We start from the raw sequence: 72,089 nt of genomic DNA, 5'->3' as shown, positions 1-72,089 counted from the left end.
TTACGTTTATTTAACAATGTGGCCGAATCTGAATGATGAAGGAACCGAACGTGAAAGATCGAAGTGAGTGTGGAATTAAATAAAGAAAATGAATTATATAAATGAAAGAATAAAGGCCTGCGTACATAAGCTGCCTTGCCTGCTTACCTTGCTTACTTCTGATAAAAGAATAAAAAAGAAAAGGGCAACCCAGTTCGAAATTTCGTCGGCCTTCTTTATTCTTTTATTTTTATTATGTCAGAAATGAAGCAGGAAAGCAAGGCAATCAGGCAGAGCAGCTTATGTACGCAGGCCTTTACATATGTATATGCACGGCTGGAACTATATGAACTAAAGGAACTATATAAATGAAAGAGCCGGATATAGTTTCAATAGTTCCTTGTCCGGAATAGTTCCTTGGAACTAGTTCTTTCCGGAACTACACAACTCTAGTGTAGATGCTAACACGTTGTGAACAACAACAAATTTACGCTCATTGAGAGCTCAAGAGAGACCCAAAAATGTTCTCTGCCTCACTCTGCAGTAGAGAATGCATATTTTGTTGGTAGGAATGAGAAGAAGGATGAAAAATTGTGAAATTTGCATCGAAGAGTCAGAAAGAGAAGTTAATGAATTCAAAAGCGAAACTTAGAGAAAACGAAGATACAAAAAAAGTATTCGTTAATGACTATCTAAGAACGTTTTCACACGATAGGGTTTGACTGCCCAAAAACGTGGTTTCCGTTTTGACTCTCATTCGTAATTTTCACATCTAGTGTTGCGTTTTTGAAGTCATTGTATAGAAGCGTACTTTTTGAACAAAAAGAAGTACGGTTTTACATAAATGTACCAAAAAGGTTTATGTGTGTATTGTATTTGAAAATAAAAAAAGTAATTCTTGTGAATCCCATAAAATTGGGTAAAATGTATGCGTTGTTAAAATTGTTGCCTCATGCGCGCATGCCATGTAAAAAATAATGTAATAATTCTTACCACCTGAAGGTAAGATGATACCTGCGTTACCAGCGTAAATTTTTCAAGAAAGATTTTTATGAAATAGGGATATACCTTTGTTATTAACAGGTACATAGAAGTCATGTTTTGAAGAACACCTTTATTTGTAAAAAATATGATGAAACAGGTAGATAAGATCTTACATGCTAGTGTTGTATGTATGGTACTTTATGTACGTTTTCGTTCACTTTCTTCCACATTTTGTTTCAACACTGACACAATTTACGAATGACAATCAAAACGGACAACGCATTTTTGAGCAGGCAAACCTTATCGTGTGAAAACGTTCTAAGCAAAGAAATATTAAAACTTTTGTACCATGCAAAGTCTCTGAAGTCAATTGGATATCAACATGTTTATGCCAGAGATGGGAGAGTTTACTGCAAGAAAAGTGACATTTCGCTACAAATTCTAATCCGTAGTGAAGATGATGTTGACGATATACTGCTTCAAGCTACTTCAAGCAAGCATTTTCAAAGACGATCGATGGTGCGCAATAGAGTTTATGAAGGCGTAAATTCAAGTGATGATGGTGTTGGAAATTATGTTGATGATGATGACGGTGATGATGATGCTACTTATGAATCTCCTTCTTAAATTGTATTTTAAAGAAACCGAATTTAAACTTTTTTAATACATATTTTTCTTCTTTTTATGATTAAAAATCAATGCTTTGAACATTTTTCTAATTTTTTGAAATATGCTGATGGCTTAAACTTGAATTATCTACATGTTACGAGTGTTAGCATTAATATCAGAAGTGTTTCTTCTATTGACAAATTTAAGGATATTTTATCCAGTTTTTCAAAGTTTCCTGATATAATTGCAATACAGGAAACATGGTTTCAGCAAATGTTACACTAATATATTGTATTCCTGGTTTTAGAGCCGTACACACTTGTAGAGGAGATGGTTACGGTGGTACTACTATATACCTTAATGAAATGTTTCAATACTCCGTTGATATTTGTAAAAGTGAGAGATTGTAGATATAATTACTGTTACTTTAACCAATTTTAAAGTAGACAATAAACCTATGAAGCTTACATCTTTTTATCGTTCTCAAAAATGTTCTGTATCAGATTTTGTTGATATTCTTGAAAATGTATTAAGTGATAATGCCCGTAATCCCATTATAATCCTTGGTGATTCTTATATTGACTTATTTCGCAGCTGTCATTACGTACAGTTGTAGCCTACGTTTCAAAACTATGGGTGTTCCAATGCACATAACTTGGTAACTCGATCGAAAAGCGGTTCATGCATTGACCACATTTTTAGTAATATTTCTGAGAAGTTGTGTATTGATTCAGTAGAGTGTGACCTTACAGAACATAACTTACTGTCTTGCAAGTATGTAACCAATAACATCCAGGAAAGGGATTTGGTTACTACCAAAAAGTTTTGTTTTGGGAAAGCTAGAGATATTCTTCGGAATATGCTACCAACAGATACTAGGGATTTGGATGCTTCACTTTTGACAGAAGAACTCATGTCCTGTATGGAGGCTGCAATAAAACAGTCCTCAGTAACTGAAACGAGAAAAACTGAATTGCAATTTGATATATCCCCGTGGATTAATGGGAACCTACAAAAACTTATGATGTTCAAACAAAAGTTGTTGAAGAAGCGACGGAAAGTAAAGAAGAGAGCGAGCAAGGTTCATGAAGTCTTGAAACAAATAAGCAGACACGATGTGCCTTAACCAAATTTAAATGGAAGGTGCTTACACCTGGGAAGTTTTTGCAGATTCTGAAACGACAATGCTCACAGATGAGAATTATCAAGAAACAAAAAAAATCGCCGGAGGGATTTTCAAATAAATCGCGATTTAAGTTCACATTTTTAGGGGTTCTTTAGGTGTTCACGACTTTGCGTGGAAACCGCGAGTCCTATGTAAGTAGGCCTAAAGAAAATGTTGTAGCTGTGAAAATTCTCCACATGATTGTCCTTTATGATATTTTCGTAGGTTTTACCGTTTTTGAGATATAGAAGTTCAGATTAAGACAATACACTGACTGTATCTGTATTATTTGAAAATCCCTCCGGCGATTTTTTTTGTTTCTTGATAATTCTCATCTGTGAGCACTGTAGTTTCAGAATCTGCAAAAACTTCCCAGGTGTAAGCACCTTCCATTTAAATTTGGTTAAGGCACACCGTGCAGAGTAATAAAAATAGCAATTCGAGAAGAAAGCGAAAGTTATTATGAGAAAAATTTGAGGATGATTGGTAGCGACACAAAGAAATGTTGGGCTTTTCTTAATAAGTCATTTTTGAAATCAAAGAGGTGTGATATATATGTTAAAGATTCACACGGAGAAATTTTAGATAATGATAATGACAAAGCTTAATTAATCTTAATATTGCTTCCGACCTTAGAAGACAAATTTGTATCAATCTCGAAGATCATGTAGATACATAGCGAACTCTTTAAGAGCTAGCACAAATTTTCAATTTAGTAATATTAATCATGGCGATATTTTAACAATTATATCGAAAATGGAAAATAATAAGAGTCCGGGTTACGACAACGTATCAGTAAAATTTGTACAGGAATGTGTTCAGGAATTATCTCCACTAATTGTCAACGTCTTTAACCCAGATAAAGCCACTGGTCGTTTAAACGCCACAAAAAATGGTTGCAAAAATTGACGTAAAACTCTGACTTTTTTGAATATTTTTGTGGGGTTTTTTGCATTTTGTTATAGTATTGTCCGTTATCTATCATTTCACGCTTATAACGCTTCATTTGACCTACCTATTTTCACGCAATTGGCGTAAAACCCAAGCTATTCAAAAAAATCGACTTTTTTGTAATTTTCGACTTTTCATGAAAAATTTAAATATTTGATAAAAATTTAATCATAAATGTTAGAATCATATAAAGTCAGGGATTTGTTAGGAATATAGTAAGAGTATTTTCTCAACCAAAAACCAAGGGATTGGCATGTAAGGTTACACCAATATTACCCTCCAAAGTTTTTGGCACTTTTAAAAGAAGTCCCTATTGCAGGAAAACTATACGTTTTAGAGAAAAAAGTTATTTTTTAGAAAATGCTTAAAAAGTCTCAAAAATATAATTTTCATAAACAATTTTAAGCTTTCTCGCAAAAAAAATTCTCGGCGCTAAGTGGGTTAATAAGATGATATCTACTGCGATATATCCAGACGCCTTTAAAGTCCATAAAGTAATTCCTATACCCAAAAAGAATGATGCCAACTCATTAGATGATTATCGCACAGTTGCTATTTTGTCAGTAGTAGACAAGATTATTGAAAAAGTTATATCTGATAGTATGACAGATTTTCTCGAAAGCAATAATTTTATTTACGGAAAACAGTTTGGTTTTAGGAAGTGTTGTGGCAACGTGGATGCAATTTGAAATGTTATTCAGTATGTCTGTTGGGGACTTGATAGTGGTTTTGGCCTTTGATCTAGTAGATCATGGTTTGTTGATTCAAAAAATGAAATATTATGGTATAACTGGGAAGGAACAGCAGTTATTTAAAAGCTATTTGTTACGCAGGAAGCAGTACGTTAACTCAGCAAAAAGTAGCATGGGATCGGTTAAATTCGGTGTACCACAGGGAAGTGGATTAGGCCCCTTGCTATTCTCAATTTTTTTGAATGATATAGCAAAATTTAAACCTGGATGGCGAATTAATAATGTTTGCCGACGACATATGTTTGCTTTATCGCTACAAATATGATGTGGAATTAAGGGCCCGCATGGAACGCGATGCAGCTCTAATTGTGGAATTTGCCCGCTTAAATAGACTAATAATCAATCCAAATAAAACCAAATTCGTTCGTTTTCGTCCTCAAATATCGAGATCCGATCCGTTTAGCATTTACGTGGATGGTGATTTAGGTTATGAACAATAGTCAACTAAATATTGTTACGGAATTAGATTTAACTAATCTCCGTATAGACGTTGTTTTATTCCCCGATACGATTTGTACCAAATAAAACAGGGTTCGTTTTAGATTACGTTTCTACAATGCTTTATTTACTTTATTACACTTATTCAGAACTGACTGTTATAGCTAAGTACACCGCTTTACTTTACTTCTTTACTAGTCGATGTTTACACTTCGGTATAAAATTCACAACTAAAACGTCATTGCCATTTCCCCTGTATTTATACCCCAAAGTATCCCTGTTCTAGAAGTATCCACAAAGTCTGGCAACATCTCGAATCTGTGCAACGAACACACAGACGCACATTCGCACTAAGCGAACAACTATACTCACATACATACATGGGGGGGAATACAATTGGACGACAAGCACTACAACAACAAACAGATGCAAGAAATAACGAAGTAACAAACTAAACAATAATTACATGATTGTGGCAAAACAAAACAAAAGAACATTAACAAAAGGTAATGTAACGACTAGAATGATGAAGAGAGTTCTACATGGTAGTTGTTGTTGCTTAAATAAAATAACTGCGTAATAAAACTTTACGTTACAATTCGAATTTTTAAATTAACGGAAATTAAACTAAATTAACTTAAACCTATCAGTTACATTCGTAACAATATTTAGGTGTTACACTTCAGAGTAATCTTTGTTGGGATATTCATATAGACAACGTTAAACATAAAATATCTCACGCTCAGTTTATCTTATTTTGAAATTTAAGATTCCAATATTATATAAATTTCAAAATAAGTTAAACTTGAAAACCAAGTTTTTAATTTTTGAAGCACTTATTCAATCCCGTTAATACTCGAAAGTAATCTGCGAATTGCTAGGTGTAGATTGGAGAAAACTAAGCAAAGAATTGATTGCAATGGTAGTAGATATTATAACAACCTACCTAGAGAACTAAAAGCTATTGAAACTATTTCAGATTTTAAATATGCCTGCAAGCAATATTTATGTTCAATTAAAGAAACATTTTCAATATAAATGCTATAAAAAATATTAAAATTTTTTAGATTTTTTATTATTATTAGACTTATTCTAATGAAATTTATGAGTTATTATAATTGTTATTAGTTTTATTCTAATGTTGTTTTTATTTTGAGTATATAAAATGTTGCCAATAGCCTCAAATATGCCACTTTGGCGCTGAGGTCCAATTATGAAATGTAAAATAAATAAAAATAACAAATAAAAAGATCAGCTGATTTCTTACAAGCTTTGGCGAAATTCCATGAGAAAAATTACTGAAAACTTTTTGAGTAATTGCTGCTGCGAATGTTATCTAAAGCGATCTGACATATCTGAATAATTTACATTATAATAAACCGCTTTTCACATCAGTCGACACACTGTGCCGATATACACAACATAAGTTGATTATATTCTCTTGCTCTCTCTATTTGTCTCCGATTTTCCCTCTCTCCCCAAATATATATATTTATGTAGTTCATATCTATTGTTGTTGTTTTTCTTTTTGATGTTCCACAAAAAGAAAAACAACAACAAAATTTCAAACTAATCTAGAGCAATGGGTAAATAATTATTATCTCATCTTTTTGTTGTTGTTTTTGTTGATTTATGTTTGTTTTTTTTTTGCACAGCTAAATTGTACGATCATCAAACATTTGATATTTAACAGATACTAAGCAAGAAGAATAGACTTTTTGGGGCCCAACTTCTGTCCTCTCTGATGACTACACAGTTTATTGATTTCCTACACATTTCAAAATTACAGCATCAAATACAAACTGTATATGCGACAATAAAAAATGTTGTTATAGTCAAAATTTAGTAAATGTTTATATTTCTAATGATAAATTATTTTCTTTTTTTGTTTTTACAGTTGTTTTGTTATTATTTTGCCTTTATTATTTTTGGGGTCTGGCAGCTGCAATTGCATTTTGTTGTGATTTCTGTTTGAACAGATGTACATTTCAATTATAAGAACTATTTACCCCATTCGCCCATAATGTTGCAATAATTTCAAGCATCACTATATAAATTACAACGGCAGCTGTTCAGTGGGGCAAGTAAGCACTCAGTCCTGTCCATCCATCCATCCGCCCACCACCCACAAACATTTGAAATTGCAATTCTCTATTGTCATGAAAATTAATAAATGAAATTGCACTTTGTCGCAATTTTGATGGGCGCAAAATTTATCTTCCGGAAGGATGGTCAAATTGTCGAACAGAATTACAGTTACAGTAAATTACAATATAACTGTTGCAATTAAAATGTACAAGCGTTATAGGCACACATAGATAACGCATGTGTACATATTTGATTATCTAGTCAAAGGGGAGATTCAATAATGAAATCTGCCGGCAGTTTGGTGTATTGTTCCTTTTGTTTTGTGTTAAGACCCTGATAACGAAGCCGGTGGTAGCATAGCTACTGGCAGGACCTACCTTGCCGGTAAAGTTGAAAGTAAACACCGATGCTAAAGGCCAGAACAGAATCAATCGTCGCTTGCTTTGCTTGCTTCCCCAAATGTCAAATTATAAAGGAATGCCAGAGCCTCTTTGCAAATCCGCCTGCGTTCCCCTTTAGGTGGATCTGGCATTCCTTTATAATTTGACATTTGGGAAGCAAGCAAAGCAAGCGATGTGGGAAGTCAACGGCGAAGAAATAATATTGATATACTACAACTTATAAACTAAGTAGAAGGTCAACATGCTCCCGAGTTAGAAGTCAACAGCAACATATAACACAATACACCCGAATACCTGTGCCTATACGCAAAGTGGAGAAATTGACAGACATGCACTAAAATTAGTCCATCTTCGTGAAAGGAACAACGGTGGTTCTTATTAGGAAAGGTAAAGGAGATCCAATTGCTTCCTCATCACACTGACCATTGTGAATGCTTAGTAATTTCCACAATTACATATGTCATCTTTCCATCGCTCGGAAAGGTCTCATGCTCCCAGACTTCTGATTTCAAAGGATGGAGCAGGAGATTTATATCGAGTTTGAATAATTCGGCGAATATACCATCAAAATCGGCAGCTTTTCAATTAAGTAGTTGCTTGGTGGCTGCGGAGACTTCACTTAAGCTTGGGGCAAAAGGTTTAAAAGTGTTGCCTTCAGCGAGAAAGCTGTTCTTCGTCGGTGTTAAGAAGATTTCCTGCCCAATCTTTTACGGGGTGTTGAAGAGGTATATCACGCTTTACCAATTCTTTCTTCTTCTTCTTTATTTGCCAAACCGTATTCGGGTGTTAGCGATCATACAATTATGTTTTACATTGTTAACAATTTAATTATATTTTTTATTCCATTATAGATAGGTTTCAATTCTTGGCAGCATTCAGGAGGCTTCTTTCGTCTTGCAGTCCCGTCCATTCTTGAATATTTCTTATCCATGATGTTTCTTTTCTGCCTCTTGGTTTTCTTCCAGCTATTGTGGTTTGCATAATGGCTTGGAGGAACTTATATTTTTCATTGCGCATTATATGACCCAGATAAGATGTTTTCGGCTTTTTACATCGCGTGTTATTTGTCGTTCCACATTCATCCGTCGTAGTACCATTTCGATCCTGCACTTAAATTCATTTGACATATCCCATTTCATTTATCTGGAATCCTAGATATTTATATGTTCTTACACGTTCTATTTCTAAGTTATTAATTATCATAGGTACATTATTTTCCACCTGTTTTCTGCTGACAATCATATATTTAGTTTTTCTTATGTTATCCATATTTTTCACTGGTCTTCATGAGTGCATCTATTAGTCTTTGTAGCCCTGCTAAGCTGTTTGCCAGTAATGTGGTGTCATCAGCGTAACGAATGTTATTGATGAGGGTGTTATTTATGCTAATGCCAATGTTTTTGGAAGCTATTGATTCTTGAAAAATTTTTTCAGAATATATATTAAAGAGAAGAGGTGACAAAATACATCCTTGCCGTACAAAAACAAACAAACATTGTTCCACAACATCCCATACGGGACAAGGGAGATTTCTCTCATATCAATGAGTGCACCCCGATTCATATCCTTGCCGTACACCTTTCGAAATTGGGATATTGTCAGATAATTCACGGTCCACTTTAATATTTGATACTTGTTTCCAGTATAGATTTTGAATACATCTTTTATCGCATTCTTCTAGTCCAATATCGGTTAAAATATCCATCAACTTATCGTGTTTTACGGTATCAAACGCCTTCTCGTAGTCCACAAAGCAAAGAAAGACGTCCTTTTGAACTTCACGGCATTTTTGTACTAGAACGTTAACTCCAAGAAATGCTTCTCGGGTACCCATGCCTTCTCTGAATCCAAATTGTGTGTTACCCATATGCATCTCGCATAATGGGTATATTTGTCTGTGTATTATTTTCAAAAACATTTTTAGAGCATGGCTCATAAGGCTACCTAGTCTAAAATCACCGCACAAATTCGCATTGTTTTTTTTAGGAATGGTTACAAATGTCGATTCCAGCCAGTCTTGAGGGTAATGCCCTGTGGCGTAAATTTGATTGAATAATCTCAATATTAGTTGTATATTTCTTCCTTCTATTAGTGTCAGTACTTCGGTGGGTATTTCATCAGGACCCGATGCTTTTTTATCTTTCATGGTTTTTATTGTTGCTTTTAATTCTTCCTCTGTAATGGGTCTTTTCGTTAAACCGCTTTGATTTTCTGTATTTGGTAATTGTGTTCGACTTTCGTCCGTAAATAGAGCTTTTATATATTTTTCCCAAAGTTTTTTCTTATCAGAAACTTCGTAATGGGCTATATTGTTTTCATCAAAGAGTAATGTGGAAGATCTTCTGGAATATATCCCGGATGCCTCTTTCAATTTTTTATGGAGATTGAAATCGTCGTGGAGAATTTGTAATCTTTCAATTTCCTGGCATTGTTTTCTTATTTGTGCATTTTTTGCAGCCCGAGTTACGATTTTAATTTCCTGATTGATTTCCTAGTATTTTTCGTAGTTTATGTTTTTGTATTTGCTTCTTTCTTTGCGTAGAGTTCGTATTTCATCTGTCACCCATGATTTTTCTCTATTAGACGTTGTGATGCCTAACATATTATTAGTTATGTTGTTGATGGATTCTTTAACATCATCCCATATATTTTCGCTATCTTCAGCGATGTTATTCAGTTCGGCATTTAGTCGGGTTTTTACCGAGTGTCTCGTCAATTCATCATCTAGTCTATCAAAATTTAACTTCTTCTGCGTTTTTTTTTTCTTGCGTGTTACTGCCAGTTTTATGCGTATTTTGCAAACTAGAAGAATGTGATCCGAGGGAACGTCAGGGCCGGGATATGTGGAACATTTGTTCGCACAGGAAGCATATCTTTTATTTATTAAGATATAATCTATTTGGTATTCTCACTGTTATCATGTTATTGGTGATCGTAAATACTGTAAGGGAGTCACCAATGTTTGCTGCCTTTTGAGCTTCATTTGCCATTTTATCAATATGGTTGCGTTTGTCTCTTTTGAGTGAGCGCTGCACTATTATATTCCAACTCGAACTGGGCTAATGTTGCTGGGCTCATATTTTCCCCCGAATTGTTTTTCGACATTAATTCCAATCGATTTTGAATTATGTTCCATGTTACGTCTGTCATCCATATTTATCTGCCTTTAGTCAAAGTCAAAATCTTTTGCGCATTTGATATTGATATAATATAACTTATGAACTAAGTGGAAGGACAACAAGCTCCCGAGTTAGAAGTCAACAGCAACATACAAAACAAAATTGACAGACAAGTTTTGAGAATGATCGCTAAATGACACCATGTACTAAAATTAGTCGAAGAACAGGAGTTTATGATATCAATACACCCAGTTTCCAATTGTCCCGAATATACATACTTACCAATAAGACAGACTTTTTTAAAAATTTTGTTACCAAATGTGTACAACGAACTTTTGGAATACTCGTACATTAAGAAGGAATTACGATCGCCATCGGTAATATGTCTAATGAATTTCAGTCGAAGCTTGTTGAAATAGAAGATGAAACCAGGAGCATTGATGGCAATATTATCATGGCCAGAAACTCCAAGTCTCGAGCAGTAGAATGAGGTTCACAAGAGACGAACACAAGAGCAAGAAAAATTACGGGAATGATAACCAGAATAGGACTGCAAATCGCAAATATAGGATGTGCACCAAGATTTAGGCGATCGGTCTGTAATGACACCATACCAGAAATTACCATGGTATCGGAGAACTTCACGAGCAGAGTTATCAACTGGAAAGCCCTTAAGATATACACGGCTAGCGACCACCAATATATCTCTTACTCTCTACAATCAGACTGAGGAACCACTACGCAAAGGACTAGAGAAGAAACGTTAGGCGACTAGATAGAACAGCTCTAATAGACAAAGTCAACCATTGCCATCAATGGAAATTGCTTCAGAACGGGTGAAAAAAAAACATGGCAAACATCATCAAAAGAAAGATGGTAAGATACACGGAAGATGTTCAACGTAGACTGAGACAAGCAATAATCCGAACCAGAGCTTGGTTAGAAACACATGAGATAGAATTAGCTACGCACAAAACCGAACTGGTGCTATTATCCAGAAAGCATATGTCAGCAGATATCGTTATTCGGGTAAACGACGTCGTCATTCGCACGCGGAAAGCTGTCACATGTTTTGGAATATGGAGAGCTTGGTTAGAAACACATGAGATAGAATTAGCTACGCACAAAACCGAACTGGTGCTATTATCCAGAAAGCATATGTCAGCAGATATCGTTATTCGGGTAAACGACGTCGTCATTCGCACGCGGAAAGCTGTCACATGTTTTGGAATATGACTCGACAACAAACTGAAATTCTAATTGCAGGTCAGTCACGCAACTGAGGATACAGCTGGTATTACAGCAAAACTTAGTAAACTGATGGCAAAGAGAACACAGCAGATGACGCAAAGCACGACTTTTTTGCATGTGGACGATGGTCTGAGCTATGTCGACACATGCCGGTAAGAAACTTCTAAGGTATTTTACAGGTACAGCCACCATGATTAAATGCAGGAAAGTTCCAAAATCGTATCCATGGAATGTGGTTATTTTAACCATGGTTGGGAATGGTCCCTTCCTGCATTGTGTATATGGCGGCTAGTGTTTCATGTGGGTAACGGATAAATAGCATGATAATCTAGTTGCTCACAACATTTCTAGCAATGCACTATAGGTAATTTGCCCTGTTTTTGAGGCAAAAAGTCGATTTTGCAACTTTTAATAATAATTGGCCTGTTCCCGTACTTTATAAAGTGGTAAAAGTCGTAAAAGTTGTAAAAGTCGTAAACGATTTTCATATAAATTTTGTGTACGGGAACATAAAACGTGTAAAAGTGGTAAAAATTGTAAAAACTTTTTAGTTCTGGAACAGAGCTAATAATTTTTTAGTTGGCATTGAAAAAAGAACATGTCAAAATTTATTAATATGAATGACATTTTTCAAAATAGCGTCATTATCGCGGTTTAAATTGCAGTCAAAGTGAGAATTTCGAAGAAGAACTAAAAAAATATATATTGTAAGGCATATTTCAATGTACTTAAAACCGCGGAAAAATAAACGAAATATAAATATATGTAAAATGGGATAGATTGGCAATTGCGAGAGGAATTTATTTAATATATAATATAGCTTAAACATTTTGGGTAGCGACCAAAAACACAAAAAGTCAGAAATAAATATTTTATTTTTCTTTAACTCACTTCATGTAGACTTTTACTAAATTGGCCGTGTTTGGCCGTGATTTTGCCACCTAGAACACAATACTGAAAGTCTTCTGCATTGGTATTATTAGGTTTCAAAACCCGATTTTGCGCGTTTTTTGATATTTATGAGATTTTATTAGGTTACTTCTCAATAAAAATTCTTAAAATTGTGGGAGTTTGGTTTGAGGAAATAAACAAAAAATTTAAAAAATATTGTTGTTTAAAATTTTATTGCAAGTAAAATAAGTAATGGCGACAAATTGTTCGGTATATCCGTGGTTTTCTATAAACAGTGCGACAGTAGCAACCTTTATTTTATCTCTCTATTACATATTAATCATTGGTACGGTTTAAAGGAGTACTAAACTCGTCTTTATTAACGTATATTCAAAAAATATACAAAACTGTAGTAACAATTCGTTGGAAAACCTACTCGCGGGGACAAAATTTGTGTTACTTACTACCGTGATCGTTTTCATCAGTTTGTTGTGTATAAGAAAACGAATGAAAATGGCATTGGAAAAAATAGCTTTGTTCGTTATATACGTAGTTGCTTATAACCGTTGTTCCTTATATCCGAATTTATCTGTAAAAATCTTTGTTTTATCTCACTTTTACACATAAATAATTTAAAAAGTTAAAAAATTGTTTAATTCCGCTGTTATTAATTTTTGTCTCAAAAACAGGGCAAATTACCTATAGTGCAATGGTGTAAAACAATGTCGTGCTTTGGTATTGTTAAAGTTACGAAGTTTTTCGGCAATTCACACACACACGACCCGAACGCAACGAAAGAGCACACAAATGTTTTGATTTGTTTTTGTTTTGCAGCATGCGTGCATACAACGTTACTAACACACTGTCAAAAGTTGCAAATATTGAGAATTTTGTGTGCCCTCTTCTTGGTCGGCTATGGTGTAAAAGCATAGATGACACTCCAACGACCTAATACCACACCAAACAAAAATATTGGCAGCAAATTTACTATCCCTCACTGACAAGCATTACAAACCCCCTCCCACCCACAAAAACAACCAGGTATGTGATGGAAAACGATTCGACTCGTTTTGTCATAAATCGAAATCGTATATTTCTAATTTTGGTGAATATTTTAATGAAATTGAAAATGGATTTTAAAAATAATATTCAAATAAGGGACGTTTGAGAAGCGAAACTATATATATCAACAAAGGCAAACCGCTAATATACCATTTCGATTCTGCAAATCGACTCGATTTGGTTTTCATCACATACCTGAACATTATGGTGAACACGGCAGGTCATGAGAGGCACAACCCGAAAGACAAGGGTAAAGCGGAGGAAAAATGGGGCCCAGGAACCACCAACAGACTATAAAGAAGTTAATGTGGTTGGGCCAAACGAAAAAAACGCCCTCTTCTGAATAGATGGACAAAGTTCCATAGCAAAAAAACTGTTCTTTTTCCGAAGGCCCGTCTGAATCATCCTATCGACCTCCAATACATTTTGTAGCATTGCAGGAAATATACCGTTTGGAGCAGGTGATTTAAAAGGCTTGAAGGTATTTATTACCCAAACTATCTTTGGACTACTTATGATCTCCTCGATGACTCACCTCCTCAATGAGTTGATTGCATACGGTTGAAGCGCTCTAGTGCATACATGCAGTTGGGAAAGTGGCTATTGGCTAGGACATCCAGAGTTTCGAGACGTGGTTAGTTTATGGACCATCTTCCCGTTTGATACTGCCGATGGATTTGGGAGCATTGGCATCACATACTAAGATTATGAGGCATGAGCTCCCCATCTCCCGTACCAGCCTCTCCACTGAAAATGGTATCCTTGCGTTGACTGCCATCTCTTTTGAGCTAGACGGAAGCTTATTCATCCTGGGATGAATAGCAATTTACCCTCACGAATTCTTAAATATTCTTGTCCTTGTTGGCACCCTGATCGCAAGACCCCCATTCTCCGGACGGTGACTAATGAGCTTCCAGGAGTTAGTCAGGAGATTAGAATTTTGTCTATTGAGTATGGTCAGTATGCGCTGGGTCAACAGGGAGCTGTGGCACGCATGCTGACAATACCCTTTATAGGGGATGACCTTTAAAGTAACAGTCGCTTGTCGGCACCTTACACAGAGTTCGGCAAGGTCATCTATTGTGGTGACAAGGAAGTCTAAAGATTCCTTGTTTTCACAGCAGATGACCTTGATTCCTCTGAAGGGGCAGCGCTACCGAACTGCGTGTGTTTGGTATGTTTCCCGTCGTCCGCGAACTCAACGTCACGCAAACGATCTTCAATTAGCAGTCATCCATTGTCGCTGATCCTACCATCAGGATCAGATCTGTCGATGACTGCTACTCGAAGTTTATCGGGTACCATTGGTCTGCATGTCTTCTGTCCAGCGCCGCTACCCGTGTGAAGATCCGGAAGACACCTTTTGTCTCATGTTAACTTAAGAGGCTGACTTAACTCTCCTTCTTTTGATAGTCGACAGAGAAGGTAGAAGGCTTAGGGGTCGATATGGGTAGCAACCCAACTACGGTTGCGTTGCCTACAACAAATTTAGTAATAGAATTTTCTATTTCCACATTAAAATTTATACTTTTTACAATTAAGGGGTCGATTATGGATAGCAAGCCAACTACGGTTGCGTTGCCCACAGCAAATTTAGTTATAGAATTTTCTATTTCCGCATTAAAATGTATACTTTTTACAATTAAGGGGTCGGTTATGGATTGCAACTCAACTGTAGTTGCGTTGCCAGATGAAAAAATCATACAATTAAAATGAGTGAAATGACAGAAATTTTTATCAAATACATTCAACATCATTGTTTGGAACCTTCAGATATAATTTTAATGGTAAAGAAGTATGAATTTCAATGCAGAAACGGAATTTTCTATTTCGAAATTAGCTGTCGGCAACGCAACTAGAGTTGAGTTGCTATCCATAATCGACCCCTAAATTAATAGCTGAAGGTTCAAAACACTGATTTTGATTGAATTTGACAGAAATTTCCGTCTTTTTGCTCATTTTAATTGCATGGTTTTCTCTTCTGGCAACGCAATTACAGTTGAGTTGCTATCCATAATCGACCCCTAAATTAATAGCTGAAGGTTCAAAACACTGATTTTGATTGAATTTGACAAAAATATCCGTCTTTTTGCTCATTTTAATTGCATGGTTTTCTCTTCTGGCAACGCAATTACAGTTGAGTTGCTATCCATAATCGACCCCTAAGAATGTGGATAATGCACCAATTAATTTGAATTAAGGAAGTTAATGCAAATTAACGCTGCCATCTGCCTAGGGTATAAGGATATCTTTCGAGTTCTCCCTAGAGCCCTCAGTTGCCTGTTTATATTGAGATGGGATGACCGTAGTTTCCATCACATCGTCAGACGGAGGGATATCTTCCCAGTTGCTCACGGGAGAACTTTTCCAACTTAGACCCAGGGACGCAGTTTTCCTAAGGAGAACGAGAAATTCCCTGATCCGCGTCCGAATTGAGTCACTCGCAACGTCCATAGTCGGTGTGGAGCAGTTGTTGTTGTAACTCCTACAGGTAAAGTTGTATTGGGGGAAAGAAAAAGAAAGAGAAGAAAATTTTAAATTAGTAGATTGGCATCTAAGCATCCATATCCAGCCCTAGGAAGCGAGCCGCTAAGACTGGATGTGTCCACAGTGACTCCGGCGTCAGGTCCGTCGGGTTTGCAAGACATGCCAAGAGGTGTCGAGTGATGTGAGGTGATTGGCCGCATTTTGGGCATATATCTGTTATCTCAGGATTCAGGACGAAGAGATAGCTGTTGAGGTACCTAGAGATTCCAGACCGAAGTTGGGATAGCATCGCTCTGATCTCCCTAGGTAGTGTCCTCTCATCTTCATGTATGGGTGGGGGTCTCCCATCTAGCACTAGACTGCTTGTGTAGGATAAAATATGGTCATCTACTACCTCACAGCAGTTGGATCTATGTTCCGGGACCGACACAAGGAACACCTCGCCCAAGGACTGTTACATCCCCAATACAGGAATCAAAGTATGTGTGGATCAGCCGTCCAGATTGGTGTCTTTTGCACCTTAGGAAGGCCTGCTGTTCTATCCCAGACCAGAACATCAACATTTCTGGCGGTGGCAAATCCCTTCAGTGTGATGCTGGATTACTTTTCCTGAGTACTTCAGCTATGAAAAACTTCTCTACGATAGGTGTCGTTACTCGGCAATTAAAAACGGGTCCCACTTCATTGAACAAATATGAATCGGCGTGCGTACTCATTGATATGAGAGAAGTCTCCCTTGTCCCTTCGGGGATGTTGTGGGAACATATGTATGTGTTTATGATCATCCTTAGAGTGAAGGAAAATAATCTTTATAACAAGCGTCTACTGTAACAACAGAAATGTTACACTGACTGATGAGCCATATGGCGGAAAAATAATCGTTTCTCTTTATACTTACTAACAGCCAACATTGTCATAAAAATTAGATACTATAGTGTAAATTCTTTAAAATAACTCAATTTGTAAACACTAAACGATGTAAACATTACGACATGTGGCAGATGCGTTGATTTTAAAAATAAATTTAGTCGCAATGATCTGTGATTTGTTTATTTGTTTTTTTACCTGAGAAATAGTGAAACAACATTCAAAGTCCGATAATAATTTAAATAAAACACAGTTTGAAAATTTAATGTAAACACATTCATTTATTAAATATATATATTTTTTAATTCTTAATTAGAAATTGAAGAAAATATATGTATGTTATCAAGCTTAACAAATAAACACTAACGGTTTAGGATGGTGGGTGATGGGCAGGAAAGGCATGCATGCAATAAAAAAAAACTTGATAATACAAAAATGTCTACATGACAAACATAATGAATTCAATGGATTCAAAATGATCGACTGATATTATAAAACAACAATGCATAAAAATGTAATGATAAAAATTGATATTATAAATAATGATGATTAATTATTGTGAAGAGCGCGAGAAAAGGAGAATGCTGGTATACACAAAAGCAATTTCCATGAAAAACTACAAATGCTTTGTTACAGTAACACATTCAAAGTCTAAACAAAAGAAGCTCAACTTCCTTTGTTCTATTTTTGGAAATTATTTCAAAGGCTTTTTCTCCCGCCCCCACACACTCTTCTTTTCTTTTTCGCATTAAAAATAATAAAGTTTTTACTTAGAATGTAAAACCACCCTCGGGAGCCTTTGACTGAGCTGCATTGAATTCTAACGCACCATTTACTTCCTGTGGCGCCAATTCCGATTCAGCACCCTCACCATTGCTAAAATAGGCATCAATAATGGCATAGGCCTTCTTGTAGACTTCTTCGTTTTCATGCTGTTGCAAATTTTCCAATTTATCAAGGCCACCCATCTCCTCAACCATAAGGCAGAGATTTTCTGTGCCACCCAATTTCTCAGCCAAGGCAAAGAGATTCGACAAACCTGTTAGAACCACCTTAATGGTACGGGGATCCTTGGCGTCAAGTAAATCACAGAATGGTTTTAAAATTTGATATTTCTCAATCAAGTCGATAATCTGTTCGGGTGTGCCACTGGTTGTTGTGTTTGTAACGGCCCATGCAGCTTCTTTTTGTGATTTGAAATCACCCTTTTCCAGGACTTTGCGTATTTGAGCAAAAATATCTACAAAGAAACACAATAGAAAAATCACATTAAAAATCGTAATTGAAATGTGTATAGTTGTGGTACAAAGTCAAGGTTTACAGGGAAATGAGCAAATATTAACCCCATACCGCAAATCCAATTTGTATTAAAAATCAGTTAGGTGCTTGAAAAAAGAATTATCAGGGTGGTTATGAATGTAAACTCCCCGTGAGTTTTGTCTTTGTCGTTTAAACTTAAAGGAAAAAGTGAGAAAATTCACGGGGAGCTGATATTCATAATTGTGCTGTATTTTTTTTTTTTTGGTATTTTACAATTACGTTTAGGTTGATGTGTAGGTAAAAGGTTGATGTGTAGGTAAAATATGCTGATTAAAAAACCATTTAGCAAAGATACTCTTACGTGGTTACAAACATCCGGAAGACGATGTGATATTTTCGACAATGTGAGTTCTGCTCTATCAGTCTATCTGCCTTCTCCGGTATCTTTAGTTCCGTGCCGGAGCCCAGGAGAACGCTGGATCAACATGGATGTGCTCGGTCACATGTGTGCTTTGTCACATCCACATTCACCACACTCAAACTTGTAAGATGTAGTTTATGTTGGGGGGTGGGTACATTTAAGGGATTACTCTAGACTCGTGATTGTGAAGGACTACGTGTCTGCATGCTGCGTTAAAACACACCATCAGAGTACCAGACTCCCCGCTGCGCCCCAAAAGGAACCGTACACGCAGCTCTTTACGTTTTTAGTCTCTGAAAATGGATCCTTCTTGGAATTTAATGGACTTCGAGTTAATATAGAGGAAATAGAGGACTTCACGAGTCGAAGAGTATCCAGGTTGCGGGCGTGTAGCAAACCAAACTCAACAATAAATACAGCTTTGTGAGGGTTATAGTGAACTGATGAAGTATTGTAACATTTGTGGCCAGACCAGACTTATTGACTAGACTTATTTCGTGAACCTGGCTCAAATAGCCGCACGCCGAATTTATGTGGGTAACATTCAAACCTTTAAAAACATCCGATCTGAGAACTGCAACAGGGTGCCTTCTCATGTGAACCGTCATCATTAGGAGACTAAAATTGTTCCAATACAGCAACACAATGGTACTTTATTTGAAAATGTTGCCTTTTTTAGGGCGAAGATCATTTTTAATATTAATTTTTAATTAATTAATTTCTCGTTGGAATCGAGCTTAATGACCAATAATGAAAGTGAAAAAGGAAAGCCGAAGATTCGAACCCACACAACCACCACTATGTGACATGCATTTTTTGCCTTTGGCAGAGGCTCTTTAGACATATCAGCTGTGGAGCGGCTTCTCTGTCATCCAACTTTTCTTCTTTCAAATGAATTTTTTGTTTTTTTACAACAACAATGGGTATTTGCCCATTTAGTTGTGCTTTCATGACAAACGCTTTGCGCTGCCTTTGAAAGTAATAAGTTTGGCTCTGAACGCTAACACGCCGTGACAACACTTTTTTCTTGTGTTTTTAAAGGACATGGGTTCAAACCCAGCCTGGCTTAGCTAAATTTATTTTTTTGAAAATGTTGCCTTTTCTATGGCGATATCATTTTTGATATTAATTTTTTAATTAATTAATTTCTCGCTGGAATCGAGCTTAATGACCAATGATGCAAGTGGAAAAGGAAAGCAGAAGATTCGAACCCACACAACCACCACTGTGCATATGACATACATGTTTCGCCTTTGGCAGAGACTCTTCAGACATATCGGCTGTGGAGCGGTTTCTCTGTCATCGAACTTTTCTTCTTTCAAATGCATTTTTGGCACGCTATCGTTGCAGTACTTACTCGGGTGGTCAGGTCAAAAGGGATGATCTTCATGGCACAGGGATAGAAGGTTGTCTAACGTTACTTGCTCACCACATGGTGATAGGATATCCCCACCCAAACATGCCGGAGGGATCTTCATGATCTAAATAGAGAGCCCAATATTACAAGAAAGAACCCCAAGATCAACAAGTAGGTTTAAACAGCATTCACACAGATGTAGTCGCAGATGTCATAAACAACCAACAACCCTGCAGCGGATTCTTTCATACCGGATTGACCCAAAACCAAAAGCGTTTCGGCCAGCGGCTGCCAACCCCGCATCATATGCTGCCTACAACAACAACAATCATGTGAATTCAATCCTCGGAAAACATCCCCATCTATCGCAGCTGAGGAGCGTCAGGACTAGCAAGTCTAGATTTGGCTCAACTAAGCTCGGGATGGTGCAACCGTCTAAATTCATATAGGGCATGGATCGACACCGTGCAAAACATATGCCCAGCATGCGGCACAGGCCCGCACGTTTTCAACTGCCTTGCCACACCTGCTCAACTAACTGCAGTTGCTTTGTGGTAACAACTCATCGAAACAGCTGCATTTCTGTAGAGAGACTCAGAGCCGAATTAAGCAGAACAAGTAAGAACGGCGTTAAGTTCGCCCGGGCTGAACTCCTTGCAGGAGCAGAATGTCTTAACTGATAATATACTCCATTTAGTTTTTCTTTCCAAAACATGGACCAACATTTAAAAATTTCCGAATGCAGATTTTGTATCCTCTGGCAAAACACACACAGTACCAAATTACAGTAATCTCGGTTCAAAAATTTCACCGGCAAAACTAAAACTCGGATGGAAACGCAAAATTCCAATTCACAACCAATTCGTTTGAAAAATGTGACTAAGATCTTTAAAAAAATCTTAAATGAGGCATCCTTATATGAGGGCTATACCAAAATGTGGACATATACTGTCCGATGTTTGCAAGGGATGTTTGTACCTGTAAAAATGTTCTGTACCATCAGCGAAGAGTAAATACCAAATTTTAGTTATTCTGGTTGAAAAATACTTTCAAAATAAGAATAAAATAAATTGAATAGGGGGATCCCGTTTTATGGGGGGCTATATGAAGACTTGGGCAAATACAGAAAAAATTCTGGTTGAAAGTTTTTTTTTTATAACGAATACTAAATAACAAATTTCAGCCATTTGGCTAAAACCTTAAAAATACCGATTATCGGGGAATACCGTTCTATGGGGGCTATATCAAAACGTGGACCGATCATTTATGCTAACGAGGGTATATACACTTTCATACGGGCAAAATGTGCCTCATCGAAATAATGGTTTTAGACCCCAAGTATGTTTGGACGAAATGTGTTTCAGACAATTTGGAGCTGATTTAGCCATGTCCGGCCGTCTGCCTGTCTGGCTGGTGCGCACGATAACTCTCGAACGGAGCAACCGATTCGGTTCAAAATTTGGCTTTCGTAATATTTTGCCCAAACTCAGTTTAAGTTCGAAGATGGGTTATATCGGTCCACTCCTTCCGGTACCTCCCCCATAAAAGTTCGGAAATGTTCGGAAAATTTGTGCGCACGATAACTCTTGAAAGAAGTAACCGATTTGGCCCACACTTTGTACATCGTGAAAGTTCTACCAGACTTAGATGAAGTTTAATGGGCCGATTCCGTACAGCGAGGCGAGTCATGTCGCGTCGTCTATCGTCTCTGCGACAAAATTTAAAAAATGCACTACGTACAGCGATAGAAAATAATCGTCGATAACAAGTTATTTTTATTTTTTTTTATTTTATTTTTATTCGTTAGTAAAAATGAACGGCGACAGCTAATTTGTTGTCGCCGGAAAATGAACATTACGGCGACAAAATTTGACGTCGTCGTGCGACTTTTGCCATACGTAATGGAAAAATTGCAACTGGCAACGCGACACGACTCGCCTCGCTGTACGGAATCGGCCCATAAATATGGACTCAATCGGTCCACTCCTTCGGGTGCCTCCCACACAAAATTTCAGAAAAGTTCAGTTTAGGACCTGCTCTCGAATCGCTTTGATTTTTGTTGTAGCAACTTGTATTCGCTGCCCCCCATACGACAGTATAAGTTTTACAAGGGGCAAGTCCATACTTCCTGAGAAAATAGCCTGAAGGGTGCAACACCGTGTGTAGTGGTTGGAGCGCAAGATAAATCTCGAACGGATCTGCCAATTCGGTCCAAAATTTGGCATTCATAATATTTTGTCCAAACATAGTTTAAGTACGAAGATAAACCATGTCGGTCCACTCCTTCAGGTACCTCCCTCACAAAAATTCAAAAATCTTCGGAAAAAATATGCGCAAGATAACTCTTGAAGGGAGTGACTGATGTAATCCATACTCTGAACATCCTAATATATCTACCAGGTTCGAATATGGACTATATTTGTGCACTCCTTTGGGTACCTCCCACACAAAATTTCGGAGAAGTTCACTTTAAAACCTGCTCTCGAATCACTTTGATTTTTGTTGAAGCGATTTGCATTCGCTACCTCAATTACGACGGTAAAAGTTTTTTCAGGAGCAGGTCCATATTTCTTGGGAAAACATCCCGAAAGGTGTAAAAAGCCCTATGTCACCATATGTGGCTCTCGAACTGTTCTACCGATTTGGTGCAACATTTGATCTTCGTTATATTTTATCCAAACTTAGTTTCATGGGGCAATACCGGTCCCCAACTTCCGGTACTTCTCCCCAATATTTAAAAAATGTCACTAAAATGTTAGGACGATTTCACTTGAATGGTGCAACCAATTTATTCCAAACTTTGGATCTCCTAATATTTTGTCAAAATTTAGTTTAACTTCTAAAATGTCCCATATCGGTCCTCCCTAAGGGTACCTCCCCCACAAAAGTTCAACATTTGTGTTAATTCCTATTCCACATTTTTGTCGGCAAGTTCAAATGTTGAAAAAGGGCCACAAAATTCTGAAGAGACGCTAAATACATTCTATCTGTCCGTAGATAAAAGTTTCAATTCACATTGGCTGAGGGTATACCTCTGTCGGCAAAGCCGACTGACACTTTTTTACTTATTTTCAATACCAACATCCTAGGAACTTCGATTGATTTCAACGACGACGGACAGACCGACATGATTATATCGACTAAGCATTTTGTGCTGTTCATTCGTTTCCGATGATTCTTTCGATGTGTTACAAACAGAATGACAAATTTTATTATACCCTCCATATTATGGGGAAGAGTATAAAAACAAACAGATAATATACTATTAAAACAACAAACGGGGGTAATTTTGGCGGAACTACGTTCGGGATGATGTAGTCGTCTCAAGGATTGAAAAGACAGAGCAATACATTTACCCATCATGGCATATAGATTTTACTCAACTAACTACAGTATATTTGCGGTTACAACCCATTGATGCAGCCACATTCATTGATCTCGAGATAGGGCCAGATCCGGATTAGACAGGAAAACAAAAACAGAAACATAACAGTGCGTAGGACCACAGAGGTAACAATTTGCGCGCTGCGGGGGCTTAAACCCAAAATTATCTTTACTCAATATCCTGGAAATGTTGAACGACCGACCAAAGGTAGAGTGGGCCTATCGGTGTTCCTAGGTTTGCAGTTATTAGAACGTAGCCGACTAGCTGGAATTGGCCGATAATGTTTCTATCGTCTCATCTAATTTCGTAAATCGATTGGCTAAGGAGAAGAGGGCTTTCCGTAGGTCTATGCGCTATCTTAAGTTTGTCAGCAGGAAACAGTCGTCCATATCGATAAGAGTGTAGGTTCATCAAAATAAATCTCAAAGTGGTGAACCAATTTGAAAGAATATACCCTCACTAGTCCTTACTAATCCTGATCATAATAAGCTCTTTCCCTAGCTCATCAAAATATCCGCCGAGGCCAAGATGAGTTCAAAGTCAACATCAACCCCAATAGCAACCAAAGGTCAGATCGGGAGCGATCTGCAGTCTTCGATAAACTGACTTCGACTACAGCAGAAAGGACTGTCCATCGATCGAAGCCGATAGAACTAGTCCTCCGAAACAGAACACAATTAATTAAGGAAACTTGACTGAGAAATTGACCGAGAATGCTTCCAACTCATCAACTTGTGTCGTAAGGGAACCCTCGTCCATCTCGATAAGAGAGTGCAGCTCGAACAGGATTAACCTCAGACTGTGGTTTCAACCAAAAGTAACCCTTCTCCACCAAAAATGTCATCGCCGGAACCACCACAGGCCAAGAGAACGAGTCAGTAGTGGAACAAAAATCGCAAAATTATGAATGAGAAGCACCTATAAAAGTTGACAACACTGTTGCTACCGGTAGGCCTTAGCGACAACTTTATTTTGGTCGATATTATAAGCTTTTTAATCTTACCAATTTTTTCCGTAACAAAAAAAAATGAGTTAGAGAATCCCACCATCCCCAGCGTAGTTGATCCAAAACTAATCTGTTAATTTCACGTTGGAGTTGAGCTGAAGGATTCAATATGGCATGCTGAAAAAGCACCAAACGACCAATGGGTTCCTGACGTTTATCGATAAAGCTGGTACTGGCTGGAAAAACAGTGATGGGTGCTTATCGATGATCGTGTGAGACATTCGAGTTCTCGGACGATGCGGATCCTCCCAAAACACACACAGTTTGGTAGCGCTGCCCCTCTATAAAGGTTATCGAGTTTTTCATTTACGCCCCGGTATCCATCTCTTTTCTGTATTGACTGGATGGATGCCAAAGCAAAGTCAAGATGATGTTAAATATATCGGAGTTGCGTCCTTTCCTGAATTGTTTCTAATAATCTATCCTGGTGTATAACAAACTTATTTTCGGGATATTGGCCAACTGTTGCTACCAACTCTCAACAGTACGCACATATCGTTCTACCTAACCATTGGATCCTCACAGTTGGTATAGTATTTAAAACGACAAAGTTGAAGGTCTATAAAGAACGATGAAAGGAAAATCGAAAGTTTGCTTAACATACTTACACTCCACGTCAGTAGAATAGGACACCTACATTTTTGTTAATGTTAGCTTATTTATCCCAAAACGAATAAATCGACGTTTTCAATCTTGCACGGATTTAAAGTCTATGATGTTCCGTATCAAACACAGAACAAATTGTTTTTCTAGCTTTTCGCGAAATGATTTTCTGGTCATTTTTCCGATAGTATTATGCAAAATAGACATTTACTTTTGGTCATCAGGATAGGACAGTCATGTTATCTTCGCGAATTGTTGAGATATTAACCCCGAATTTTCTTTCAGTCGATCAAGCAAGGTTTTCTAATACTTTTTCACCAAAGAAACGTTCGCGAAAATAACATGAATGTCCTATCCTGATGACCAAACATAAATGCATATTTTTCATAGTACTATCGGAAAATTTATTTCATGAAAAGAAAAAAGACTTTTTCTGTGTTTGATACGGAAACATCGACTTTAAATCCGTACAAGATTGAAATTCGTCGATTCACTCGTTTGGGATAAACAAGCTAACATTTACAAAAAATTAGGTGTCCTATTCTACTGACGTGGATTGTATGTCTAGCAGTTACTGACAGATGTACAGTAAAGTAAGAAAGACCCTTTAAACAATTCTACAAAAGTTTCTGTGAACACAATGCCATTTGTTCAGTGATAGAAAATTCTAGGCAGAAAATAAAATGCTCTCACTTTCTCAGCCAACAATACCAAACCCCCAAATCATCTTTGAATAGTTGGCTATCTTTCCAACCAAACCAAAAACACTTGAACATTTTTCAAATTGACATAAAACCACCACTCAAGACAAAAAAAGAAAAAAAAAAACACAGGTATGAATTGCAAAGAAACCACTTACCCGCATCAATAACAGCTTGAATTTGTTTTTGATTTCCGGCTGTTATGTTACTGATAGTCCAGGCGGCTTCTTTGACAATGTTGTTTTTGGAATGTTGCAATAAAAGACCCAACTTAGGTAAACCGCCAGCAGCAATTACAGCATCAGTCTGCAATAGAAGAAGAAAAAAAAACAAGAAAAAGGAAACGGAATTAAAAAGGGAAAATTAAAAGATAAGCATGGCATAGGAAGTGGAAAAAATATATATTAGGAATGTAGTAGTTTTTGGTTGGTTTGACAATGACTAACCAAGCAACCAACCAAGCATTGCAAAAAAGGACAAGGAAGGCAAACCATTTCCATAAAATTTTTATTTTTATTTACTATTTGAGTTATAAAATTAAGCAAAAAAACTAAATGGCAAGAGAAAATAATTTTGCTATGCCTTTTTTGGGGTAAGGAGGAGCTGCAAAAACAGCAAAACAGTAGGCCGATATGGTGGTGGTTGTGAATTTACCAAGGGTAATAGCAAAGTAGTTGAAATAAAAAGTGCCAAGTAATTTAAACAAATTGAAGTGGCTGGGGCTCTCGCTAGGCATTCTAAGTGCAATCAGACAGACAGACAATCAGACCCCAGCTGTAGCATCCACTAAGAAAGCAAAAAAAAAAAAAAAAGATACGATATTTTCTCATTCCAAATGGAATGTTTTAAACAAGCAAGAAAGGTAACACAACTGAGCGAACTGAGCTTTTACACAAAGAATTTCATTAGCATTTGAAAATTTATGCCAAAACCTGTTAAGGTGACAATGAAGAGGCTGACGACTACTGCTGCTGGTTGTGCTTGTGCGAAAAGTGTAATATGCAAATAACTTCTATTTCCATCTGGTTGCTGGTGGTGATGGTGCGATGGATGCTGTTTGTATTACAGCAAAAGGTGATAGTGTGCCTTGAAAATAATCGTTATCACGCCTTTCAACGCATTCATTTTGTTATTTCACCTTTTTATTTATTTTTTTCTTGGCCTTCCTCCATTTTGCACTCACAGCAGCAGATCGAATTGAATGAATACAAAAGGGAAAAATTCATGACAACTGTCATAAGAAGTTTTTAGTAAATGCCAGAATGTTGATTTTAAAATTGAATGAAAAAGTAGATAGAAAAGGCCCAAAAATAAATTAATACCGAATAAGAGATAAAATGCTTTCAGAAAGATAAAAAGACATTCAGACTTATTAAGCAATACGACTGCCATTTTCTTTGTAATTTACATGTTAAAGCGGGTGACTAAAGGAGGTCAAATATTCTATAGTGCAGTGACACGAAGAATCGCCGTTAAATCATATAGAGTTGAATAACATTAAAATAAAATATACAAAGGACAGTGTGGCATGAATACCGGGACCATTTTCCACTCCTTAGAGACAAAGTTTTTTTCTTTGTCAAAAAATAACCTTTTTACGGTTCACGAAACTACGTCACTTGTATGGCCAGGTGAATGATATCTCAAGTGTGTAGAAGCAGCGTACCGCTTTTGGACAAGGTGCTACCTAATGACTAGCATTCAAAATAGGCTCCCTCACCGTTCAAATGCTTAGTTTGCAGACACATACGTAAGGTACTTGTAATGGAAAGGTTGCTTAACCTAGAATTCAAAACCCATTTACATTAAGGACAAGTCGGTAGAAACCCGGGCGAGAAAGAGGAACTCTGTTAGAAAATAGAAAATACACATCTCAGGACCGAGTTCTCTCAACTCAAGCGTGATTTTTGGTAATAAATTAAAGCAATACGGCCCCCACTGTGGTATATAAATGTTAGCGATACGCAGTGGTTGAATACTCAAACCTGCCAGAATGCCACCTTGAGGACTGCCTCCTCCAGGTGGACTATCTTCATGAGGAGACGAAGATTTTAGCGATACGTCAACACACCAAGATGTTGTCAATCTTTGTTTTGGGTGTTACCGCCGTGAGCATTCCTGCCAGGATCTTGTTGACAGGTTTACCACACTCAGGCACTCAGGCGAGATTTTCATGATCTGGAGAGAGAGAGATCCAAAGTTATAAGTGAGGGCCTTTATATCAACGAGCCTATTAGGCACTCTTGAATAGCATTCATACTGATGCATAAAGGTACAGTGTGAATGTCGTACTCGCAGATGACCCCCTTCCATGGTAACAGGAGAGCGCCAGATGCCAAATGCAAACACGAGTAGTTTTAGCCAGTTAAGTCTCTCGGATAATGCAACCGTCTCAACTTATATTGCCACCCAACAGATGCCCTGCATGTGAATTGGGAGAGCACGACACGCTGCATTTATTTAGCTGCCCAGCTAACCCCACTCACCTGCCCCCGATTCTTTTGAATCTTGATACACAAGAACCATTAGCAGATAACTGTATAAAATTTACAAACGAACACAATTGTGTTTCTACAACAATAACAACTGCAGCTTACGTTATGATTGTTACAAGGTACTGACGAAGGATCACACCAGATGTAGAGGTGGGGGATTATTGCATCTATCATGTTTGAGCCTGGCCTCTTATGACCCGTACATGGAATGTATGGGCGTAACAGTCAGGTGTGGAACTCTCGAGGTAGCTGCGTAGAGTTGCTTAATATATACATCCCGCCGATAAAAATCTGTACTCTAGGTCATAGACCCAATATTAGCATGCTTTTGAAAGATCATAACCGTCTATGACTTTAATGCAAATCATAAGTTGTGGCATTCGGTCCTCGGCTATGACCAGAGTGGTAGCAGATTGATAGTTATACGTTTTGCACTGTTAATGAGGACGCCTCTACCAGAATTAGCCAAGAGTCTCACAGTCCGCCAAATATAACCATCATGGCCTGACAAATGGCGTCACCTGGAAACTAGAGTTGTGCCAAAGGAACTATATGGAACTATCTCGTTCACTTCGCAGTTCCAATGGCCCACATTTTTTCTTTGCACGAACTGCGTATACTTAACAGTACACGTTATATTTCATGATGTTACTCATACGTTTTGGAACTAGTACAAGGAACTAGAAACTAGATTACCCAACTCTACTGGAAACCCGTTGTTTCTTTTGGATCAGACCATCTCCCCATAATTGTCTCCATCATCAGACCGTCCGATTTCATTACCCTTGAACGCCGCACTTTCATCAATCATGGGAAAACTAAATGGCCTAGTTTCACACAGTTCACTAATCACCGTTTCAGAGATCTGCCCAGCCTTTCTTATGTTAGGGTAGCAGAGAGGACGTTCCGAGACATCACTGCTACTGCAGCCGCTCGCTACCCAGCAAACCAATAGTACCGACATCGTAACGAAATCGGAACAAAATTCGGACGATACGTCCGATATCTGATCCGAAATCGTAACGATATCTTAACGAAAGTTGTATGAAGTGGTTGACATAATTTCGGAACCCAGCTGGGTACCCAGCAAACCAAATGTCTGATATCCGACACGTCTGAACAATTTCGGAAGCAAAGTCGTTCAGATTTCGTTCCGATTTCTAAACGATTTTTCGGAGAGGAAATAGTTCAGATTTTGTACCGATTTCGTTCAGATTTCGGAGCGAATGTCGGATAGAAATTTCCTCTCCGAATTTCCCAAGGATTTTCTTCAGATTTCGTTACGAAATCGATCCGATGTCGCACCGACATTTCGTTCCGAAATTATGTCAACCACTTCATACAACTTTCGTTAAGATATCGTTACGATTTCGGATCAGATATCGGACGTATCGTCCGAATTTTGTTCCGATTTCGTTACGATGTCGGTACTATTGGTTTGCTGGGTATATACCTACTAGTTGAACATCCTAAGTTAAACCAGATTCGCCAGCAGAGGCGACGAGATTAGTAAAGGAACGCGATGTGCTTCGTCGAGTCAATCTCGGTGACCCCACAATCAGGGAACTGTCCCTGGACATTAACAGGTTGGTCGGTGTGCACAAACGGAAAAATTGGCTAAGTTTTCTAAAGAGTCGCAACATTCGAACGGAATAAGTGATTTGTGGGCAATGGTTAAGTCACTCTCGAACACTGGAAGGATGATAGGACCTCATTCTCGTTTAATCAACAATTTGTGGAGCACCTCATGAGTGACAGGATGAAGAGAAGAGTTCTACGTCGCAGGACGATATCTATTCTGCCGAGGAGGAACTGCCACAATTTACTCCCATCGTACGTGGAATTCAAGAGGAAGAAGTCAAAGCTCCGTAGAGTGAAACAGGAAGTTCCCCAAGGTGTTGTGATATCTCCGGAATTCTGTAACCTCTACCTGTCCTGTATTCCGTCCCCTCCAGTCGGCATTGAGATCGTTACGCTTGCGGATGATTGTTCTATTTTGGCATCAGGTACCTTCCCTGGTGTCATTTGTTAAAGGCTACACTCCTATTTGACTGATCTTATCACCATTTTCCACGCGAGGAATATGCAAATATCAGCCACTAAACCTACGGCCACTCTGACCACCACATAGAGGATAGCTCTGAACTGAATGTCATGGTCAATGGTAGCATAATACCGACGACTAACTACCACAAGTTTCTAGACCCACGGCAGCGGGTTCTTTCGTACCGGATTGACCCGGAACCATAGTGTTTCGGCCAACCCAGCATTAAACTTATGTTTATACGTAGGTTTAAATGCTGCTACAACAACAAGTTTCTAGGGGTCACATTCGATCGCGTCGTCTGTGCATGCCACAGATATTTGCGAAAAGCTGAGATGTATAACAAGGTTGGTTCTCAAGTTCCAAGCCGGCAACGAGTTGGGAAAATATGAAAACTTGTCAGAATGCCGCCTGAAAACCAGAGTACGTAAAAATACTTTAAATAACATTTCCAATCGTTTCGTTTCGTATTTTCCATAGGAACAATACAAAACGAAACATAACCCTCGTTGGCCGAGCTCGCTGTTTAGTTTTGTTTTGTTTATATTCGTGAGTGCGAACAAAACGAAAAGCGAAAAGTACTCAACTCCACAAGAGCAGATAGAAAACGGAATAGTACTAAACACATGTGAATAAATCAAAAACGTTTGGTGGTTGATAAAATTCACTGTGGTATGCTGATTGGTGGTTGATAAAATTTACTGTGGTATGCTGATGCTATCTTATAGGGTTGTTAAGCAATCACATGTGTGTGTGTCTGAGTGTGTCATTGACAATACGCACGGCAAACGTTTCCCAAAAATACTTATTGTTTCGGTGGTGAATGAAACAACTCGGCAAAGCATAACCGAAGTTACATTTCCGCAATCGTACGGTTTCCATCTTTTTACATTGAAAAGTTTGTGTTTTTGTTTTGGTTGTGAGAATGAAACGATTCAGAGAAGCTGAAAAGTTTGTGGCTTTGTGTGATTGGTACGGGAATCGTTTTGTTTGTTTCCGTTCATTGCTGAAAACTGCAACAGGCTGCCTCCTCATGTCTTCAGTGGACCATCTACATGAGGAGACAAATATTCTTCCAGTACAGCAACACAATGGCATGCTTTCGTTGCAGTACTTGCTCGGGTGTTACCGTGAGAGCCATCCTAATCATTATATGGTGGATAGGACTCCCCCACTCAGGCATGTCAGGAGGGATCTTAATGATTTAGAAGGAGAGGTCCAACGTTACAAGAGAGCATCCCTAGAGCAGCAAGCCTATGAAGCAGTATTGAATAACGTTCACACAGATGCAGTCGCAGATGTCATAACCAACAATCGTTTAAAAGCGGTCCTCGCAGAACCTCCCCCATCTATAGCAGCTGAGGAACGTCAGCTGTCACGACAAACCAGAGTAGTAGTTTTGGCTCAACTACGCTCGAAATGGTGCAGCCGTCTGAAATCATATAGTGCAAGAATCGATGACCCCGGCAAAACATCTACCCAGCATGCGGCACAGGCCCTCACGAAGCACTGCCCTGCCAAATCTACTAAACTATCTCCAGTAGCATTGTGGTTACAACCCATCGAAGCAGCCACATTCCTAGAACTGGAAATAGCCCTGAGAGCTAGATTAAGAAAAATGAACTTACAAACATATCATGTGATGTTTCAACAACAACAAGAACTGTCCCCAAAAAGGCCTTAATCTGTGGGTTATTTTCTTTAATACTGAATTTCATTTGTGAAATCCGTATCCATGAAGTAGAATTGACACGCGTTCCATTCAATTTGTGGTTTTCAATTTTATGCATAACGAAAGATTGGGTCGCATAGATAGCCCACAACTGATAGTAATTAACGTAGCAACTCTACCACAAATTTATGTTTCTTCTGGAATAACATGTGATTCGCTCCCATTGGTACAATCATAATAACTGATGTATCCTTGTAAAACATAGAATTCATACAACTGTTTACAAAAGATTTCCCACCAGCTATGTGTTACCACCAACCAACCATCCGCATTCAACAAAAATCACAAATTGAAATTTGTATGTCACCCAACAATTTACAATGCTGTCTTACGTACCGTCGTAACTTCGCCAACATCAATATTCCAAAACGGACGGTCGGTTATTTGCTTAAACTTTTACACTTGTTAACCTCCATATCATTTTTAAATATATGCACATAATTATTCATTCAAACGATGAAGCTATCTTACAAAAATATATATGCAAGCCATATTGTTGAAAAGCAAGCCAATGATGATGGAAATGAGGTTTTCGCAAAATCTTCCACCTTCTTTTTCGCCTTTTATTCATTTTGGAACAAAACAAATACGAACTTCATTTAACTATTGCCACTTTTGATGCTCGCAACGCTATTCACTAACGTAAGAAGGCGAATGAACATAAGAAGGCAAAATTGCCTGTCATTTTGCCAAGCCTACAATAAACAAAGCCCAACAAAATGAAAAGAAGCAAATAAAACACCCTACCACCCTGAACGCAACGACAAACGTCAAGCCGCCATTAATTTGCAATGCAAATTTCACAGTTTTCCTTTAGCCACTGTCGTCATTTTTCCAAAGGACCTTTATAATAACAACAACAAAGCAGTGTACTAAAGTAAAAGAACTATCGCGGAACACACACACCAACACTTGCAGCGTATGCTGAAACGTAGTAACCAACACATGCCACACGTATTTTGTCGCCATTAAAGTAAGTGTTAATGCACTAAGTGCTGCTTCGCTGTAAAGATGCTGTGTTTTTTTGGTGTAACACTTTTAATGTGTTTCGTTAAAAAAGGGGGGTTATTTTGAAAATGTAAGAAATATTATTTATGTATAAAATGTGGGTGTGAATGATAAACAATTTTTTTTCGAAAATGTTAGAACCATGGGAATCTACCACTTTAGCAATTCTGAAATTTGTTGGGAAAAATCTCTTTTCAAACAGCCCAATCATGAACATCATCTCACCGTGAGTTTTCTCACTCTCGCCTCCTCCCTTATTATAAACATTATAAGGGAGAACAAAACTCACGTTCGTGAGAAAAGTACCTATCATAAATGTCAAAAAAGTGAGAATGTGAGGCAATTTTCTCTCACCACAGAAATCAAGGTGAGTTGAACAAAAAAAATGTAACTATGGACATTTTTTATAGAAAAAATCGACAAGAAACGAATAATTTGCAATGATAACACCGCTCAACAAAATTGAAAAAGTTGAATGTTTCAGACGAAGTTGCAGTTGTTTCTAGATGAAATCGGCGAGTTATTTTCAAATCTGGTCCCGGTTTTTCTCCATCAGCTCTTGTTTTTGAGATATAGCTCAAAATCGGTTTTTACGAGTTTAACCCAGACTTTCGTTATTTTCGGATACAAACAAATATTTTTTTGTGGGTTTTTCGACATTAATATATTAAGGAGATGTTGTACGCTCGATACAAATCATTTTTGAAATAGTTATGGCGAGTAAATATCAAAAAAATATAGAAAATATACGACGGACCTTGTAAAAACTGCTTATTTTGAGTATTTTAAGCTGTAATTACGTCATCGGGGGAAGTCATAGGAACTTTATATGGTAATGCGGATATGCTTAGGGTGTCTACTATATAGTCCAGTATTCAAATATATAATATAAAGTTCATAGCGCCCATGATTCGGCCATAACCTAAAAATCATCATGAAGACTGCCATTGAAAAGTAAATGGCTTATGTGTTAATGCTATCACTGGTAAATTAATTCCCTTTAGCAGTCTTCATGGCGATTCTTAGGTTATTGCCGAATAAGGGGGGCTATGAACTTTATATTATACATTTGAATACTGGATTATATAGTAGACACCCTAAGCATATCCGGAGTACCATATGAAGATCCAATGACTTTCCCCGATGACGTAATTACAGCTTAAAGTACTCAAAATATGAAATTTTTACAGGTCCGTCGTATATTTTATATATTTTTTTGATATATACTCACCATTACTATTTCAAAAACGATTTGTATCGAGCGTACAACATCTCTTTAATATATTAATGTCGAAAACCCCAAAAAAAATATTTGTTTGTATCCGAAAATAACGAAAGTCTGGGTTAAACTCGTAAAAACCGATTTTGAGCTATATCTCAAAAACAAGAGCTGATGGAGAAAAACGGGGACCGGATTTGAAAATAACTCGCCGATTTCATCTAGAAACAACTGCAACTTCGGTTGAAACAAAAGTCCTGTTGACCAGTGTAATCAATTGTATTTATTTGTGTTTTACGTTAAAGGTAACAAATAAAAAACAATTAGAAATTCTTTTGGCAACTATAAATGTTCATCCGCGGTTCAGAATCATATGATGAAAACAGGAATGGAAGAGGATCCTATCAAGAGCAACCCCTTTCTAAATTTTTTTTTGTAGGTACTTCCAAACTTTGCGGCCACTCAAGATGATAAGTGATATATCTTAAGTGCCTTTGTATTGTTCTTTGTTCGCTAAGGTTCCCAGCAAAATATTCGATGCCAAAGATTCTATTCAAGCATGAGTGCAAGTTATATGTCACCTTTTTACCACTATCGCCCATTCTTTTTACATGACTGTGACCCCTAAAAGATCCAAGTCATTTTGGATGGCATCTTCAATAACCCAGTGGAATGGTATCTTAACAACCACCTTGGCATGGCATATTCCACGAACAAGCCACAATAGGAAGGATTAAATTCATAAAAAAGGGCATGTTTATATTATATAGCCTTTTGCAGGGTTAACCTTCTTGAAAATTGAGAAATTGTATTTAAAATCCATGAAATTGGTTCAAATGTTGAATAGTATCCGAATTTCACGAATTGTACTTAGCATTCATATGATTGGTCCTATTGCTGGAGAAAAGATCGGATGTTTCACGTATTGTATTTATTTACAATTCTTGAAATTCCTTCCAAATGCTGAAAATGGGATCTTTCACAACTTCATTTGAACTAATACAAAAGATCCAGTAAGATATTGGCATCGCATGGAACGACTTCCACAAAATTTTGCTTGGTTTTCTTTGTATTCCTCAGCGTTTGTCGTTTCGCACATCATTCAAAATGCAATATTAAACATTTTCATTTCTTTTTGCCATTTAATGACCTTTAAACGGTTTTTGTTCACTTTTTTTGCAAATTGCAGAAATTCTTCGGGCGTAAATAAACAATTTTTGCATATGTATGTATGTATCTGTCAAAACAAAACAAAAACAGCTGTTACAGATGTTGCCACATATCAAACATTTAATATTTTTTATCAATTACCAAGTATTTTTAAAGTGGATTGTTGATAAAAATTATTTTTCGTTTTAGAAGTATTAATTTAATTTAAAATAAAGTAATGTTTTATAAAAAAAATTACGAATTTAGTTATTGCAAAATTATTTGTAAATAAAATAACGATATGGCAACGCAAATTATATTTTCAAGGGTTCACAAAATGCGGCACTATTTTCAATTTTCAAACTTGTGAACCCCTCTTCACTTTTTTCGCTCCTCCCTTGTCATTTGTGATAGGTCGAGACGTGAGAAGTGAGCTGCAACTCACTCGTGAGAAGCTCCCTACGTGAGTATTCATGATCGCTATGAAAATCTCATATGAAGGAGAAATTTTTAATCGGTTGCTTTCGGCCGAGCCCTCCTGACTTGTCGCATGCAGCAGCTTCCTGTTCTGTGTACGCATAGAGTTTTGAACATAGAAGTTGCTCGAAGGGGAGAACTGAGGCCAGCCATGCCATAGCCCTCCACTGCCATGACAAAGACTCGGTTTTAAATTGACTACTCTAGCAAACGAGAGTGGTGAGCTTCGTCGAGTATGTCACAGCGACCTCAGTGTCAGGGAGCTGACACTGGAAGTTAACTTTTTATGGGTGAGCACAAGCGGAATAAGTGGTTAAATCATCTGAAGTGTTGCAACATTGAAACCGGAATAACTAAATTGTTGACAACAGTTAAGTCGCTCTTTAAAGCTTTGTTCGTCTTCTCAAAAGATTATGGTTTTCAGTCGATTCAGTCTTGACAGCCTGTGGATGTTCTTAAACCCAATTGTCCCTCCGTTTTAAACTTAGACGCTTTCGCCAATTGATGAGGTTTTTTATTATATTTATTATTTATTCTCTTCTGGGTTGGGTTTCGGCTTCAGAACAGAGATTGACTCCACCTTGTTGCTTGGGGCAGTAGGTTTCGTCTTTTTCTACTTTTTTGCCTGCCGTCGCAGACCTCCTAAGACGCCTGAATTCGCGTCGGGGTGCATGAGGATAAGTTCTGTCTGTGTGTCTTCACCACAGCTGGCTTCTGGTGAAAATTATCTCCTTACTCGAGTGCATATTGAAATCTTGTAATGTTTTGTATCATTAACTTCTCTGACAGACCCACGAGTCATTGATGTAGGAGTTTCCTTGGATTTCCCATCGTCAGTTAATGATCCTGTGCCATCCTGCCATTGAAGTTTTTTTTACGGAAATTTGAAGATATAGGACTAGCTGGAACAGGACTTGCTCGCGTCCTCTATGTTACTCTCATCTTCCCTAGTAGACTTGGCTAGGACCAACGTTGTGTAACATGTCCTCTGGGGGATGCCCTGGCTCTGCTCTTTTAAAACAACTCTTTCCAGTTGGTCGAGGAGTTCTTAAGAGTTCCATGTAGGTCGTCCCCGCCCGTAACTTCTGTTCTCTGTTCGTCATCTTTATTATCATTAATATTTTGTGCACTTGTAGCAAGTACAGTTGTAGGTGCCAAGGCATCCACACTTAAAACAGTCGGAGCACAATCGCATGATCTCGACGGTACATGGCTTGTGGTCTCACTCACGCTTGCCTCCCATACTGGGGTATTTAGGCCCTGTAGCGTAACTTTTTACGATGAATGAGGATGTGAAGGATAGTTTGAACTACTCCACCAGACCCCAACCACTACTCCTACTAAAGGGCACTGCAAACTAGATTTATTGACTGGAACCAGAGCGAAATCACCCAAGCGGGATTCCGGGACATAGGATTGAAAATTCGACACGTGAGACGTTTCGAAAGGAAATACCTTCACGCTGAGAAACGTTTCCTCCCGATTGATCGGATTCCGACCTCCGGTACGGTGGCGAAATCACCCAAGCTGGATCCCGGGACATAGGATTGAAAATTCGATTCGTGAGACGTTTCGAAAGGAAATACCATCATGAGAAACGTTTCCTCCCGATTGATCGGATTCCGACCTCCGGTACGGTGGCAGCCTCCAGCCCATCCGCTGCAATGACTGAACCGACAGCAGTCCACCACACCCCCAGCCACTACTCCTACTAAAGGGCATTGTAAACAAGATTGATTGACTGGAACCAGAGCGAAATCAACCAAGCGGGATTCCGGGACATAGGATTGAAAATTCGATTCGTGAGACGTTTCGAAAGGAAATACCATCTTCCCGATTGATCGGATTCCGACCTCCCGTACGGTGGCAGCCTCTAGCCCATCCGCTGGAATGACCGAAATTCTGAAAATCCGGTATTTTCAGGCTGCACGAGTTCCATGCGGACACTAGTGGTGTCCTTCGGCCCCAAGACAACGCCACGGTGGGAACCAATCGAGATCCCGCTAGTATCGATGTCAAAAAAGCGGATGACTCATACAGTGAGACCGCTTCAGGGGGGTGGGGGTTGGTGGTAAGTCTGAAGAATTTTCAGGAGTCTTGAACTTTCTATGTATAGGCCCCCGCCGGGGATAACAATCTTGAAGCGATGCGGGGGCTAGACGTCACAATCTTCTCATTTGACTTCTTGTAGTGTTGAACTGGGAGGCTGTGATCGACCAAAGGTTATCCACTCTCTGTCACGCACCAATTTAGTGCACTAAATTCAAAGTGTATCTCTGGATTGAGTGACATATATTTGGTAGCGATCTCCTACCAAAGTAATTGTGAGATCCCCTAACACCGGGGTGTTATGCGACCTCGTGCTCATCGGTGTTCTCAAGGTTTGCAGTTAGGGTACCAACTGTATTCGAACGGAGCCTCGCTGATACCTGGGTACCTCAGCGAGTAGTCAGTGCCCTAGTCATGGTAGTGGAGGGCTATGCCATGTCCGTCCTCAGTTCCCCCATAAACTCATCTACTTATGGATAAAGAATTAAATATAAAAACAAACAACCCCAATTCCGATACACCCTCATCATCGACCATGGCTATGAACCCGGACAATGTTGCACCTCGTGCGAATACTCAATCCCTGGGCGGGGACGTTGATAGAACGACACTGGACAGTGTTAGCGACGCCATTAACAAGCAGAGCAGGGAATTGCTCGAACTCCTGAGGGACAGCGATAGTCTCCGACTAAGTCAGGAGAGCCCCCCTCCATGGGACTGGGAGAGTTGGGAGGATGATGAGATGGATATTACAATTATCCCATCTCAATCATCCACCGCTACTCTCTCTCGTGCACTGGAGAGCTCCAACCCAGTCGGAATTTAGGGAAATTGGCCTGAAGATCCGATTTGTGAGGCGTTTCGAACGGAAATACCCTCACATTGAAAAGATCTTCCTGCCAATTGACCAAATTCCGACCCCTGTCGAGGCTGCAGTCTCCAGCCCAGCGGCTGAGACAAGGGCAACCTCTACAGGGAAAAATGCAAATCCGGTGCTGTCAAACTGCTCGAGCCCTTTGCGGACGTCTTTGACGACCGCGGTAGGATGAAGCAGGTTGGCTCCACCGGCCCCGAAAACGACGGAACGCAAGGGAAACACTGGTGTGATCCCTTCCGTTTCGAAGTTGGCGCAGGGAAGGTCGCAGCCACAAGCTAGACAGCCGCCAAAGGTACCGCCTATGTCGACTGTCTCGTCGGTGGCTGCCATCGAACCCGCCGGGGTAAAGAAAGGTGCGGATCTAGTAGGGGCGACTGTGCAGAGGACTGGGCAACAGACCACTGTAAAGCCATCGTCACCACCACTGTAAAGCCATCGTCACCAGCCACTGGACATTTCTGTTCAGTATCTAGCATCCCGTAGTGCCTTGAGCCTCAAGGAGCTTAATCTTTGGCGATCCTCTGGGTCTGGACATGCTAGTATGTTACACCAGCTCAGCTGTCTGATCGGACTCAGTGACGTAGGGAGTGTAACTGACTACATTTCGCCTTCGCTGGATTTCGAAGCAGCGAAGGTCTCTATCCCTGACAGAAGTGAATGGGAGCATGGCAGGCCACTACCCGATAGCCTCTCCATCTTTACTGATGGTTCTAAGATGGCTGAAGGTACTGGAGCGGGAGTGTACTGTGAGGAGCTGAACATTAGGCGTTCATATAAGCTCAATACAAATTGCAGTGTTTTTCAAGCGGAAGTCTTCGCAGTATTGAAGGCCTTAGAATTGGTAGTAGGACTGACGGATCAAGTAGGTAGGACAGTCACAGTCTACGTAGATAGTCAGGCTGCCCTTAAGGCGCTTGGGTCATATACTATCAAATCTAGGATCGTTCAAAATTGTAGGTCCACCTTAAAAACATGTAATTTAAGCGTTAACCTTTGTTGGGTGCCAGGACACTGCAATGTTGAAGGAAACGAGATTGTTGACGAATTAGCAAGGCGTGGTTCCCAGTCCTCTGACCTTACGGTAGAGGAATATGTCAGGCCACCGCTCTGCTACTTCCTCGGCAAACTCAGTCAGTTCTATGCAGAGAAAACCGTAAGAATTTGGCAAGACGCACCTGGTTGCAAGGTGTCGAAGTCAATCTGGCCGGCAATCTCAGGGCGTAGAACTGCGTCCCTTCTCTCACTATGCAAGTCGGAAATCAGAATAGCTACAGGGGTCATTACTGGCCACTGTAGAATAAGATCTTTGACATGTAAGTGGGATGATAATAACATTGAGTACTGTAGGTTATGCGAGGATGAGGAGGAAACGGAGACAATCGAACACCTTTTATGTAGATGTCCTAGACTGATGGCCAAAAGGCATAGACTATTTGGTGTACATGTGATTGACTCTCTATCTTACTTCTCCTCTATTCACCCTACTATCCTGGTGGTTTACTGTAAGAGTCTAAAGTGGCTCTGGGGCGGGTCAGAACAGGCTTAACACAGTCTAGGAAAACAATCTCTTTTTCTTCTTCTTAAAACAATCTGTTACTCTCCTTTACAATTACTCACTCTTCTTATTCTTTTCTCTTTTGTCTTATCACTTTCACCTTCCCTCCTTCCCATCTTTCCACCTAATCCACAATCTCCTCCCACATAGCTCACCATATCATCATAAACAGCCTTGCATCATCATCTGCAGGCCCACAGCACCATTCAGAATATAATCTGCAGTCTCACAACATCATACAGAATCGCTCACAACAAGGAACACATCACACCATCTGCACTCACACACCACCGTATACCGTATGCACAAATCACCATATACCCATCAGTCACACATCACCACAATCTGTAGTCACGCAACATTATGCAGCCTCGCCAATAGCAAGAATCACATCACACTTCCCACTACACATCAACATCATCAGCACTCACACATCACCATATAGCAGAATCTAATATCCAGCCTTATTACGGTTGGCGTAGTCGTATCCAAAATTGCAAATTGACGTGTCGTAACGTCTAATTGGTATTATGTATGTCGTACACGACATTTTCGCAACGACTAATTGGTATTATGTATGTCGTATACGAGATATTACAACTCTGTATGCCATTCTTTTACAATTTTGCTACCACGAGAGGCGTTTTATTACGAGAAACGCTGTGAAATTAGTCGTTAGAGATTTTGTTGACGACAACAGACAAATTTCTTAAAACGTTAATAAAAACGAACAAATAAAATGGATTTAAACAAAAGGTATGTGTCTATATAACAAAAAGATTATATATTCGTATAAATTTTATAATATTGCACATGTTTTAGAACAAAAGTCACCACAAAAAAGCAGTTTGACACAATGGTCCAGATTTTGCAGAACAATCCAAATTTGGCCAGAGGTTACAGCAATGGAATAAACAAAATTAGCGTGAAAGAAGAGTGGAATAAAATTAGTACGAAACTCAACATTTTAGGACCGCCAGTACAAACGTACGAACAGGTGAGGGTTGGATGAAAGTCTGGGCTGACTACAAATTCAAGTTAAGGCATGTCGTGCTACAGGTGGAGGATCCTTCAAACAGTACATACTAACAGACACGGAAGAAGCAGCATCCAGCTTGTTACAATTGGATACAATTGTAAACGCGGGCAATCAGTCAATTGGAATCCAGCAGCCTTCAACGCTTCGAGAAACAACCACTGAGGAAGAACTGTTTGAAGCATGTATAATCCATGAAGATTTAGAAAACCACGATCCCTGCACAGTTACTCCCCAAAGCGTAAGCAGGCCTCATGCAAAAGAGCCGCAGGTCGTAGTGAATCAGGATCCCCGCACAATAACCCCTGTAAGCATAGGTATCACTCATGGAAATGAGCAACAGGTCCAAGTGAACCAGGATCTATGCCCACTAGTCACAAATACACCTCACAGAAATGGATTTCAGCAACAGCAACTGAGTATCAGTCATGGAAAATTTGTTTGATTCTTGTCGTAACTGTTTTCGTCTTACTTTTAAATCGTTCGGAGTATATTCATCCTCATCTTCGGATATAAAATAACCCACACTTAACATTTTTATGGTTTATTAATAAATAATTGTTTTTTTATTTTAACTGACTCTATTTTTTGTTTTCTTTTTTATAACAGGGTGGCGTGTAATAGTCGAAAATGTTAATAATCTTCAACACCCTGTATTTTTGCAATCTATTACAAAGCAGACGTAGTCGAAAATTTTACATAATACCAAAAATGATTGACTACGACAACGCCTACGACTACGTCTACGACACTTGAACGCCTACGACAACGCCAACCGTAATAAGGGTGATCATCTCATCCATAGTCCACAGTGAATCTTCCCTTCAACACTATCCATCATCCATCCATAAAATCCACAACCGCACACTTCATCATCATCAACAGCCTTGTATCAACATATGCAGACAATAGGCACCATTCAAAACATACATCATAGCTCACGACTCTTGTACACCATCATCACCACACGTAACATCAAATAACAAATCCATAATAAACAACATATCACACTTCTACTTCACACCATCACCTACTATGTACATTCACACTTCACCATACAGCAGCATCTATAATCACTTCATCAAATACAACACATATACTTCAATAGTCGGGATGATCACAATGGACTTCAAGGTCTCCGAGTGGAGTGGCTGCCAGCACGGCAGCTGCGCATCCTAAACCTAACCTAACCTATGTATAGGCCCACAGACCATTCACTGCAAGGTCGACAGTGAGAGTCATCCTAATCACCATATCTGGTGTAGGGCTATCGGTCGTGACCTTCATAATTTAGAGACAAGAACCCCTAAATCAACAATCCCATCAGGAAAGTTTGAATAGCATTGCATCTATCGAAGAACGGCACTGTAAAAAACATCTGACCAGCATGTGATACAGCCTTGCACGAAACACTGCTCATTTTTTGATGCAGCCACAGTTCTAGACCTGGATCAAATTAACGTAAGCACAAATATATCCTATGCTGTTACAACAACGACATCGATTGACTCGAAACCATACATCTGTCGTGTTGCAGCCAGAGACTTCAAACGCAGTTCAAATGGTTGATTTCAGTATCGTCAGTTGCTTGGCAAATGATTGCAAATGTGTGAAGTGTTATGTTTCTTAACGCCGTAGTACTTAACAACTGCGAAGCTACGTGTTTCAAAACGTCAAAAATAAGCATTTTTAACGCAGGTAAAAAGCAAACATGTATCATTTTTATTTCTGATGTATTTAGTTTGCATTTTCGAGGAACAATGCATGAGTGTGCAACTGAAATATGTTCTCTCTTAAGAAATCACATTTCAGAGTGTTGGGAAATGTACTACAGTGAATGCATCCATAACACTCGAACGTCAATGGATTGTTGATGGTGCCAGGAATATGGTATTTATATCGATATTTAAAACAAAATGTCCTCGATAGTAAGGTGGTAAGTATTTTTAGATGATGTTGTTGTTGTAACAGTGTTTGTTATTATGTTTGTATGTTCGTTCTTCTGTTCAATCTTGCTCTGGGTCTATCTCCAGTTCCAGGAAAGTGGCTGCTTCGATGTAACCACAGATCCACTGGAATTAGATGAGATGTTATAATTATATTCATCATTCTCCACCTAGAATTTCCATTAGCCGATGTTGCCTATCAGTCCACCACCATAGTTGCCGTTAGTTTGGACAGTGTATCATTGATCGGAGGATAGTTTGCTTCTTACTTGCCTCTTAAATACCACTTGAGTATTCTACCCCTAGTGTACATTTAAAGGTGTTGTAAATGTATAATAACATACTTAATATTCTCATATCCCCCATCGGATGAAATGGAAATTCAATACAAATGACAAGAGGAAAGATGTAACAGATGGATGAATGAAGAGTGTATGATATGCAAAAATATTTCAATAAGGAAATAAGGCAAAATATACAAAAGAGGATAGGTTCAATAAAGACAATATATTATATCACTGAAATCCTCAAAGAATGGATAATGGCGATGGAAACGGCAAATGGGGAAATAAAACAAAATTGTTAAGAACTGTCATATTGGCCACAAATGTTATCTGCAATTTAAAGGCCTGATTTTGAAATCTCAAGCGGCAGGAAATTTTATTTTAAATGAGCACTTTATTTAAATGTTATTAGAAAATGTATTATTAAAATTTCTATTAATACCTTCTTTAAAAATGATATTTAATATTTTACTTATCCTTTGAAAACATTGATATAACTGTGTTAGTAATATCCTTCCATATGTGCCATATAATAATCCATGTTTCCAAATAAAACACTTGATAACTAAAAGTAAAACTTAGCCACACAAAGTCTTCTTTTGGTAATTAGAACACTCTTAAGAAATAATAGATTATGCGGTAGTGGTGCAAGAGAGCCAGCAAGCAGAGCACATGCTATAAGCACCCGCATCATCTGCTATAGTAGAATCTACTTTATCATCTTCACTGTGTGTATCATCATCATGAAGTATATTTTGCAAAGAGTTCTACACTTTTAACGCCTTCATCTTTCGCACAAGATTAAAATGTTGAGCATAAAAGTGGTGAACACGCACAAACACACATTCACACATAAACGGCTAGAAGAAAAGTACATCAAAAAGCCAGGAATATGACAACGACGTCGAAGTTAAACAAGCTCAACCAAAACAAGTATTAAGGCGAAAAAGCAAAACTTTGCTAAAAGTGAAACTATGCAAAATTTATGTGATTTCAAAATTCAATATACTTTTTTCTCGCTCTCAATATAGGCAAACCATCCATACATGCGAAACATTTGTATGTAATATGTTTGTTGTACATATATACGAAAACGAATATGCAACGACATATAGCGAAAGTTTTCTAATATAAAGCTTGTCTTAAGCTAAAAAGAGTTTTGAAAAGAATTCAGATTAAAGATGTATGTACGAAAGCGCAACAAAAACTGTCGACAACAAACAATTGAGGAAAAATATTTTCACAAAAGAATTTATGTTTTAAAATAACAAAAGTTTAAAGCGGAAAATATTTTTAATATTAAAATAAAACACTGTAAAAAATTAAAAAGATGAAGATGTTTTATCAAACTTATATTAAGGTTGGGAGGCGTAGGAATGATGTTTGATACAAAGAAAAGATCCCAATTCTATTATGGTAGATACCAGAACTTATGATGGTCCATTTGTGATCTCAAGTGAACACAACCGTTAAAGGTAGTATTGAATTTAAATGAGCGCAGGTTCCATAATATGGAATGTGTAATATCAAATTTAAACAAGGAATGGGGACTCGAGAAGCACTGCTTAGCTTACAGGTGCTAGTTCAGAAATGCCGAGAAGTAAAAAAGGATATATTTATATGTTTCGTTGACTACGAAAAAGCTTTCGACACAGTTCGTCACGATAAACTAATAGAAATTCTGAAATCGATTAACATAACCGAGAAGGAATTACGATGTATACGAAATTTATATTTGAAACAGGCGGCATACATCGATATAAACGGAGAAATGACGGAAGAAGTAACGATTTCAAAGGGGGTACGACAAGGATGTATCCTTTCGCCGTTGTTATTTAATATATACTCCCAACGAATATTTATGGAGGCTATAGAGCACCAAAGAATAGGAGTACAAATACATGACCATCAGCCGAAAAAATACATATAACAACAGTACGTTGAAAATACAAAACACCGTAATAGAAAAAGTAAAAAAACTATAAATATTTAGGAGTTACCATTAATGAATAATGGGATGTTTCGAAAAAAATAACTTGTCGTATAGAAATGGCAAGGGATGCATTTTACAGATACAACAAGATACTGACAAGTCATGACATCGGTATACAAACTAAAACCAGATTCATCAAATGCTACATCTGGTCTGTTTTATTATATGCATCAGAAACATGGACAATAAAGGCGATAGATGAAAGAAAACTGGAATCATTTGAAATTCGGATATACTTAAAATACCGTGGACGGATCGGTATTTTAAAACCAGAAAAGTGTCATACCTGGGACATATCATGAGAAATGATAAATATATTCTTCTGCAAAAAATTATCAAAGGATCAGTTGTTGGAAGTCCATGCAGAGGAAGAAAAGAAGTTTCTTGGCTGAAAAATATTCTGACATGGACCGGACATCAAAATAAGAGAAGTTTATTGAATGCCGCCAAAAACAGATATCTATATTTATAAAAATCCATTTTTGTTAAACACAAAAAAATTATATGATCGCATATATCCGAAACACGGATGCGCAAATAAAGAAGAAGAAGAATATCAACACTTACATTTTTGATTAAAAACAAGTTACAAGGTATCAGTCGGCTTTGCCGACAGAGATATACCCTAAGCCTGTATGAGTTGAAACATTCATTTACGGAAGATATACAGGCATGTCACAGAAACGAATTCCGATCGAAAGTGGAATTGATTCCGTATTTAGCTTCTTCAGAAAACGAAAAACGAAGAATTTTTCGGAATGAAACCACTTTTGATTTTGCAAACGGAATTGTATTTTTATTTTGTTTAAATCTGCCACTTTAAAACACTCTAAAAACACTTAGAAATAATTAAAATGTTGTTTTATTAACAAATTTACATTTAATTTCGAATTTAAAATAAATAATTAAGTTTTTTGACTTCACAAAATCGATCGGAATCTAAAGAAGCTAAGACAAAAACGATCGAAATGAAATTTCGGAATTGCAACCATTCCGATCGGAATCTGTGACATGCCTGATAGAATCGAATACCGGATACACAACCAAAATCGTTTTCCCGAATAATTATGTATTAGGGGGGGTTTTCAGATATTGTGTCCCTTTGGTAATCTATACATATAAAGTAGAAAAATGTTTGTACGTTTGTTTGTTTGAAGTTTATGAACTCAAAAACCGCTGAACCAATCTTCCTGAAAATTTCAGAGTATATCACTATATGCGCTGAAAGTAACATAGGCTATGAAAATGTTTGAAATTCCGGGTTGATCCAGAGATATAGAATCAGAATCGGAGGTACCTCCAAAAAATTTAGATTTTTATGCAAATATATATAGAATGATAACAAATGTCTGCAAATTTTGGATGTGTGAAGGAAAATTGGGTCTAGAAATAAATTTGCCAAGTTACCTATATTAAAATTGGTTCAGATTTGGATATAGCTCCCATATATATTTTCGGCCGATTTCATGTATTTTATGAATTAAACACGCTATGTATGCCCAATTTCAATGAAATTTGGAAGGCGTGACGGAATTGGGCCTAGAAATAAATTTGACAGATTATATTGAAATCGGTTCAGATTTGGATATAGCTCCCAACATAATCGTCCGATTTAATGTATTTTGTGCACCAAACACGCTATATATACCCGATTTTAATGAAAGTTGAAATGTGTGACGAAAATTGGACAAGGACTGGAGGTACTTGAAGGAGGTACTTGAAGGATTGACATAGTCCATTTTTGAAGTGGGAGTCATTTCAGTTGGTCACCGCATAAATTAGAGGTTTTGGATCACTATGTCAGGAAGCATGACTTGCCCACGAAAAGTGGGGGAGGTACCCGAAGGAATGGACCGATATGAACCAATTTCGAACTTAAACTGAGTTTGGACACAATATTACGAATTTCATATTTTTTACCGAATCGGCTGATCTGTTCGAGAGTTATCGTTCGCTCCAGCCAATACACATGGTGCTCTATGGCTTTTTACAGACGAGGGTACCTCATTTCCAAATTTTTCTATCATTTTACATACTAGAGGCGATTCGGAGAAAAAGTCTCTTGAGCAGAATATCGATGCTTGATATATTCAAGCAAACATCTTCATTCTTACACCTAATTAGGAGAATATCTCACTGAAATAAAATTTGCAGGCTACCTATCATCTTTGCAGTGTAATGTCAAATGATGATAATAACAACACTCCAGTATAAAACCGAAATTGAAATGAAGTTTATTATGAACCACATAAATTAAGGCTGTTGAGATGTACGACAGAAACCGAAGAGTGTAAGACACTTACTCTCAGTTGGGAAGTTTAGCAGAAAACAAAGTTGAAGGCAGTGAACATCTTAATCACGGATAATTTAAAAAAGCTAGGAAAACCTTAACCTACATCTACAATTCTATGTGTGAATGTTTTATAACTGTATAAAAGATTAATCACCAAGTCTTCAAAATACTGAAAATCGAGCGGAGTCGTTCTTTGGGGGCTATGACTATATCCAAAACTGGACCTATATACATAATTCTCTGTAAGATTCTTTTATACACCACCTCCCTATCGAAAACTATCATATCGAGAATTTCATTTGTAATTCGAATTATTGCACTTGAAATTAGAATTCAATTTGAAATTCGAAACAAAAAAATTAAAATTAATTAAAAATTTTTTGTTGCATTGTTTTATATTTAATTTTTTGTTACAAATGAAATGTTTCGAGTTACAAATGGAGTAAATTGAATTACAAATAAAACAATTCGAATTACAAATTAAATAATTCGAAAAATTGGAATTACAAATGAAATAATTTGAACTACAAATAGAATAATTCGAATTTCAAATGGATAAATTCGAACTACAAGTGGAATAATTCCAATTACAATTGAAACGTTTCATATTACAAATGGATTAATCGAATTACAAATGAAATGGTACAAATTATAAAAGGAATTTTCGAATTTCGAAGGTGTAGTACAAATATTGCCAGAGTTGGCTGTAAAAATATCAGAAAAAAACACATGGGTATTTAGGACATATCTCGGGAAGTATAGATTTATCTGTGGTAACGTTGGATTTAAAATTAAACTGGACATAAGCCGACAATTTAATCACGTGTCTGAGTTTTGTCCGTGTTTATAGGAGTAGGTTATAAATAGCTGACGAACGGCAGCTGTCCAGTGTATTTCGTAATCTTAGCTTTCTCCGAAAATTGCCGGGCCTTAGAGTGGAATTTAAGACATTTTCCACGTACCGAACACAACAAATTGCTAACATTGTTTTTTCATGATGCCCGTGAGGAGTTATTTTCGGATATTTTTTTAAATATTTCGTGATTTTTTTTTACAATTTAAGAAAACTTTAAGCTTCGGGGGAAAATAATTTAATCGGTAGTTAGTTAAAGATTTCATATTATGCACAAAATTCGGAATGACATAAATCAACCCCTTTATAAGTTTGTAGAGGAAATTGCGATAAGTTATAAAGGTACAAAGGTAATAATCTACCAGTTGCACTCTTTTGCCTGTTATACTGACATTTACAATTCGCAAGTGTAATAGGTATTATAACAAAATCTTTAGCAATCATCTTTTAAGTCTATGTTATATCTATAAAAGTTTTTCAGAAAACAATTCAATTCAAATAAAATTTCAATTTTAAAATCATCACACTTACCTGTTGATCTGTGCCGGTAACAATATTACCAACACTACGCAAAGCTGGCACAATAATAGCCGGTTCATCTGTTCCCAAAAGGGCAACAAGACGTGGCACGGCACCAGTATCAACCACAGCTTGTATTTTATGATTTTCATCATCGGTCACATATGATAATGCCCAACAGGCATCGGCCAACACTTGTATATCCGTGCCACACAATAAATGTGACAACACAGGCAATAAACGTTTGATTTCCTCAAATGGTGGCGAGGGATTTTTGTTACGACATAAATTCGACATTAACCAAACATTATTGCGTAAAAATGAGATTGGTATATCTTTGCGTAAATCGACCATATTTAAAACACCATCAATACATTTATGTTGTATGACAATATCACGGGCAGCAGCACCATCGCCAGCAATATTACCCAACGCCCAGACAGCCTGTTCGGCCAAATTAATATTTTCCGATTGTAGCAGAGCAATAAAATGTGGTACAGCATTATTTTCAATAACGCAACGAGTTTGTTCTGATGTACCCGATGCAATGTTGGTAAGAGCCCAAGCGGCTTCGAATTGTAACAGGGGACTGGAAAAAAAAACGAAAAAAAGTCGTAACGATTAAAAAAAGGGATGATTCGTATTAAATGCAAATATTAAAGTAGCAAAAAAATGAAGAGAAATTTGATTTTAAAGTGAGGCATATTGGGAGGGAAAAACATTATCATCCAAATATAAAGCATTGAAAAGAAACAAGAACAATAAGCTCGGTCTTAAAAAAACAAGTTTAAATTCTTTTGGAAACGTGGAGGATGTAGAAACTGACTTTGAAAATTTTCCTAAATAGATCGTAAAAATAGCAAAGATAGTTTATATTTTTACAGATGGAACAAATTTTCTTTTACGGACAGTTCGGAACAAATTTTACTAAAAATAGCAAGTTTCTTCTAATAGCCGGCCTTCGGTCGTGATTTTTAAGATTTTTTCTCTTATGGACAGGTGAAAATCTAGGGAACAGGAACATAATTTTTTCTTAATTTATAATTTTCCTCTAAGTAGCCGGCCTTTAAATAAGAGAATTTTCAGAGGCCCATATCTCGGAAAGAATACATTTCCCCTACAAAATTTATACATCGTTGGAATCAGTATAAACAGCACTATCTGTGGCCATTTTTCATATTTTTCCGCAAACTGTCGGTAAAGGAAAGATATGCCCTCCATCCAATCTCTCGCCTCACCAACCTTCCCACAAGCTTCTTTAGAAGAACTACGTAGTTAAAAAATCTACTTAATTTCAACTTACTTGTCAAAGTTCTGCAGGAAACGTATACAAATGGGTACAATGCCATGACCAATCATCAAGTCAATGGGTGGATTACGTTCCCGTGATAACATTTTACGGGCAGCTTGCATACCAGCAAATTGTCTCTCTGGATCAGTGCTTTGCATGGCGGCAACAATTTCGTCCACTGTCATTTGTACCGGCGATTGGCCATTTGATTCTTTAAGCGGTGATGTGATATCTTCTTCATTGATGTTACGACGTTTAAACATTTGATCTTCCTTTTTGGATTTACGTAACTCCACCGTAACCTCATGGCGACGTAAACGTGATTCCTATAAAAAAGACAATAGAAATGCAAATCACAAGTTTTGCGGATTAGAACAAACAACTGAACTCATCAACATCAAAACGTAACACAAACACACTTACACTGGTGTTAATGGAGTTGCTTTTATAAGCACCCTGTCTAGAAGCTTCGGCTTTGCTCATTTTTAAGCTGTATGTTTATTTTTGTGGGGAATGGAAAATTGCTAAGGAATATACAAAAGGATATCAATTAAATTCATGAAATAGAATTGAATATCCATCAACATTTTAAACATAACCTCACATAACTTCCTCAAGGAGGGCAAAGGAAGAAAATGGAGATCATTGCAATTGTTGTTGTTTTATTTAAACCTTTACGGAAAATGGTGGTCACGAACGAACCCTCTTTTTTGCACTCGAACTTTTTTATTCAAACATTGCTACTTACACTTATTTTACACGCTGATCGTTCCTAAATTTGATTAATAATACTTTTTCCTTTGGAATGACTTGTATTTGTTGTTGCTTTGTTACAAAATTAAGTTTTAAGTACACAATTGCCAGACACAAACTTCACTCAAACTACGATCTTCCTTTTTGCTTGGCAAAATCAATTGTAGTGCGTGCGTGTGAGCGATTTTTTACCGTTTAATTTTCAAAATCCCTTTTTGCACCCTTTCTTTGTTACCTTATCGTGTTATCGAACCTGTTGATCGTGTTGTTATCGAACTCTGTTGTTCAAATTGAAAAGGCGGCAAATAGAGTTGCCATTAACATTAATTCGTTTGTATATGGGTTAATTAGTCATAACGTAACGTAAGTGTGCATTTGTACGATCATGTGCTACAGTACATTTAGACTATGCCGGATTTAACAAATCCAGCTGATTTCAAATAAATCGAGATAATGCACTTAAACATATTATAAGTGTATAGTCTAACAGGCGTTTTAATGTCCTATTTATATCAAAAATGTTTTATTAAAACGCGTCATTGTCAATTCCATCGAAAATCTGACAAATAAATGAATAAATTTTAGGTTATGGGTACTTTACGCGATATGTTTTTTACATATAGCTTTTTTTATATACAAAATGTATGTATATGCAAAGTGACAACACATGTAAAATAACATATCGTGCAAAGTACCCATTATGGTGTAATTTTTAATGCCAAAGACATAAATACAACAAGATAAGACATTTTGTTGCTATCATACTTCAGTGAATGGCTTTTGAATTTAACATAATATTATATCATGGCATGGTAGAACAAATACAAGGTAAAGTTAATACTACAACAAATACAACTCGAACAACAACCACAAAGGAATTTGTTTTTGTTTGTAAACCTTAGTGTCAACGTAAATGTAAACAAAACAAGGAAATGTCTATAAATTATTGGAATTTAAAAAACTAATAATTTTTCACATTTGATTGAATATTTTGGAAAACATGAATGAAAACTCGTTAGATTTTCAATTTGAATGTTTCCATATCATTCCACTAAATGCATAATTTCTCGCAGAAAGTAGAATACTTGCAAAAATGTTTCGGGTCGCTGGTAATTCATTGAAAAAAGAGAAGATGTTTCAATCATTTGCTTTTGAAAACAAAAAAGCACATGTTTATTAGGGCTTTATTCTTTTCTAGTTTAAGAATATACCACACATATTAACAAATATTGTACCGCCTCTATAAGCGGTGTTTTAGTGTGCGGCATGTCGTTCGGACCTGGAGGAGGTTACATGTCAATGATATGAAGCCGTCTTTATGAGAAATAGTTTTTTTTTCTGATGAATAAATTTGTTCTTCAAAAATATATATCCCTAATATACATCGAACATAAAAATAAATACATAAAATGTCGAATGGAATTTGACACTAACACTACAACCCAGTTCAGTCAGCTGGGTATTGCTGCTACCTTTTCTTGTTCTACCATGATATCATGGTTTAATAAGAAAGGTTAGCTAAAGCTTCCTGTCAATTTAATTTTTTTTTTCTTTCGACTGTTCCTAAAACGTCAAAACAATATACACAATCTTTTTATGTGTGTGTGCTGTTTGAATAATATGCCAAGCAATTTTAAAAGCAATCGAATTCAATGGTTTTTAAAATAATTTTTAGAACATTTGTATGGAAGAAATTTGTCAGCTTTTCATTGAAACAAACATTTTATCATATCCACAACTCGATTATGTGGAAAAACCTTGGCCCTTCATTCATTTTTCGTGTTTTTTATAAAATGCTCAACTTTGGTATTGTAAACAAACCCACTTGTTGCTTTTGTGTTTACTAATTTTGATGTTTTAAGGGTTGTTTACACTATCTATGAATGTCATATGAGATGTCAAATTTGCTACCTGTGAATGTTGTACACATAGTGTGACCACTATGAAAATTTCCATCTATCAAAATGATATGGCAACTCATATGTACATTTTTCATTTAGGGAGCGCTCTATTCGGCCATGTATTTTCGTATGCAGTTGAGAAATTAATTGCTAGAAGAAAACAATTTTAACAAAAAATTAAGGAAATAGGTAAAGAAAACGAAAATGTGAGTGCGATTAAAGTTTTTAACAATATAAATTGTGTTATTTGCGTGATTTATATTTTTTGGTCATATGAAATTGTATGCTAGTGTGAACGCAAAAACTAAAAGTGGTATGGACTTTGACAAACATAAAGGATGTCGAATGGATAAAAGAAGTGACAGCTCATATGACATTGATAGATAGTGTAAACACCCCTTTAGGAATTCAGGAAAAACAAGGGTTCTATAAATTTTTTTCCATTTAAATCTACCTCTTTACTTATACCATGTATTATATTACGATATGGTGATATAACATTTTTTTCTTTTATATATTTTTACGTATTTAACCGAATTTACTGATCCAATTGACATAGAATTATTCTTGAATAGATCCTTGAATTCAAAAATTTCGTTTCTGATACCATTACATGACATGTTCCTCCTTGGTTGCGATTTTGAATTAACTGCAAAAATTTTTTATTGCATGCATTTTGTCTAGTCTTAGTTGTATTTCATGGTAGAACAAATATTTGTCCCAATTTACATTAGGCGAGTTTACTTGCGGCAATTGTCAGTTTGTGGGTGAGAGAGGGTATTGAGAGGCAAAGGGTTACCATATACCTCACCTCTCTCTCCTTCAAACTGACAATTGCCGCAAGTAAACTCGCCTAATGTAAATTGGGACTAAGGTAAAGTTAATACTACAACAAATACAACTAGAACAACAACCACAAAGGAATTTGTTTTTGTTTGTAACGTTACTGCCAGTTGTATTTGTAAACAAAACAAGGAAATGTCTATAAATTATATAAATTATTGCATGGTACAAATATACAGGTAGCCGCATCGGCAACTCTTGGTAACATAAGATGTCAAAATTTGACATCAATTCAATGCAGTTGACACCTTATGTTACCATCAGCTGGCTTGATAATGCTACCTATATTATTATTGTACCATGAATTATTGGAATTTAAAAAAACTAATAATTTTTCACATTTGGTTGAATATTTTGGAAAACATGAATGAAAATTCGTTACATTTTCAATTTTTATGTTTCCACATCATTCCGCTAAATGTATAAATTCTCGCAGAAAGTAGAATTCTTGCAGAAAAGTTTGGGGTCGCTGGAAATTCATAGAAAAAGAGAAGCTGTTTTACTGTTTTGTTTTAGAAATCAAAGAAGCACATGTTTATTAGGGCTTTATTTTTTTAAATTTTAACAAAATACCTCACATCTTAACAAACGCGGTATCGCCTCTACAAGCGGGGATTTACTGCGCGGCTTATCGTTCGAACTTGGAGGAGGTTACATATCATTGATATGAAGAAGTCTTTCTGGGAAATGTTTTTTCCGAATGATATATTTTTTTTCTCAAAAAATATATGTCCCTAATGTACATCGAAATAGAAATAAATGTATAAAATGTCATATGAAATTTGACACTAACGTTACAACCCAGTTCAGTCAGCTGTGTATTGCTGCTACCTTTTCTTATTCCACCATGATAACGAAGGTTAACCCAGCAAAAAGCTATAATATAAACATGGCCCTACATACACATAACCGAAAAGCAGCGAAATTTCTATTTATTTCACTGGATTTCAAGTTAGGGGTTTTTATTTCGATAATATCGATAGGCAAACCTATCTATCGATATTGAATTTTTAAATAATAATCGATATTGTCGATAGTGCCATCGATTTTTTCCACCGATATCCCCAACATTAGATATTTTCGATATAAAGTGGGGTACACACTAGAGCTGGCAAAAAATCGATGGCACTATCGATAATATCAATTGTTATTTAAAAATTCAATATCGATAGATAGTTATGCCTATCGATATTATCGGAATAAAAATCCCTAACCTGAATACCATTGAAATAAATAGAAATTTCACTGCTTTTCGGTTATGTGTGTGTAAGAAAGTAAGTCCGTAGTCAAACGTACACATTTTTCGCTAAAATAAAATGTATTTTTTAACATTTTTTATAAAATAAAAGCATTCATTTATTCTCCTTTACATTTCTGTGAACTACCTTTGCATAACTTCAAGAAAATCATTGATATTTCCGCCATTTTCATCTCCAAATTAATGGCGATGGCAACTTAACGATAATATCGATAGCAATCGATATTTTAAAACATTATATCGAAAATATCTAATGTTGGGAATATCGATGGTTTGCCAGGTCTAGTACACACGATCAGTTTTGTTCAAATAATCGGTTGCTTGCCAGTGTGGCCGTTCATTTTTGTCAGTCATCATAAAATATTTTGTGGTTGCTGAATTGTTTGACATTTATCGATATTTCCGAAAAATCGACAGTCAAAACTGATCGTGTGTACCACGCTTTATGTTTTAAAATATCGATTGCTATCGAAATTATCATTAAGTTGTCCTCGCCATTAATTTGGAGATGAAAATAGCGGAAATGTCAATGATTTATTGAAATTATGCAAAAGTAGTTCACAGAAATGTAAAGCAGAATAAACAACTGCTTTTATTTTATAAAAAATGTAAAAAAAAAATACATTTTATTTTACCGAAAAATGTGTACGTGTGACTACGGACTTACTTTCTTACACACACATAACCGAAAAGCAGTGAAATTTCTATTTATTTCAATGGATTTCAGGTTAGAGGTTTTTATTCCGATAATATCGATAGGCAAAACTATCTATCGATATAGAATTTTTAAATAATAATCGATATTATCGATCTGTTCGATAACTTCGCAAGTAAAAAGTTATTTGCAAGTTCTTGCAACTATTTGCAAGTACTTCTCATTTCTCTTTTACTGCACAAGTTTGTCATCGAACAGCATTCGTGTACAAATTTGTACAAACTTTTGAGTTATCGTACAGACCTATATGTGGTCTGTTCCAGAACTGCAGGAATCGACTAATTTTTATTTTTTTTTTTTCGATAACATAAAGGAAAAAATGTTATCGCAGTAAAAGAAGTAGCTTCTTGCAGGTTTTGGAACAGACCAATAGTAAAATATGTGAAAACTTGGAATTGCATTATATTATACATATAAGATATGAATGGAGGCCTATTTTATGTCAGAATTACATTTAAGCGATACCCCGGGTCCAATAGGGGAAATATATCACCAGATTACACCAAACCACTCATAGATTTAATGTTTTCGGGCTCTAATAGGATGACAGGAAGTCCAAAGCTGAAAATATGCATTTATTTTGTTAAAGATATAAAAAATGCTTAGTTTGGCAAAAGTGTAAACATTATTTTGAAGCGTCAAATTTTGGGTTATATTGGTAATCTTCATTAATTCATTAATTGAACCTTGGAAGTGCCTAATATTTTCTTTCTTATATGTATAATATCCCTATGTCGGTGAAATAATGCAATTAAATATTGTTGAGAGGTGTAAAGTTTATTTTAAAGCTCACTGTACATACAGTTCATATTCGCACACCCCTCAAAAATGAATAAAATCGTTATTAATTCCATATTTTATAAGGTCGTGAGAATATGAAATTGGCATACTGTATGTGAGTGACGTACATACAGTATTGCTCCTGAGGCATCAATATCCAACATTTTAAAAGTAACACACTATTTTGTCGCTATTCTGATATCACTGTGCAACAAGGTTTCTGTGCGGTGGAAAATTCCTTTTGGAGATGAAAGCCCTTAGTGAGTATATTAAGAACCCAAAAGGAAATTTTCCCCATAGGTCAAGTTTCTGAGATATCGCGCGATGAATTTTTTGAATTTTCGCCTGTGATGCTTGAGAAAATAGTTTTATATCTCTGTTTGCCGTTATTGTAGCTTCATTTTGAGATTACATGTCTTCAGTCAAATCGAATGGCGATTCTTTTTGTAGAACATTTCATTCTTCTAACTCAATTCCTTTCATGTCATTTTCGTCCTTTCTTTCTTGAACCGTAGTAAAAGTACCACAAGATGAGATTTTACAGCATCTAAATATTCCACAAAAATGTTGCTCAGAGAATTTTAGGTATGGTTCTCATTGACAACTAATCGATATTGTCACGTTTTCATTGTCTTTTTTTGACATTTACCCGGTTTTTGTTCAGAAAAACCCTATGTTTTTTTTCTGTATATTCGTTATTTGTTATGTATTGGTAGGTAGACATACCCATTGGTTATCGCTTATATTGACATCTGGGATGTATCTGAAATATTTACCATATATAGCTCCCGATATGCTGAACACGTTAATGACAAATTTTCCTGGAGAATAGATCCGGTTATCTAATATTTTGAACCGGATATAGCGATATAAAACCGGGATTTTTACCGATTTTAAGTAACCGATTAAGGTTATATGTATGCCATTAGAAAGCTAATAAAATTGCCAATCAGGGAAAATAAATTTTTTGACAGCATCTTACCTGAGTTCGGTGCTAAAACAAAAAACCCGTATTCTTGAACCGTTTTTAAGGAAAAATATCACTACGGGTAAATAAGAAGATCAAAGCTTTGTGGGTGAAATATTCTTTTGGCCGATGAAAGTGGATGAATTTAATATTATGAACCCGGAAGGACAGTTATGCCGTAGGTCAAACTTCTGAGTTATAGCGAAATGGAATTTATGTTACGGGTTTATTGTCGTGCTCTTAAAGTTCATCAAGAATGTATGCATCTCGCCATAACTCAGAAGTTTAACCTACGGCATAACTGTCCTTCCGGGTTCATAATATTAAATTCATCCACTTTCATCGGCCAAAAGAATATTTCACCCACCAAGCTTTGATCTTCTTATTTACGCGTGATATTTTTCCTTAAAAACGGTTCAAGAATACGGGTTTTTTGTTTTAGCACCGAACTCAGGTAAGATGCTGTCAAAAAATTTATTTTCCCTGATTGGCAAATTTATTAGCTTTCTAATGGCATACATATAACCTTAATCGGTTACTTAAAATCGGTAAAAAATCCGGGTTTTATATCGCTATATCCGGTTCAAAATATTAGATAACCGGATCTATTCTCCAGGAAAATTTGTCATTAACGTGTTCAGCATATCGGGAGCTATATATGGTAAATATTTCCGATACATCCCAGATGTCAATATAAGCGATAATCAATGGGTATGTCTACCTACCAATACATAACAAATAACGAATATACCGAAAAACAAAACATAGGTTTTTTTTCTGAACAAAAACCGGGTAAATGTCAAAAAAGACAATGAAAACGTGACAATATCGATTAGTTGTCAATGAGAACCATACCTAAAATTCTCTGAGCAACATTTTTGTGGAATATTTAGATGCTGTAAAATCTCATCTTGTGGTACTTTTACTACGGTTCAAGAAAGAAAGGACGAAAATGACATGAAAGGAATTGAGTTAGAAGAATGAAATGTTCTACAAAAAGAATCGCCATTCGATTTGACTGAAGACATGTAATCTCAAAATGAAGCTACAATAACGGCAAACAGAGATATAAAACTATTTTCTCAAGCATCACAGGCGAAAATTCAAAAAATTCATCGCGCGATATCTCAGAAACTTGACCTATGGGGAAAATTTCCTTTTGGGTTCTTAATATACTCACTAAGGGCTTTCATCTCCAAAAGGAATTTTCCACCGCACAGACCTTAAGTTCCAATTTGTGGCACAGTGTATTCGGTAGGCTCGACATATGCCGGTTAATTTTATCTAATGATACAGTTCTAATATTACCGTCAATTTCTAGCTTGCAAAATGACTTAACCCTTTCTATGACCCTGCGTTTACACATGACAGGACAGTTGAGTTCATGTATTGATTGTAAAAAACCCAAAACTTGCCTGTGTGACGTAGGCGTCCAGACAACTGCAAGAACAGTGGTAAAATTATGAATGAAAATCATCGATTTCTTTTCGTTTTCCGTCCACATATTTTGTTTTTGTACATATTCTTTTGTTTTCAGCACATTTGAATTATCATCTCACTTCTTTTTCATAAAAATGTCAAAAATTTGTTAACTCGTCTGTCTGTGAAAAAATTAAGGACAGCTGGAAGACAGCCGACAAATGTATGTATGTGTTAGTAAATCAGAGTTGTATTTGAAGACAAACTGTCTGGTGTAAACGCCTAGTTAATTTGCATTAACTGCCTTAATCATGGTACAAATACACAGGTAGCCGCATCGGCAATTGTTGGTAACATAAGATGTCAAAATTTGACATCAATTCAATGCAATTGACACATTATGTTACCATCAGCTGGCTTGATAATGCTACCTGTATTATTGTACCATGGCCTTAATTCACCTAATTTACCCTGACAGACGATAGTTTCTGCATTTATGAAACAGCTGTTTGTGTTGTTTGTTTGTACCCAGCAGACCATTTCATAAAGTTTTACAAAAGTTCGCCAACATATGCGAAACAAATATACTTTCTACCATTGACCTTTTCATCACGATAATGCAAAAATAAATTAAATTTATTCGCGATATTTTTGTGTCCTTTTAATATTAAAAAATGTCGCAAAACTCTAAAGGAACATTTGAATAAGATATTATTTTCGATACCCAGCAAAATAAATTGGAAGTAGTGCAATGTGGACTAGTTCTGTCACGGCATGTTTTGATGCAGTTCAAACGGAGTCATGAAAAAGGCACTCCAGTCCTCACATTTTAACCGCATTTGGATGCAATGCAAAGAATCACATCCACTTGTCACATTTTAACAACATCCGGATGCAGTTCAGCGGAGTAGTGAAAAAGGCAATCCAATTCCTCACAATTTAACAGCATCCGGATGCAGTTCAAGCGGAGTCGGGAAAAAGGCACTCCGTTCGCTACATTTTATTAGCAGTTGTTAGAGATCCCTACATGTACATAAATCAGTTTGTACATCTCTACAGGCAGCGGCATTCGTTTTCCAAAAAGAGATAAGCGTGTTAACATTTCCAAACATTTGTTAATACAAACTAAATAATATTTCATTTGTGAACATTTTTCCGGTAACTCAAGAAAAGAAAATTTCCGAATGGAGTGCTGTTGGAGTACATATCGAAATCTTAACTGGTGATGGGAAGACAACCAATTTAGCAAATGAAGCAAAAGCAGTTCAGCTTGGAACAAATGGAGAGCGGAGGAAACACGCATGTTTGCGATTGAATTCAATGGAGAATTTTCATAATTTGTGTTAATGTAATAAAGTTCTTAATATTTTTGTTTTACACAAATAATAAATGCATTTTATTTGTTCTGGTATATTTTGTAATAGCTTGCACAATTTCCGCAGAATGCCTGTATCAAAACACGTGCTTTGGACTGCCTCTTATTCTACCCCAAAGGGTTAGTTAAAATGTAATGCCAAAGGGTCAGTTAAAATGCAGTGCAATGGAGTGCCTCTTTCAGTAGTCACGCTCTTGTAAAAATCATGAGTGAAAATGAATAATTTGATGCACTTCCAGATCACTTGTACATATCATTTAACTGCCTCTTTGGAGGCAAACTTTTTGCTGGGTAGAATTGGTATGGTAGGTAATGAAATGCTTGTGAAAATAAAAATTTTAAAAATAGATTTGATAGAAGGCGCGAAAAACGATTAGCTGCTATTCTATTCGAGAAAGACCACTACTTATTTGAAAGAAACGCGAAAATTTCTGTTTTGTTTTGTCCCAATTTACATTAGGCGAGTTTACTTGCGGCAATTGTCAGTTTGTAGGTGAGAGAGGGGGCTGAGAGGCAAAGGGTTACCATATGCCTCACCTCTCTCTCCATCAAACTGACAATTGCCGCAAGTAAACTCGCCTAATGTAAATTGGGACTTTCCTTTTTTATTTTCTTAAACATGGAAATTTTTCAAAAGTCAATTGATTTTCAATGCAAATTGTGTCTCAGAGCATGAATATGCTCTCTCTCCTACATGGATATGAACTCTCTTTTACAGCATTGCCATATTGAAATACCTTAATTCAGTTTAAATTTCCTTTGATTTTGTGCATTAAGAATGCGGATGATGCACGAATTTATTTGAATTAAGACAGTTAATGCAAATTAATGCTGCCGTCTGTCTAGGGTATAATGCACGAATTAATTTGAATTAAGACATTTAATGCAAATTAATGCTGCCGTCTGTCTAGGGTATTATCCACATTCTTAATGCCCAAAATCAAAGGAAATTTAAACTGAATTTAGCAATTTCAATATGGCAATGCTTTTGTTTTCAGCACATTTGAATTATCATCTCACTTATTTTTCACAAAAAATGTCAAAAATTTGTCAACCCGGCTGTCTGTGAAAAACTGAAGGACAGCTGAGAGACAAACGACAAATGTATATATGTGTTAGTAAATCAGAGTTGTAATTGAAGACAAACTGTCTGGTGTAAACGCCTAGTAAGAAAATAACAAGTAAAAAGCCGTTAAGTTCGGCCGGGCCGAACTTTTTATACCCTCCACCATAAAATAGTCTACTATTGCTTAAATTACACTGTGAACACAAATGTTGGGGCAGAGATAATTCCTTTTGGAGATGAAAGACGTTGGTGTTTGTATATTAAAAACCCCGAAGGACAGATGCGCCGTGAGTCGAACTTCCGCGTTATGGCGTGATGAAGGCGTGGACCTATATCTACAAATTTCTGGGGGAAAGTTTTATACGCCTAAAGAAGACTAAATACTAAATTTCAGCCATATCGGTGTGATAATGAGGCTAAAACGTTCAAAATATCGAAAATCGGCAGATATTGTATTATGGGGGCTACATATATCAACACGTGGACCTATATAAACATTTTATGGTAGAAATGTTTCATAGCCTCTGGAAACACAAAATACAAAGTTACAACCGATTCTTTGGTCAAATGGGTCTAATACATTCAAAATATATTTAAATGACGCGTGCTTTATAAGGGGCCTTATGTGGGGGCTATACCAAAACGTGGACCTATGTAACCCAACTTTGGTAGGAATGTTTTCTGGCCTCTGTAGACACAAAGTACCAAATTACAACCAATTCGGTGGTAAAATGGGCCAAATATCTTAAAAATTTCTTAAAACGACGACGCGTCACGCGTCATTTTGTATGTGGGCTATACGAAAGCGTGGACCTACATAGCCCGCTTTCAATACCAAAAGTCCTACGTAAATATAACATATTCTCCCAAAATTTCATCAACCTACGTCAATCCGTTCGGACGCTAGAGTTATTTCCACAGACGGACGGACATGGCTATATCGATGTAGAATTGGACGCTGATCAAGAATATATATACTTTGTGGGGTCTACAATGATTATTTCGAGTAGTTACGAACGTAGTGACAAACTTAATATACCCCCATCCTATGGTGGAGGATATCAAAATGTGTTCAGCTAGGTGAAAGGTACCACCTACGGGGCTATATCAAAGAGTCAACCTATCTTTAAAAGCTTTATAGCTGCAGGGAACTTCAAGAGTCAAATTGAGGGTAGTTTCATCAAAACAATGTAGACCCTCAAAAATGGACCCATGTTGACGAATTTTACTGAAGAAATTTCGTGACCACTGAAAATTCCCGAAAATCGGGAGGTACAGTTATATGGGGGGATATACCAAAACATGGACCTATATTGACGATTATTTTTGAATAGACAAAATTGTAGCTAAAATTCACAAAATACCGATCATTACATCTAGTTTGGTTAAAAATTGCAGCTAAATTTCTCAAAATACCGAAAATCGGGAGATACCGTTATATGGGGGCTATACCAAAACATGGACCTATGTTGACGATGTTTCGTTGTAGATGTTTTATGACCACTGAGAACCTCAAACGGCAAATTACAGCTAGTTCGGTTAAAAATTGTAGCTAAAATTCTCAAAATACCGAAAAACGGGAGGTACCGATATATGGGGGCTATACCAAAACATGGAGATGTTTCTTGACCACTGAGAACCTCAAATGTCAAATTACGGCTTACTTACTTACTTAGTTGGCCCATTACAGAACATTTGTTCCATAGACCGAACTAAGAAAAGATCTCCATTCCTCTCTGTTTTTCGCTTGACTTTTTGGAATACCGCGCCTTTCCATTTCTTCATCCACTTGTTTGCTCCATCGAAGCTTAGGCCTGCCGATTCTGCGTGCACCGCCATGTGGCATGTATTCATACGCCTTTTTATCGGGTTCATCATCGCTCATTCTCATGATATGGCCTAGCCAACGCAATCGTTGCATCTCGATACGTTTAACTATATGCGCATGTCTTTGTATAGCTGATAGAGCTCGTGGTTCATACGACGTCGATATTCACCGTCAACGCAAATCGGCCCGTAGATCTTTCGAAGAATTTTCCTCTCAAACACACCAAGCACTGCCTTATCTGCTTGCGCAAGTACCCATGCTTCGGAGCCATACATTAGCACGGGTAGTATCAGCGTTTTGTATAGTGTTATTTTTGTTTGACGAGATGTGGCTTTGTTTTTAAATTGCTTACTTAGACCATAGTAGCATCTGTTGGCCAATACAATTCTTCTTCTTATTTCACAACTGATGTTGTTTGTTGTGTTTATGGCAGTGCCGAGGTAGACGAAGTCTTTAACTACCTCAAAATTGTAGGTACCAACTTCCACAGTTGGTCCGAGCTCTATGGACGCTTTGCGCGTCGACACCATCAATTTGGTCTTTTCGCCGTTTACCGCCAGACCCACTTTCGCAGATTCTGCCTCGACCTTCCTAAAGGTATCAGTTACTTCCTTTACTGATCGTCCCATGATGTCTATGTCATCAGCATAGGCAAGTAACATGTGGCTATTGGTGTAAATTGTGCCATTTCTTTTGACATTTGCATCTCGTATTACCTTTTCCAGCAAAATGTTGAATAGGTCACACAAAAGGCTGTCTCCTTGTCTGAAACCTCTTTTGGTATAAAATTCTTCGGAGAGGTTCTTTCCAATTTTAACTGAGGACCTAGTATCAGTTAAAGTCATCTTACAAAGCCGGATGAGCTTTGCGGGGATACCAAATTCAGACATTGCGTGGAATACCTTTGATCGGAGGGGACTGTCGAATGCTGCTTTATAATCGACAAAAAGGTGAAATATGTCGATCTGCATCTCTTGGGTCTTCTCTAGGATTTGCCGCAGGGTAAATATCTGGTCAATGGTGGACTTGCCAGGTCTAAAGCCACATTGGTATGGTCCATTTATTTCGTTGACCATTGGCTTTAGTCGTTCGCACAATATCCCTGACACTATCTTATAGGCAATAGGGAGAAGACTTATGTCCTTTAGTTTGAGCATACAGTCTTATCTCCTTTCTTGTGGACGGGACATAGGATGCTCAGGTTCCAATCGTCGGGTACGCGTTCTTCCTGCCAGATGGTGCTAACTAGCTGATGCATACACCTTATCAGCGCGTCGCCTCCGGTTTTAAACAGCTCGGCTGGTAAGCCATCGGCTCCTGCAGCTTTATTATTCTTCAGCCGGTTGATTGCTGTTTTTACCTCATCTTGGCCGGGCGGTATACATTCTATACCATCTTCTGGGATTGGATCTGTGGTATCATCGTCTTCGCTGCTATTGGACACCATCAGATTGGAGAAATGTTCCTTCCATATCCTGAGCACGCTATCTGTATCTGTTACCAGATTACCTTGCTGGTCTCTACAGGAGGATGTGCCTGTACCAAAGCCATCTGTTTGATGTTTCACTCTTTGGTAGAATTTTCGGACTTCATTCTGGCTCCTGTACATCTCGATTTTTTCACACTCCCGCTTTTCCATTTCTCTCTTTTTCTTGCGGCAAAGACGTTTCTCTTCTCTCCTTTTCTCCCGATATCTCTCTCGCGCGCTACGCGTTGCTACTGATTGCAAAGTAGCTCTATATGCCGCATTTTTCTCTTCGGTAGCAGCGCGACACTCCTGGTCATACCATGAATTCCTTTGTGGAGGTCTCTGGAATCCAAGTATGGATTTTGCGGCTGTTTGCATGGAGTGGGCAATATGTTGCCATTGTGTTTTTATGTTATCGGGACAAGGAGTGCTCGCGTTAAGCAATTGGGCTAGTTGAGTGGAATATGCTGTGGCTATCTGTTGTGTATGCAGCCTCTCGATGTCCAACTTCCGCGTTGAATCTGTTCGTGCTTTATTTGCAACGTTTAGACGGGTACGTACCTTTGCTGCAACAAGGTAGTGGTCCGAATCAATGTTTGCGTCTCGGAACGATCGTACATCCAACACGCTCAATGAATGTCTTCCATCTATCACAAGATGATCAATTTGATTACTTGTTCTTTGATCTGGAGACAGCCAGGTGCCCTTATGAATATCGAGATGATTAAATCTGGTACTGCTAACTACCATGTTTTTTGCAGCTGCAAAATCTATCAGCCTCATACCATTGTCAGATGTTTCACTGTGGAGACTGAATTTCCCGACTGTTGGGCCAAAGATATTCTCCTTTCCAATTTTGGCATTAAAATCGCCTAGAATGATTTTAATGTCATGGGCAGGGCAACGGTCATATGTTTCTTCTAAGCGCTCGTAAAATATATCTTTGGTCTGTTCGTCCTTTTCTTCAGTGGGAGCATGAGCACAAATAAAGCTGATGTTGAAGAATTTAGCTTTTATTCGAATTGCAGCAAGTCTTTCATTCACTGTGGTGAAGCTGGATACCAGATGTTTTAGTCTCCGACTAACTACGAATCCGCAACCAAACTCATGCTTTACGTCATGGCAGCTATAATACAGTGCGTCACCTTTAGGTGTTGTTGTGACGCCTTTCCCAATCCATCGTATTTCCTGTATGTCAGTAATATCGGCCTTGTACTTTTCAAGTACGTCTGCCAATACGAAGACTGCACCTTCTCTATAAAGAGTGCGAACATTTGTTTGTTTGTTTTTCTTTTCTTTCGTTTTTTTATAGTAGGATGTTTTTTCTAGGGGAGGGTTACTAACCCGACGCCCAAACCCAAGTTTTTAACGTTCTTATGGGTGAACGCGCAGCACATGTTAGCTCACTACCTTTAACGGGTGTTAAAGGCAGTTCCCCAGGTGACACCACGGGGAGGTCAGTGTCCACTTGAGATGAAAGAGGGACCAAGATAAATCCTGGGCTTTGTCATGTTAAAGCCGGTCAAGACCGTTGCTTGGTATCATTCATCCCCTACGTCACCCTACGTCAAATTACAGCTAGTTCGGTTAAAAATTGTAACTAAAATTCTCAAAATACCAAAAATCGGGAGGTACCGTTATATGGGGGCTATACCAAAACATGGACCTATGTTGACGATGTTTAGTGAAGATATTTCATGTCCACTGAGAACCTCAAATGGGAAATTACAGCTAGTTCGGTTAAAAATTGTAGCTAAAATTCTCAAAATACCGAAAATCGGGAGGTACCGATATATGGGGGCTATACCAAAACATGGACCTATGTTGACGATGTTTCGTGGAGATGTTTCATGACAACTGAGAACCTCAAATGTCAAATTACAGCTAGTTCGGTTAAAAATTGTAACTAAAATGCTCAAAATACCGAAAATCGGGAGGTACGTTTATAAGGGGGCCATACCAAAACATGGACCTATGTTGACGATGTTTGGTGGAGATATTTCATGACCACTTAGAACCTCAAATGTCAAATTGCAGATAGTTCGGTTACAAATTGTGGCTATAGTTCTCAAAATACCGAAAATCGGGAGGTACCGTTATATGGGGGCTATACCAAAACATGGACCTATGTTAACGATGTTTGGTGGAGATATTTCATGACAACTGAGAACCTCAAATGGCAAGTTACAGCTAGTTCGGTTAAAAATTGTAGCTAAAATTCTCAAAATACCGAAAATCGGGAGGTACCGATATATGGGGGCTATACCAAAACCTATGTTGACGATGTTTCGTGGAGATGTTTCATGACCACTGATAACCCCAAATGTCAAATTGTAGATAGTTCGGTTAAAAATTGTGGCTAAAATTCTCAAAATACCGAAAAGTACCGTTATATGGGGACTATACCAAAACATGGACCTATGCCCATATCCTTTGGGATATAAGTTTGTTGATCACTAGGAACCCTAAGTGCCAAATTATAGCTAATTCGGTCTGCAAATGTGGCGAATAACATCAAAATACCTCAAATCCGTAGGTACCGTTATATGGGGGCTATACCAAAGAGTGGACCGATATAGCCCATCTTCGAACTTGACCTGCCTATGGAAAAAAGACCCTCGAGTGCAAAATTTCAGCACTCTATCTCAATTATTGCGGACGCTAGAGTGATTACAACTGACGGACGGACATACGGACATGGCTAGATCGTCTTAGAATTTTATCCTGATCAAGAATATATATACTTTATAGGGTCGCAAATGATTAGTTCGATGTGTTACAAACGGAATGACAAACTTAATATACCCTACATACTATGGTGGAGGGCATGGTAGAATAAGAAAAGGTAGCAGCAATACACAGCTGACTGAACTGGGTTGTAACGTTAGTGTCAAATTTCATATGACATTTTATACATTTATTTCTATTTCGATGTACATTAGGGACATATATTTTTTGAGAAAAAAATATATCATTCGGAAAAAAAACATTTCCCAGAAAGACTTCTTCATATCAATGATATGTAACCTCCTCCAAGTTCGAACGATAAGCCGCGCAGTAAATCCCCGCTTGTAGAGGCGATACAACGTTTGTTAATATGTGAGGTATTTTGTTAAAATTTAAAAAAATAAAGCCCTAATAAACATGTGCTTCTTTGATTTCTAAAACAAAACATTCAAACAGCTTCTCCTTTTTCTATGAATTTCCAGCGACCCCAAACTTTTCTGCAAGAATTCTACTTTCTGCGAGAATTTATGCATTTAGTGGAATGATGTGGAAACATAAAAATTGAAAATGTAACGAATTTTCATTCATGTTTTCCAAAATATTGAACCAAATGTGAAAAATTATTAGTTTTTTAAATTCCAATAATTTATAGACATTTCCTTGTTTTGTTTACAAATACAACTGGCAGTAACGTTACAAACAAAAACAAATTCCTTTGTGGTTGTTGTTCGAATTGTATTTGTTGTAGTATTAACTTTACCTTGTATTTGTTCTACCATGGGTGGAGGGTATAAAAATGGAAAGCAAATCAGCAATTTTCGCGTTTCTTCAAAATAAGTAGTCTTTCGCGAGTAGAATAGCAGCTAATCGTTTTTCACGCCTTTCAACAAATCTCTTTTTCAAATTTTTATTTTCACAAAAAATTGCATTACCCACCATACCAATTCTATCGAAAATTATATCTTCCTCAAATGTTTTTTAAAGTTTTGCAATATTATTGTCTAAGTCTGGAGTTTCCCCCATTGGCTTAACTTCATCACTTTCCTCTTTGCAGAGAAAGGACTGGAGTGCCTTTTTCATGACTCCGTTTGAACTGCATCAAAACATGCCGTGACAGAACTAGTCCACATTGCACTACTTCCAATTTATTTTGCTGGGTATCGAAAATAATATCTTATTCAAATGTTCCTTTAGAGTTTTGCAATATTTTTATAATATTAAAAAGACTCAAAAATATCGTGAATAAATTAAATTTATTTTTGCTTCATCGTCGTGAAAATATCAAAGGTAGAAAGTGTATTTGTTTCGCATATTTTGGCGAACTTTTGTAAAGCTTTATGAAATGGTCTGCTGGGTACAAACAAACAACACAAACAGCTGTTTCATAAATGCAGATACTATCGTCTGTCAGGGTGAAAAATTAATTCAAATTAGGACATTTTAAATGCAAATTAACTCTGCCGTGTGTCTACGGTATAAAGTTTATTTTAACGCTCACTGTACATACAGTATGCAAAGTTCATATTCGCACACCCCTCAAAAATGAATAAAGTCGTTATTAATTCCATATTTTATAAGGTCGTGAGAATATGAAATTGACATACTGTATGTGAGTGACGTACATACAGTATTGCTCCTGATTTGATTTTAAAAGTAACTCACTATTTTGTCACTATTCTGATATTCGGTAGGGTCGACATATGCAGGTTAATTCTATCTAATTCTAATATTTCCGTCAATTTCTAGTTTGACAAATTACTTAACCCTTTCTTTGACTTTGTATGGAGCCTGTTCGATAACTTCGCAAGTAAAAAGTATTTGTAAGTTCTTGCAACTACTCCCCATTTCTCTTTTATTGAACAAGTTTGTTATCGAATAGCATTTTGTAAAAGTTTGTACAAACTTTTGGGTTATCGAACAGACCTATTATATACCGCTTTAGTAGTGTTTATGATGCGATACGATATATCGAAAGTCTTTGAAATATCCCTTCAACTTATCTTTATCCAAACAATTGGGATATACCAAAGTTTGTTTACCCTTTTCGGCCATAAGATCATGCCCTGTTTGATGTTCCTTATACCCTTGCGCAACACCATATTACTTTTTGGGGGCGACGTGTAGGCTAGAAGAATTATCAGTTAAATCAGAGGGCTTTTTCGTTGATGTGGATAAATTGTATGCAAAAAAAGTCCTTATTGTCGTATTTTATATTTAGCACTGAGCATCAGTTGAGGTATGTCCCTGTTTAATGTTGATGCTGTAGCCGTCATGGTGTATATCAGCAATGAAATGGAGGTTTTTATTTCTACAAAAATCAGTGATTGGGCTGATTATGTCAGAAATTAAGCAAGGAAAGGAAAGCCAGGCCAGAGACAGCTTAGCTGTGTTCCTTTACTTACCTGAGGTTACCATTTTTAACCTGTAAAGTGTTCCCTTACTTTTAATAGCATACAATTTATATGATAGCAGTTTACCACTTTTACCATTTTCTGCCACTGTTACCATTTTAAAAATGGTAAAGGAGCATACCACATATGTATGTACCAGGCCTTAACATTTAAAAATGAATTTGGTGACTTGTTTTCATTTACAGCACCGATGACCACAATTTTTTTTCTGTTGCATACTTTAGGGAGTCTCATTGTGTGAGTGCATGTATTTTCAATTAGATGTTAGTTGGCTCACTGAGAGCCCATGGGCGCTCTGGGCATACATTATCTACAATCCAACTTATCTAGAACGTAGCTTTTGGGGACGAAAAATTAATACATACGTTATAGAAAACCTCCATTATAAAAAAGACAATCCTTTATATAGAATTATTCATTATAGGTAATTTCGTTCATTATTTGTTTGGGCCCAAACCCCCTGTCTTGTGTTCATTTTTGTCTAGTTCAGTTTTTACCTTGAGTTTAAGGAGTTAATTTGGACTACACCACTCCCTAAACTGACCTACATAAAAAACAGTTTAGTACCATTATAAATTTCAATTTATCATTTCTCTAATTCCAAAAATTACTATGGCCATAAATTCAAATTAATTTTTATGGAGACAATTTCTAAATATTGAAAATTATTTCAAAAAGTAATGGTGTGTCCACCAAAATCGTCTCAAGGACATTCCAAGTTAAGGCATTTGCACCCAATTAATTTGCAATATTGTAAAACACATTGAACCAAAATGAACGGTGCTATAACCTTCTCTGGCAACGTGACTTATAAAAGCACACACTACACAATCTGGCTAGCTTTGGGCGATTTTCAATAGTAATTATGTCACGAAAAGGGATATCCTTTCAAACTATACCCCAACTGTTTCCATAAAGGCAAATGCCTTCGAAAGACAACAAGAAAAAATAGGAAAAAGCACGGCAACAAAAATTCACACCCTGTGTGTGTAAAGAATGTTGTCGGGGCAACAACATCCGTTTGCAATGACCTTGTCATAGCAAATGTACCGATTTGGGAAAAATATTATCAGTTTTATAACACATAAAACATAACACACACGTACAGAGAACAATGAGCCGGAATTGTAATCAACAACAGCAGGAGCAGTATTAATAATAGAAGAGAAGAGTGCCAGAAATTGGTACCACAAAGGCACAACTTTTATAGAAGTCAGCATAAAATCCAACAAAGAATTTGTATGTTTTTTTCTCGTTAGAAATAGAGCATCCCCAGTGAGAGAGAGAAGCGGTGGTGGTGGGGAAAATGAGAGAAATGCTGTGGAATTTATGTGCGAGAGTAGCAAATGGAAAATGAATTGTGGAAGATGTTGAAGGAGAGAATAGTTAGTTATTTTATTAAGAAAATTTGGTCGAAAAAGGAATGTTAAGACCTTCAAATTTGGTCGGCTTGAAGCAGGAGCGCACAACGTATATAACGTGGTCAAATTATATACAAGGTATCCTATATGCTGCTGTCATCCCGTCGTTCATGCAATATTTGGCGACGATAATCGGCACATAGTATGGACACGATAATTATCGAAAGAAGTGATCGACATTACATACAATAACATTTCTCTCAATCTTAAATCTTGTTCAAAGATGGATTATATTTGATAATTTCTTGCGGTACTTCCCCTACAAACAAAAATGTACATTCATAAACGCGTAATCATCAATCTGAGAGTTTTTACTACAGTTAAGCTATATATTATATAGGCACATTATTAAATCTATGTATATTTTCAGATGTCTGACACACGGTGAAAGCGTACACTATTTTTCCATTGCTTTTAAAACATGTGCCGCAATAGTACGAAGAATTAGAAGGGAACCATGCATGGCACAATAAACCAGGTAGTGGCATCGTAAAATTTTGAATATGTTATGTCAAAACTTTCTTTATGTTGTTGGGGAAATTACAACAAAAATAATTTTT

General features: G+C 37.2%; 1 protein-coding gene across 1 annotated transcript; it reads right to left on the bottom strand.

The window, feature by feature from the left end:
• Positions 1-17,797: 17,797 nt before the first annotated feature.
• Pen (karyopherin subunit alpha) lies at positions 17,798-51,650 on the bottom strand. The gene is made up of 6 exons (XM_073965788.1): positions 51,346-51,650; positions 51,021-51,121; positions 50,610-50,923; positions 49,319-49,895; positions 25,936-26,083; positions 17,798-18,284 (listed from the first exon to the last, which is right to left on the bottom strand). The coding sequence occupies exons 2-6, from the start codon at positions 51,078-51,080 to the stop codon at positions 17,815-17,817; spliced, it is 1,569 nt and encodes a 522-aa protein (XP_073821889.1). The 5' UTR covers positions 51,081-51,121; positions 51,346-51,650; the 3' UTR covers positions 17,798-17,814.
• Between the last annotated feature and the right edge of the window lie 20,439 nt (positions 51,651-72,089).

The sequence above is a fragment of the Musca autumnalis genome, unplaced genomic scaffold (genome assembly GCF_047663935.1).
Source record: "Musca autumnalis isolate F117 unplaced genomic scaffold, ASM4766393v1 scaffold_2, whole genome shotgun sequence".
NCBI classification, from domain to species: Eukaryota; Metazoa; Arthropoda; class Insecta; order Diptera; family Muscidae; genus Musca; species Musca autumnalis.
This window is presented reverse-complemented; position numbering and strand designations above follow the sequence as displayed.

Bases quoted from the DNA above. Each gene is read 5' to 3' on its own strand.
- Pen (XM_073965788.1), bottom strand. From the start codon at position 51,080: ATGAGCAAAGCCGAAGCTTCTAGACAGGGTGCTTATAAAAGCAACTCC. The intron at 50,924-51,020 runs GTAAGTGTGTTT...TCTTTTTTATAG, and splicing joins GCAACTCCATTAACACCAGT to GAATCACGTTTACGTCGCCA. The intron at 26,084-49,318 runs GTAAGTGTGATG...CTTCTATTGCAG, and splicing joins TTACCGGCACAGATCAACAG to ACTGATGCTGTAATTGCTGC.